The sequence below is a fragment of the Setaria viridis genome, chromosome 5 (genome assembly GCF_005286985.2).
Source record: "Setaria viridis chromosome 5, Setaria_viridis_v4.0, whole genome shotgun sequence".
Taxonomy (NCBI): domain Eukaryota; kingdom Viridiplantae; phylum Streptophyta; class Magnoliopsida; order Poales; family Poaceae; genus Setaria; species Setaria viridis.
In genome coordinates, this window is record NC_048267.2 from 26433454 (window position 1) to 26504618 (window position 71165).

Genomic DNA, 71165 nt, shown 5'->3' on the forward strand with positions numbered 1-71165 from the left:
CACCTTTTCCAAACACGAAATGATACGGCGTCATTCTGAGCATACACGTATTATACACATACTACAGCAAATCAAGAAAAGACTTCAGCAAGTTCCCTTCAGGCCTTAATCATTGCGAGCATAAAGTTCTCTCACTGGGGATGTCGTTACCAATCTTCCAAACATCTAGCACACCCACATGGATTGATATCCATTGTCTGGCAAAGAAGCACACATGAATACATAGGCGTGATTTTTCAAATGCCACTATTGTCTCAGATAAATCAAAGATGCATTTGATCAATTTTCTGATGGAAGAATTGAGGAAATCAAACATGGTACATGCATGGAATCTGAACAGCAGAAATGCTTAACAGAAAAATCAAAGCCACACATTGGCTGACTATATGCGCTTAATTGATGGCGACGACCTGATGCCACTCGAGCATTAGCCCAACCACTAGAACTTGAAGGAGGGCACGAACCACGTAGTGGTCTCCCATGCCCGGCATTTAGGGTTTGGGACCTGCTTCACGATGGTGTCGACGCCCTCCAGCATGTCCACCTTGCACAAGCAGAATGCCTCAGTCCTGCCGCCACCATCCTCCGCCTCCTCAAGGTGCCGCCAGTCGAAGTAGTACACGGAGTTCTTGCTGAGCCCGAGGTCATCGCTGGCAGGGATCACGTAGCAGGCGCCGTCCTTGCCGCTCCGAAAGATTGCCTTGTCCTGCAGCTCCGGCGCGTCGGCCCAGTCCACGTTCGCGATGCCGTCACCGACCATGTCGTTCAGCGCGAAGTTCACACGTTTTCCTGCCGCCATTTCGGGGTTGTACCCGTAGTACTCGAAGAGGAAGCGCACCTTGCCCTCATGCTCAACCAGGTACACTGCCTTGCTTCCGGGGAGAAACGCCGTGCCGCCGTTGGCGAGCTCCTTCTCCTCGTCGGCGGCAGCGGCTAGCTCGCCTTCGAGCACCTGTGGCCCGTGGGTGACGAGCCGATTCCAGTGCTGCGGCAACGACGCCCAAAACCTCCCGGGATCAGCATCATATGTCGTGGCCCAGCCGTCGTCGCTGCCGCGGAGCCATAGCGCCACGGTGGGCCCCCGGCCGGGCGCCCAGACCCAGACGACGACGATGACCTCCACCTTGCCGTTGATCTTCTGATGATCAGTGGCAAAGCCGGAGGTGACGCCGCCATGGAAGCAATCGGGGAGGCGCGGCAGCGCGGTGCTCTTCCCAGTCAGCGGGTTTACCAGCACGCCCGAGAGGTCGTCGCGCTGGTCGATGCCGATCAGTAGGCCGGCGCCGGAGCCGGCTACCCTCTTTCCCTGCAGCGCCGTCAGTTGGATCAGATGGGATTCATCGGAGCTCACCGAGTGGAACAGGACTCTGCCGGAGTAGTCCTCGTCGGGAGGCCCTTCAGTGACCATGATCCACGGCTGGAAGAGCCCGTGGGCAGTGGGACGGATGGGGCGGATGGCATCACGCCACTTCGGGCACACAGAGCGGATGTGGACGAAATCCTTAGGGTCGGTGAGGTTGTCGGCGCCGGCGACGCGCTCGAGGATAAGCCACGGGAGGCTACCCCAGTCGTTGGATCCCTCCATGAGAACTCGATGACTAGCAGGGAGATCTAAGAGCGAGATTAACTTGTAGAGGGTATGAGGCTAGGAAAGCTATGGCAGAATGGCTTTCTTGAGGGCTTTGCACTCTGTAAAATCAGGCTCCGTGATATATTTATATGTAGTTGTTTTGCACGGGGCACACTTCAGGAAAGAAAAGGAATGCTAGGGTTATCAAGTTTTGTTCACACTTTGGTGCATTGGGTTTATTTGTCTAACGTTGGCTTGCTCCAAAATATAGTGCTTTTTAAATAAAGAATGTCCCTGATTTTAATTGCTGATCTGTCGTGCGTTTAAGCTTTGCCTGTTTTTATAAAACGGCGGCCTTGATTTTGCCAGTTTTGCATCTTGCAATTTGAACCCAAGCCGTGGACCAGAAGTTTGTGTTTCCACTGTTTGATTTGGCGGCCAGATTTGTGTAACGTTCCAATGCTCTTTAAATTCGTATTTTGAAATGTTTTCTTTTTTTTCTTACTAATTACTTCCTCCGTTCCAAATTTTAGGTTGTTTTGACTTTTCTAGACATACTCTATATCATAATAATATCTAAGAACCTAGACGAGCTAAAACGACCTACAATTTAGAACGGAGGGAGTAGGAATTGCCTTGGTCCAACTGGTTCTTCTGGTAATTGGAACCCAGCCATGAACAGCAAATTATGTGCATTCACCGGTTCATTCAATCATACTCGGACAAATTAAATCATTTGAGGGTCTAGTAATAACTATGTCCTGGTTTTGTTTACTTCAAATCTAATAGCATTATTGTGGAGTGCTACATAATGTAAATGATTAGAAAAGACAAAACATTGTTTCAGAAATTGTTATGTGGTTCAGAGTGTGTCATTTTTACTTTGCTTTTTTTTGTTGTGTTGCATCCTATTGCATGTGTTTAGCTGTTTTGGAGCTCAGGGTGTCATCCGACATAGAAATTTATTAGCTTAGGGTTGGTGCTCCCCAACATCTCTCCCAACTTTGACGAGTCTCTCACAAACTGCTCCCTCCGTTCCTGTTTATAAGATGCACACGTATATTAAGATTCAAACTTCACAATCTTTGATCAATAATTTAGTCAACATTTTTTTAATTTTTTAATGTAAAAAATAATTGGATTTGTAATCAAATGTACTCTCCAATGATTATAAGTTTATAACCATAAATAATATAATATAAGATAATTTAATGGTCAAAGTCTAATTTGGAAGACCGTGCCATATCATATCACGCCGAACGGAGGGAGTAGTTCGATGTTTGGGGATGGTGAGTTTTGGCGGTTAGAGAGAGGGACGAGGTGGCAACAGTGCTGTACCAAAGATTTTGAAGCCCCGTGTCCCCCGTGCAAAACACAAAATTGGGCCTTTATATTAGGGAAATATAACCAAAATGTGCATTTTGATTCCACTATATCATTGCATGCTATTTTGCAATACTAAGAGCTACAATAAGTATTCATGCTAAAGGAGTGCGTATGGATACCATCTCTCTAGGATTGTCTTCTACTCCCTCCGTTCCAAAATATAGCTACGTTTAACTTTTTCAAAAGTCAAATCTTTTTAACTTTAACCAACAATATCTCTAAAAATAATTTATTTCAAATAGAAAATGTTACATATTATAATAGTTGGTTTCATGATAAATCAACTAACATTATTTTTATGTTATTAGTCTTTATGATTATTTCTCTATTCGCAGTCAAAGTTGATAAGATTTGACTTTAAAAAAGTCTAAACGTAGCTATATTCTGGGACGGAGGGAATACTCCCTACGTTGGTTGTCACTCACTCCTATCCACACGGCATTGTCGTGTGTACCTATGTGGCACATGAGTGCATTACAAATTTCAAAAGTTATCTCTATATATAAGGCTCCACAAATCTAAGAGGCTACCTCTTGATGGAAACATGGCCTACGTTCTGTTTTCATCATCTCACTTCTCCATCCAGAACTCCATTGATGTGGCCATGGAGCAATGCTATATGAGGCGGAGCTGCAAATAGTGTGCTATAACGCTCTCACTAAAGCATGAAGATAGCTTGAATTTTTAACGTGACCGAAGTCCGTGACATGAGAGTTTCTAAGATTGTGGAGGTCCAGTCACATGAGAGCTCCATATTATCATGTTATGTCTGAGGATAATCCGTAGACCTTCTCGGTGCAGGGAGCCCACCAGAAGGTCACTCCGTCAGCAGCAATGGGCTGCACTGAACTTACTGGTGGGCAACAATGAGCCCAACAACAACTTCGGAAGAAGACCCTATTGCAGGCCCATATGTACCCAAATGTAAGTCCGTCAACCTTTTGTCCTTCAATAAATATTCAGAGTTTCCCTAAAAATATGAAAATAAATATTCAGAGCTCTCCAGTCTCGCTCGCGAGATCGATGACTGCTCAAACTACAAGGCCATCTGAAATTTTTCTAAGAAAAAAAATTGAAACTGATTCTACCTCTCTAGGAACCCTTTTTCTCCCACGTCACGTGCCTCAATGAAACGAAAAATGAGATAGAATCGCATGCGTTTTTATTTCGATAGCTTTTCTTTTAGCTCCTTTGGTAAACTCTTGAGAAACGGATAGTATATAGCTAAAAGATACGTACAGCTGCTTCCCAAGTGGCCTCCATAAATAACAAAAAAGACAATCTATTGTATAATTGCATTTACAGCTTCAACCATCATGATACAAATACCAGAAAGGTAAAACGTTAGTCTACAGATGGGCAACAGTTTCTTTACGAATGGCCAACAGTTTCTAGTACATTTGAATAACTGCCTACCATAACTGTTGGAAATGAGTTTGTGGGGATTACATTGTGGGTGATTTGATAAATCTGTTGGGAAAGAGGCAAATTATACTAGAAAAACTGTCGGCCATTCGAGGAAAAATAGTAGGAAGCGTCAAAACTGTTAGCCACTCATTAAAAATTGTCGGGAATAATTGTATATCTTGAAGTGGTGTGCGATATCCACAGTTTAAGGTCCCAAGACCACGCCAAAAACTGCAGCATTTGCAATGTCTTAGCTGTTGAATTGTGGCATTTTGCAATGTTTTAGGCATAAGGACTGTTAGATACTATCAGGTTAACAAGAGCAACTGGAAATGCAGGAGTTGATTCAGTACCATCGAGGGTAAGAAAGGAGCGTTAACACAATTCAAGCATCTTGCTGGTCAGGTGAGAGATCTGCCTGCCGGCCCTGCCCATTCACGCTCTCTCCGCTTAAGCTTCACATGCATATTGTTGAAATGTTCTCTTTCCTTTATCCAGAAAAGCATCTACAACTACATAGTCATCTGGATCTGTAAAGATCAAGTTACATGCCATTCCCAATCTTTACAAGATGCATCTATTTCCCCTGCTCGTGGGAGAAGGGGAAAGAAAGGCTACCTTAGAAGAATTGTGCAACAAAGACAGCCGGTTTGTGTGCCACCCTGTGTAGCCTTCCTCCTCACCTACTCACCTTCCTTTCCCGCCTCATCAGTAGCATGATTCTTTTCTGTGACATTCTGTAGCAGGATTCTTACTGGCGAAAGAAGCCTTGAACTTCTCTAGCTTTGCTCTAGAGTCTAACAAGAAAAACGTGTATGAAATATTGGCCGCCCATCTTGCCGAACACAAAACTTAAACATGTCAAATTGATATGCATGAACCATCTTGGCATGTCATGAGAAATTTGGAAATTATCAGAATGGAGAAAAATCATTACCTCATCTTCACTCACGGCCTTGGAACCAATGTGTTCCTGTGTTTGCAAATGTCTCTCTTGCATCTGCTTTGGACATCCTCTTGGCACTGGCATTCTGAGCCAATACCTTTTTTTCTTCAAGGATAATTTTTTTAGACTTCTGTAGCCCACGCTCCTGATCATCATCGTCATCAACTCATAATTGTCCCTCCTGCAAACCAACAATCAGGAATCACTTTAGAAAAACTGATGCATTAAATTATCCATAGAATATTAGAATACATGTCTAATTTTGGAGCATTTCAAACATGCAAAGACACAGGAACTACTCTTTCTTCCATTCTTGTCATGATACTCCAAAGGAACAACACACCGCACTAAGACATGCACAGCGACTCAGCGAGGAGCTCCCGAACTAGACACAGTACCTTCCCAAAGATGGTGTTCTTATGAAGCCAATCTCAACGGTCAAGGGTGATAAAGAACTGGCTTCCATTCAAATGAGGCGTGCCAGCATTGGCGCCAGGGCGCTAAATCCCTGTGCCCTGTGGTTAAACCTCAACCGCGAGTGGTGCTCATCTGATAGACGCTCTCACCCCCTGCGGGAGTGAAGCGAGAAAGATGTCATCAGCTCCAAATCGAAACACCCCAAACCCTGCCTCCACTCACACCCAAAAACAAAACGTCAAAACGTTGTGTCCCAGTACAATCAAGTAAGGTTACTCAAGCACGAATTCATCAAATATGAGAAATCAGTTAGTAATTCGATCGAAATCATTGGACCAATCTGTCGGCAATTGTCTTAGGCCTCGTTCGTTTTCTTTGGATTGGTTCCAGTCCAGGATCGAGTGGATGCCCTTCCTTCACTCGATCCAGGCCAGGAACCATTCCAAGCCCACAAATAATACATTCGGTTGCACAGGAATTATTTTAGGGCTAGAGCCATTTCATAATAAAAAATTTGTTCTTGAAGCAACGAATTCAACCAAAACAAAAGTAGCAAGAAAATGAACGTAGCAACAAATTTGTTCTTGAAGTAACATTTGTATTCAACAGAGCCATTTTCTAAGTAGTAACTAGCAAGACATTGCAGGTGTCCTCCTCTACTAGCACGGCAAAGTCCGAAGCACAGCACTCTCTTGGAAAAGAAAGAAGAACAAAACAAGTCGCGCCCTCCTCTCGTTAGCACTTAAAGCTCTTTAAGGCTGCTCCCAATGCTACAGACATTCATAGAACATATCAGAACCAGGCTAATGCAAAGTTGTTCTCGTGCAGCCATGATGCATTAGAACAAGCATTGTTTGTTTCAGAGACATATCAGAACATATCAACATATCAAAACATATCGGAACAAATGGATTGGAGATAACTTAGCATCCATGACGACTTAGCAGAGCACGCATGGGACATAGCATATTTTATCCTAGTACGTGGTAGAGAGTTGTTAAGATATAGCATCAGGTTTGTTTTGCAAGGTAGAAAGGAGACTTTATATCAGATAAGAACAGATAATTCTTATTGTATTTTTTATGCCTATCCAAAAGTAGGACAGGAGCTATAAGCATTACTTCTGTTGCTTCCTTGGAATACTTGCATGCACAATCAAGTTTCTAGGAAAATATTAAGCAGATGCCACCTACCAAACCTGAGACATGAAACTTTTATGCTAAAATGACAGGGCAACATGTCAGCACAACTGCACAAGCTGGATAGGACCACAAGCACAGTCAGCTCTGGATCAGAAACTAGCATTTAGAACAACAAAGCAGCAGGAAATCGAAGCAAGGAACATTCTGCATTTTAAATCACGGTGACTAACAGTAAGATAGTGCAACAGGTATGCCACTATACTCATGTACTGCTACTATATATACTCATGTACCGCTAGAATTGATGCTATACCATGTCATTGCCAGTAGTACACCCAAGGCATATTGTCCCAGCCAATAGTACACTTGTCCCAGCCAGCCAACTGCTGCTGGATGATTTAATGCAGAAAAGAACAACTGAAAAGAATGCTGATAATAAAATGATGTTGGATTGTGAGCTGCATTTATGAAAAGAACATCCTTCAGTCTTAATGAGAAAAATACTGTGATTTTAAATGCTAGGCAAGCAAAGGCTTGGATCTCCAACTCAAGCACTACTGGATAAATTGCAAACAGAAGGAGATCAGTAAAACTAGGAATGAAGCATCCATTAATTAGCAGTGGAGGCATAGATATTTCTTCCTAAACTTAAAAGGAAAGCAAACTAGGCAGGACAATGAAAGTTTAGTGGGGCTGCATAAACTAGCAATGGGAACATAAACTTCCAATGTAAACAATGACCCTAAGCCTTCAAAAAATTTAGTGGGGCTGGGAGCTCTGACCAATATGCTGATAAAAGTCAAATGAGATTTAGATGATAATTTATCAGATCAGGGATCCTGTTCCTTCTTCACCTCAACTAATACAATAAGCACTCAGTTTCAGAAGCTGTAGTTTTGCAGGTAAATCATAGTTTGAGAGAGGTAGATACATATATCACACAACATCTTGGAATAAAACTCAGACTAACAACTGCCTAAGAAAAAATAAGCACCACAAAGTTTGCATAAGTGGATGCACAAATCCTGGTAGGGTGAAGATAAAAAAGAATGGACCATAAGTGGATGCACAAATCACAATGTGCATCTGCTTCTGAATGTAATCCCAAATTGTTCTGAACTTTTGGACAGAAACTCTCAGTGCCTCCTACATGGCTACATCTACATGTTATTGGTTCCATACGACGGCCGGCATCCCTTGCTGCGCGACCTCAGGAACCAAGCTGATTTCGAAGGGGAGGAGATCAAGAACCAAGAAGGGTGTGAGATCGATCGGGAGGCCAGGCCATGGGGCGCGGGAAGGTGGTGCTGCAGCGGGTCGAGAGAGCGACGCCGAGGTCGCGCTCGTGCTCTTCTCCCATGCCGGCCCAGTGATCTCTTTTGTGTGACTGATGATACGGTGTAACATTGGCCGATCTAGTCTTATCACGCTGTTATTGTGAGCCCAAAGTAATTTTTCATAGTAGTATGACAATTGGCACATGTGAAATAGGTGCACTGGAAGTTGTTCTCACCGTCAATGAAAGATACTCGAGACAACTGACATCATGGCATGGTGGCTAGTCCAAAAGAAGTACGAAGTTTACGCAAGTCTAGAGTTATCTGTAGCAAGAAAAAAAAGCAAGTTCCTTGTCATCTCCCCCGTACTTTAACTACTGTACTATCATCACAAGAAGCATTTACGTGCAAACAGTGCCGACCTCAATCAAGGTCATATTCTCCTCTCAAGTTCTCGCCCATCGTACTAGTAACTTCTCTGAGGGGGTGTTTGGGAGGAGGGACTAAATTTTAGTCCCCGTCACATCGAATGTTTGGACACTAATTAGAAGTATTAAACCTAGACTAATTATAAAAATTACACAACCTCTAGGCTAAATCGTGAGACGAATCTATTAAGTCTAATTAGTCCATGATTTGACAATGTGGTGCTACAGTATCCATTCGCTAATGATGGATTAATTAGGCTTAATAGATTCATTTCGTGATTTAGCCTAGGAGTTCTGCAATTAGTTTTGTAATTAGCTTATGTTTAGTCCTCCTAATTAGTATCCGAACATCCGATATGACAGGGCTAAAGTTTAGCCCCTGGTATCCAAACGCCCCATAACACATGTCTTAACATCACGTTGCAATTTGTCATGAGATCCAATGCAATAAAGTTGGAGATATATGAGGGCAAGTATATTGGTGTTGTCTAATAGACGATCTCATATATTGACACGTAATCATAAGATGACTTAATAAATAACTTGTACAATAAGTTGTCTTTTTTAGTTGTCTCATAGTGATTCTATTCCCTTAATTTATGCATAGAAAAAAAGAAATATTATGAGTTGCATGCAACCACAATTCATACAATAGTAGAGTAGTCGTCTCGTAGTCCTAAAATCTAGTCCTAAAACCTTAGCAACTCATACCTTTTTCTCTCACATCACCCTCTCTCCTCTATATCAGCAAAAATCCTACGTGATATTTCATGAGCGACCTATGAGGTTGCTAAGGTGTAGCAATGTACTTGCCATGATTTTGTAGAGATATTTCGAGTGATGAAACCTGCGGACGGTTCTCAGGCGGTTATTGGGCCAAGTCGCCTCCTTTTCCCAGCCGTTAGAATTCGATCGGAACGGTCCTAACAACGGGCGGCGCTGCCGAACCTTCGCAGCCCGGCGTTCATTCCGTTCGCCCGCGAGCACCAAACCGGGCGAGAGATCGATCGGCGCCGCCGCACCCTCCTCCGCCCGCTCCCCATGCCTCTGCCATGCACCGCCGGCTGCCGCTCCTCTCCGTGTCCGCCTTTTCCTTCTCGGCTGCTGTGGATGCGCCGCGGTTCGCCGTCCCGCTGCTCAGCTGGGAGGCCGCCGCCCCCTCCTCGCAGCCGCAGCTGTCGGCCTGTCACCGCCTCCTCGCAGCCGCGGCCACAGAGACGAGCGCGGTCCCTGCAGCCATGGGCGTCGGCAACGAGGTGGCAACGGAGGCGACGCGTTCATGCGCCCTGGCCGTCGCTGGCACGGACAACAGCCATCTCCATCGCTGACGCGCGCTACTACTGTACGGCCAGGCTGCAGGTGCTCACGCGTGTGTACTCATAGACAGCATCATAGCAAGGAGCTTGTATGGACTTGCTGACTTGCATGCGGCCGCACAGGTCGAGTCGACCTCGGCGTGTCTGTGCACGCAGGACACACATGAGACGGACTTCATGTGCTCTATGGTTTGCCTATGAGAGCTAGCTGACATGATGTTGCTAATTCCCCTTGCCCAATATCCCTAGAAATGTGCAGTTTATTTAATGAATAATCATATTGTACTGCTGGCTGTCTCAGATAACAGATACAACAAGTACAAGCGAGTCTGATTATGTGCTATATCAAAAATCAAAATCAAGCTCAAGTGCCACCAGGTTCAGGCAAGGCTGCAGCCTGCATGACGTACGTTTTGCGCTGCCCTCGACAAGATCATGGGCAAGACTGCAAGAGGTCCCCGATGATTCCTGCTAATTTCAATTTCTTTGCATCGTAGCAGAACAAGAACCATCTGGATAATTAATTGCTCTTTCTATGAACATGAACCTAGATAGTTTAGACGACATGTGTACTAGATTTAGTGTAGTGCATGCCATGCATTGCTCAGTCTAATGTATGGGTCATGTGTATACCAAATGTCATTATCCATAAAATACTTCATCCATGTATCGCATGTAATATAGTATGTCTTAAGTATGGTGTTGACGAGCTATCTATATTATATGTTTTATTTACTTGCGTGGAACCTTAAGATACACAAACGGGGCTTCGAAAATAAAAATTATAGGTTCTTAAAACTGGTAACACTGGCCGAAGTCACCACAGCGTCTTCTAGTTTCACACGAAACAGTTTCAACAAATCAACACAATAACCCACCGTTTGATGCTAGAGCACTCAGATCATTGAGGACGTCATGTCGTCTTGGTTCACACAAACAACAATATTAATTTCATCCATGTGTATTACGCAAACAACAAAATGTGTTCACACAAACAACTGTGTATCTCAGAGGTCCATACCGGGAACACGGTCAACAGGGAGGCCGGGTCACAGGTCCAGATCAAATTTGCCCATCCATGTGGAGGCGACAGTCAATTGTCAACGCTTACGGCCGCCTCCTCCTGTATCTAAAAATCTACGCATACAGAACCTGTCAACATCTACGCATCCACGATGGATCGGGGTCCCTTGTGTTCCAGCCGGATTTGCTGTCGCCGTCACCAAAATAGCTGCTTCTGGGCTGCCTTTCCTTCCGGACGATCGCGACGCTAACCACACCGACCCACCGGCCCAACTTGTCATATTTAGCAGGCGCGACGCGTTTACGCCCCGCATCACGCTGACGACCACGTGACGTCGCCGCCGCCCGCTGGGAAGCGTCTCATGGTTTCTCTGTACGTGCGTCGACGCTGACGGCACGTGGATCGATCGGCCGGACGACGGCGACGGGATAAGCTTATAGGTTGCAAACATGATTTGCGGGTGGGCGTTTATTTCATGATTTCATCATTTTTCCCATTTGGTAAGCCGTCGATAGCATAGAGATTAGGGCTTGTCCAGCGGATCCATTTTTCCCTTTCTTTTTTTCAGCTATAAAAGGGATTTAGAGTAAAAAAAACCTCCTCCATTATATCCCATTTGCATTCCCCTTTCCTCTTTATTTTTTTTCAATCCCCCTTTCTTCCCCTCCCTCTCCCCTTTACAAAAGGAAATTCTCCCATCTTCCTTCCTTCTCCATTTCTTTCCTTTTCACTCTAACCGTGCGATCTCCCACTACTAGAAATATGACCTCACATCCCGAGACTTTGTACCGGTTAGGTTTGGACCCGGTACTAACGTTAGCATTAGTACCGGGTCCAACGAATAGTGCTTGGAGCGTGTCCCGTGAACCCTTTTAGTACCGGTTGGGGGCAACAACCGGTACTAAAGGGTGTACATTAGTACCGATTGGTGCCCCCAATCGGTACTAATGCGCCATCCACCCTCTAGTACCGATTGGGGCAACAACCGATACTAGAGGGTACCCCTTTAGTACCGGTTGTTGCCCTAATCGGTACTAATTTTCTTTCTATAAATATCCTCCTTCTTCCTCTAACCCGAGCCAGATCCTCTAGCTCGAGCTTCACCCTATTCATGGCAAAATAGGGGGAGGTTTTGCCGGATTTGTGACCATTTCTTGGAGATTTCACTCATTCAAGTGTTCTAAAGGTTAGAAACTTCATCTTCCCTTGATACATAGTTATTATACTAAGTTTTATACTTTAGAGTTAGAGTAATTTGTGATTTTTAGACTAAGGTACAATAGGGAAATTTTTCATTTATATGAATGTGTTATTTAGAGCTCATATTTGTGATTTGTGGAATAAGCTACAAATTTTTGGATGCTATGATCCGTACTAGTCAAAGAAATTGATATGAGGTTAGAGGAATAATTTCATAGTTTAGTATTTTTCAAATATGAGGTAAATAAATTATGGCAAATGTGAGCGGGATAAATTGTGGTACATAGAGATAATTTGTGTATTTATATATAAACTTTCAGCAACATTTGAGTTTAATGGTAAACGTTATCAAATTGTAGGAAATAATATTCATTTCTCGCTAATTCAAGAATTTTTTTATATTTTGTAGCTAATTCAACATTTTTACTACAATTTCCAACTAATTCATATACTGCAGAAATATAAAAAAAATTAACCACAGCTCAAGCTTCACCCTATCCATGGCGCCATATGGGAGGTGCTGCTGGATTTGTGATCATTTTTTGAGGATTTCACTCATTCAAGTGTTATAAAGGTTAGAAACTTCATCCATGTGTATATACTTAGAAAAATTAGATTAAGTATTTCAATTCATATGCTTATACTTCAAAAACCAATCCATGTGTATATACTTAGAAAAATTAGATTAAGTATTTCAATTCATATGTTTATATTCAAAAACTAATCCATGTGTATATATTTAGAAAATTAGATTAATTTTTTCAATTTATTTACTTATACTTCAAAAACCAATCCATGTGTATATACTTAGAAAAATTAGATTAAGTATTTCAATTCATATGCTTATACTTCAAAAGCCAATCCATATATATATACTTAGAAAAATTAGATTAAGTTTTTCAATTCATTTGCTTATAGTTCAAAAACCAATCCATGTGTATATACTTAGAAAAATTAGATTAAGTATTTCAATTCATTTGCTTATACTTCAAAAATCAATCCATGTGTAATATTTTGTAGATGGATCGGCAATGGATGTACAATGCAGACAAACGTTCCATGAAGTACATTAATGGCTTGCGTGGTTTTCTCGATCAGGCAGAATCCAACAAACCGTCGTCCGGTTTCATTTGTTTTCCATGCAGAAATTGCAAAAATGAGAAGAAGGAGCAATCATCCCTAGTCGCTCCGTATATGGAGGAGCACAGGGCTAATGTACGGTCCTCAAACCAAGGGAAGGTTGAGGTCTAGATTACACGTCATCACATTGACACTTTCGCCTCTTGGTTGCGGCGACGATTGATGGGTGATGACACGATTGAAGAACAACTAGCATGGTTGGCTAAGGGTCCATCTATCTCAATATCGACATTCCAAGGATACGAGATAAATGGGTACACATGTTACACCAGAGCCTAAGACCAAAAAAGCACAAACTAAAATAGTGGTGTCCGTATCGATGCAATAGACAACAATGGAAAAAAGACAGATACTATGGTGTCATTGAGGAGATATGGGAATTTGACTATGGACCTTTGAAAAACCCTCTATTTCGGTGCCTATGGGTGAAACTTACTGGAGGAGGTGTAACGACAGACAACTATGGGATGATAATAGTGGACCTCAACAAAATTAGATACAGAGACAAACCATTCGTCCTAACCAATGACATGACTCATGTTTTCTACGTGAAGGACATGGCAAGCAAACCAATAAGGAAGGGTGCTAATAAGTTAGATGATCAGCCAAAGAGCCACATAGTTCTTCCAAAGAAAAGAAAAATCGTTGGAGTTGAGGACAAGACTGACATTTTAGAAGATTATGATCAGTTCGATGATCTTCCTCCATTTTCAGTCAAGGTTGACCCAATCATCCTATTAGCCAAAGAGGATGCTCCATACTTACACCGCGATCACAACCAAGGTACGTTCGTCAAGAGGCGAGTTATTAATATTCCATTAGATGGTGTTGCATAATGTATTTGAACAATTATGTTGTATTTTTGGTTATCAACACAGGAATTAATGTAATGGTGCTGGTTACCATTAGGTTTCTAAACCTTTTCAGTTTCAACATTCATCTTTTTTTATGGTCATCGACTATAGTTTCATCTGATGCTCCATTCTTGTCTCTCTTTGTTTCACTATTTTTGGGTACTTTGGTCAATGGAGTAAAGGGAGGTGAAACTTTTAAAGCGCTTCCAGTAATTCCTCTCGCTTGTTCTCCTTTGGTCAATGTTTAGATAATACTTTCATTTGTTTTACTTTAGTTGTTTGGACAAGTTGCTGAATCTTACACTTCGCACCCGTCGGCAATGTCATTATTAAACAAGAACTGATTTTTACATAAAATATCACCCTATTAAATAAGAATAGATTTTTCCATGATTAAAATATTAAATATTTCGATTTTTTTAAGCACCATTAAATATTAAACAATAATTATATACAATTAAACAAGAACATGATTAAGTCATGGTAAACATGTTAAGAACACTAGAGGCACTATTCTTCTAAATTTTTGCATGATCAAAAAATCTATTTTTTCAAATTTTAAAGTTAATATAAGTATTATGACCATTATAACCTGTTACTAAGTTAAAATTAATAACTTTACCATGTTTGATATTTGACCGCATCCGATATTTTTATAGTGTATATCTAATAAACATGAAGCTACCAAATCGTTTTTACAATTTTTATGAATGTTATTTGATTTATTACACAATAAATTAATATAATAGCAATTGTAAAAGAAAGAAAAATAAGACGATGGGCGGGAAATTGAAACAGGGGTATGCAACCCCTTTAGTACTGGGTGGTGGGAACACCCGGTACTAAAGGGGCACATTTCCATTTCGCGCGCCGGGAGCCCCTCTAGTATCGGTGCAAAACAACAACCGGTACTAGAGGACGCTCTAGTACCGGTTGTTGTTTTGCACCGGTACTAGAGGGGGGGTTAAAGGCCGCGCGTAGCACCCTCCTTCAACACTTAGCCAAATTCCGTGTTTTCCCGTCATCTTCCTGCTTCCGCGCCCTCGTCGCCCCATGCCGCCCCCTCGTCGCCCGATGCCGCCGTCGGCCACACCACCCCCCCCCCCCCCCCCCCCCCCGCCGCTCGTTTGTCCCCGTCATCGGCCCTCTCGTCGCCGCCCCCTCGCCCGATCCGACACTGCCTCCTCGTCGCCAACCCCTCCCCTCACACTGCCGTTACCGCACCTCCATCCGCGACCGCCACCCCCGTCCCCGTCCGCCCCCTCCGTTGCTGCCCCCGTTCGCTACTGCCGCCGCCGCGCCCGGACCGCCGCCGGTCACCCCCGTAGCCTGCGTCGCCGCCCCATACCATCGTCGCCTCCGTCCGCCGTCTCCATCCGCGACCGCGACTGCCGCCACCAGCCCCATCCGCGTCCGCAACCACTGCTGCCTGTTCGTTACCGCAGCTGCCCGTCCCCGTCCGCGTCCGCCGCGACCGCCGCCACCCATCCGTGCCCGCCGCCGCTCGTCCACCCCCATACGCGACCGCCGCCACCGCCCCGAGCCCCAGCCCCCAGCCGCTCCCGCGTGCACCCCCGACTCGCGGCGGCCGCGGGCTCATCATCGCACGTACGTCAGTGCTGCCGTGACGTCATTAAATTTATTTTATGTAAAATTGTAGAAAATTTACAAAATAGCTAGAAAATTATCTTAATTTGTAGAAAATTATATAGAAAATGTAGAAAAATTTGTAGAAGTGGTGGAAATCATGCCATTTTTTTATTTCTGCAGTACTAGAAAATAGCTAGAAAATATAGAAAATTTTTGGAGTAACTAGAAATTATAGAAAATACGTGAAAATTACAGATTTGAGGTTATAGAGTACGATGTTTGGATGGAATGAGCGACAACGTGTTTTGATAATGTTATCGCATCAATAACTCTGATTTTCCTGTGCCACTAGTATTTTCTAGCTAGATATGATTGTCCTTTTGCATAAAAATATGTTGTATCCATCCGATTTCATATAAAAAACTATAAATCTCCAAACACTTAGATTTTATTCCTAGTATTCCTAAATCAATTAGATTTCACCAAGGGAGACGAGAAATCTTATTCCTAATATTTCTTGTCTAGCAAATGAATTAGAATTGATTTCTCCTGTGAATTGAAATACTTAGAAATTACCAAGAAATTTTATGATGTTGTCATTTATTTTAACAAAATTCATCAAATAGTTCAATCAATTATATAAATGTGCAAATCATTGTAAATATTTTTGTACTCAATTATTGTATAAGTGTTTCATTCTATTTTTGTTGTCATTTTCTAGAAGTGTTTCATTCTATTTTTGTTGTCAATTCTATTTTTATTTCTTTTTTTTATTTTTGTAGTATATGAATTACCTAGAAATTGTTAGAAAAGCTTATTAATTGTAAATTGTACGACATACCATGTTACATATATGTCATTCTTATTATAAGTGTTTAATTCTTTTTATTTATTGTTACAAATTGTCATTTATTTAGTCATTTATTTATTGTTACAAATTTTTATTTATTTAGCCATGTTACATACTAGAAAAGCTTTTTTTAGTCATTTATTTATTGTTACAAATTGTATAAGTGTTTAATTCTTTTTGTAGTCACCCTTTTATATTATACTAGTTACAATGGCACGATCAGAGGACGAGCATGACGTACAAACGGCGGAGGAGCTCATATTTCAGATGATTGGTGAATGCGGCAATCAACCAAATGAAGAGATCGATTACAGTCAGGCTGACATCTACCTCAACATGGCTGGTGATGGCAACGAGCAGCAAACAATTGACGAGGAAGGCAATGAGGAGCAACCAATTGCCGAGGGAGGCAATGAGGAGCAACCAGTTGCCGAGGGAGGCAATGATGGGTAACAAGGCGAGGTATAACAAGTATTATACATAAACATTATTTGAATTCTCTTCTTACCAAAAGAAACATCATCAAAATTCTGAACAATAAATTAGTTCATGTGTATATACTTCAAAAACCAATTCATGTTTATATAATTAGAAAAATTAAATTAAGTTTTTCAATTCATTTGCTTATACTTCAAAAACCAATCCATGTGTATATACTTAGAAAAATTAGATTAAGTATTTCAATTCATATGCTTATACTTCAAAAACAAATCCATGTGTATATACTTAGAAAAATTAGATTGAGTATTTCAATTCAATTGCTTATACTTCAAAAACCAATCCATGTGTATATACTTAGATAAATTAGATTGAGTATTTCAATTCATTTGCTTATACTTCAAAAACCAATCCATGTGTATATACTTAGAAAAATTAGATTAAGTATTTCAATTCATTTGCTTATACTTCAAAAACCAATCCATGTGTATATACGTAGAAAAATTAGATTAAGTGTTTCAATTCATATGCTTATACTTCAAAAACCAATCCATGTGTACATACTTAGAAAAATTAGATTAAATATTTCAATTTCATTTGCTTATACTTCAAAAACCAATCCATGTGTACATACTTAGAAAAATTAGATTAAGTACTTTAGATCATTTGCTTATACTTCAAAAACTAATCCATGTGTATATACTTAGAAAATTTAGATTAAGTATTTCAATTCATTTGTTTATACTTAAAAAATCAATCCATGTGTATATACTTAGAAAAATTAGATTAAGTGCTTATACTTCAAAAACCAATCCATGTGTATATACTTAGAAAAATTAGATTAAGTATTTCAATTCATTTGCTTATACTTCAAAAATCAATCCATGTGTACATACTTAGAAAAATTAGATTAAGTACTTCAGATCATTTGCTTATACTTCAAAAACCAATCCATGTGTATATACTTAGAAAAATTAGATTAAATATTTCAATTCATTTGCTTATACTTCAAAAACCAATCCATGTGTATATACTTAGAAAAATTAGATTAAGTATTTCTAATCATTCGCTTATACTTCAAAAAAGTTTCAATTGTGCAAACCCATTGATCTACTATATATATAATAAACTTTGCCAATGACATAGATGATGTATAAGAAGGAAAAACTTTTCGAAACGGAAGTTTTCAGGGTAATACAAGAACAACTATGTGGATTTCTTCTGGACGAGGTCGTAAATCCTACGTGGGAGTTCCATAATACCAGATCAGCACCATCAGAACTCGGGTTCAGATTAGTAGATTCGATATGTGTATGCAAAATATGTATATATATGTAATAGTATCTTAAATGTAATATTAAAGATAAATAGAACTTTATATCTATTAGCGTATTAGAATTAGTATACGTAAAGGAAACAAATATGAAATACGAATATAGAATAAAGAAACAGAAAATAAGAAAAGAAAGGAAAAATTAGTACCGATTGGGGATACCAACCAGTACTAGTACTGTTTATTTCAACCAATACTAAAGGACCCCCTCTAGTATCGGATTGCTAGTACCAGTTGCACAACCGGTACTAGAGGGGGGTTATGAACTGGTACTAGAGGCGATTTTTCTAGTAGTGTCCTATTCCTAGCCGTCCGATGTGCGCCTTGCACTGCCACCCCCCGTCCCAGCTCGTTGCACCACCGTCCGACCACGCGTGGCCGCGCCACATGTGGCCGTCTCCACTGCTGGTCAAGTGCCGGCGCAGAAGGAGGGAGAGGGAAGAGAGAAGGGAGAAAGGAAGAAGAAAGGTCGTTTACTCATTGATAGGTGGGTCCGATGTGTTAGGAGAGAAGAAAGGGGAATATCTTTCAAAACAATTAAAATTGTGAAAAAGAATTCCTAAAAGGGGAAATGAGATTTGGCGGAGAGCGATTCAGGTTTCATTCTGCTGACCAAACATCGCGAATTTGGAATTCTCAGCAGAGACTCTGTTTACTCACGTACCCAAATCTGCATCCCATTAGGCACGTCACGTTGAGTGACCATCGCCCAGGATCCAATCCAACCCAGAGCCAGGCTGCCTCGGAGATTCCGAAACCATTACTAGGAGGGCTCGGAAGTCAGAACAAACCCGACGATTTGACCAGACAGGAACGGCTTCCAGGAACGCAATATCCCATCACGACATGCGTGGCCTTTTCCTTACCTTGACCAGGTCACATTCGGCGGACACAGCAGGTGGCTGTGCTGCCTGTGTATTCCTTCCTAAATTTTTCCATGAACGAACAAGGAACAATTTTCGTGGCTTGATACAAGGGAGAGTCGTCGTACTCGTACCCACCTACTACCTACCAGCCGTGGGTACGGCCTCGTTTATTTCTCTTTGTTGTTGCGCTTTTGACTTTTGTTAGTTGAATTTTTCCAAGGGTTCCGGTCACCCGGCCGAATAGTTAGAACATGTGCGCGCCGGGTTCACTTGCTTGGAAGTCCCCTCTCGCTGCTCATATTTTCATTCGATCCTTTTTGCCTTTCTGTCCCCTTCAAACCAGTTACTAGCTAGTACTCCTAGTAGCATACAGTACCGCAATATAGTTGATCTCAAAGATAGATCCGTATAGTATATGCGCTCCAAGGTTGTAGCGTCTGGTTCATGAGGTCTTCGGTAGTAACGTTACTTACATGCACAACGATGGCAACACACTGCCGTCAAGGCGGCACTTTTATGCTTTAAGACCACTCTCGAAGAAAGTGAGAGAGCGACTCAAAGAATCCTTTCGATCAGAGGAAAATTGAGAAAAAGAATAAGATCAACCACGAACTATAATAAATATATTTTGCATCGAAATAGGTAGTGTCACCGCTTCATGTTCTTGCGCTTACAAATGAATGTACAAATCTACTCCCTCCGTTCCAAATTATATATCGTTTAATCACCTAGACATAACGTATATTTAGGTGCATAGCAAAAACTATAAATTTAAAAATACTAAAATAACCTATAATTTAAAACGGGAATATTATAAATACAACTTATAGATACTATGTAGGATTATTGAGGGAATTGTTTCTTACGTACCTTTTATTTCTTACATTCTCTAATTCAAAAAAAAAAGCTGCAGGCACCATGCCTTTGGAGTGCACTCTCGATGCATGGCATAGAGGTAGTTTATCATGAATACCCAGCCGCAGTCCAAGCTTCAACTGATGACGAGATGCCGAGATTATTGGTCTTCAGCTCAGAAGTCGATGTAGGCAGCCCATTGATCATACTAACACCAGCGAGTGTCAGGTTGACAATAATGAGTTAATGACAGCGAGTGTCAGGAAGAGCGACCTTTTTTACACACGAATGGATCACAACGCTAGGTGTGCTCCTTCCAACGATTACGATTGGCAGGCATGAAGTTCTTATAGAGCGAATTATTCTAAAAGGATTTTATTTGGAAGAATTAGGGCACTTGAAATGGCTATTTCTGCAATTTTCATCTTTTAGAATTCACGTATTTGCATCTTCAAATCCTACAAAAATATTTGATTTAACTAAACATCAAACTTATATGGTATATAAATAAATAATACAAAAAAAATATTGTACGTCTATAGGCTTTGGTTTGCCTTTTTTCAGTTGACTGTGTCTGTCTCGCATGTCCAATGTGATCGTGTGGGCTCGGTTTGACTTGTACCTCAAGTCCTCTGTTGTTGTTCATACTGGATTCCACCTTTCTTTTCCTCTTGTCCCCTTCAAACCAGTACTAGTAGCACTATAATTCTTTTCTATAGCACTGCTACCACCACTAAACACCGTACCAGTGCCCTACTTTTTCTGTGACCAAAAAGAAATGAGAATCTGTCTATGCGCTCCAAGATCGTTAACTGGTGGCATGCAAATGCAACTTTTGTGCTTTAAAGACCACTTGTCCAGGAAGATTCAAAGAGTTATTTGGATCAAAGGAAAATACAGAACTTTATGTATCGTGCAAATAGGGCACATAAAATTCCTGTTCCTACTATTTTGTCATCCATTAGTTGTGGGGAGTCGCAAAACCGAATCGACATTTTGAAGCAGTAACTCAAAATCAAAATGGTATATACATGAAAAACTGTTGTTGTCGCGTACCACTATTTTGGTGGGAATTTATATTGCTGGTACGTATATTCTTTTTTTGAAAAGAATATCTTGGAGATACTTTTGCATTGTATCCTATTGAAATGTAGCTCATGGACTCGAAAAAACAGAAATACAAAAGAAATATTTCCTGGGGTCGTACGGACCATTCCAATGAGAACGTACATACAAGTCCACGCAGATCGTTTTGGAACTGCGCCTTTTTGCAGCAGTGGTAGTAGGCTAGCAGTAGCGTTCATACCCGATATCACTGTGCTACGATCTTTCCTGGGTCCCGCGCACGAGAGGAGACACGAGACGAGAGGCACCGTTTGTCGCCGCCGCCTGCAGCGATTGCGAAACGGATCAGCGTCGCCGCGTTTGTCGCCGGGCCCGGTGTGCGGCGGCGTGCGCGCCGCCATCGTCCCCCGCCCCGCTTCGCTACCACCAGACCTCGAGACGCCACCCACCGCCTCTGGTCGGATCAGGTCAGGCGGGCATGTCGGCTCGGGAGGCAGAGAACGCGAGTACGCGACGCCACCGCGCACCGCGTTTCCCTCGGGTCCCGTCGCGCTCGGCTCGCTCGTCCTCACCCGCGCCACTTGCGGTTTCCCTCCCATGTCCCATCCCATCCCATCCCGCCGTTGGCCGCCGCCGTTACGGGCGCGGTCCGCGCACGCGAGCCCGGCCACGCCACGCCACGCCAGCTCTCTCGGCATGCGGAACATGCCCACGCCGCAGGTCGCCCATTGACCGCGCACCGCACCGCACCGGACCGGTGGTGGCCCCCGTTGGTCCACGCGGTGTCGTGCCGCGCCAGCCTACCCACCACCTCCCTCCCTTTCCTCTGGCTCTGCCCGCGGCCGGCCCCACCTGCCGCCTGCGCGAAACCGCGTAATCCCGCGCCGCGGCACGCACCCCCACGCATGCTGTCAGAGGCAGGCCGGTCTCCTCCTTCCTTCCTCTGCCCTTTCCTTTCCTTGTCCAAAAAGCAACGCCAGCCGCGTTCACACCGCACCGCGCGCGCTGCCTCATCACATCAGACCATGGACCAAAAGGGTATTTATATCCGCCCCTCCCCTTTCACACCAGTCTCCCTCCCTTCCCAAATCGCCACGGCTCTGCTGCTTCCGCACCAATCGCACGGAGACGGAGGACTTGCTGCGCTTCCATTTCGCTCGCTCGCCTGCCTGCCTTTGACGGGAACCCACCACCGGCTCGCGAGGCCGACCGACCCGCGTTGCGTCTAGCTGCTTTGTGTGTGTGTGTGCGTGGTGGCGACACAGGCCGAGACGGAGTATATGAGATCCCCATCCAACGGCCGCCCACCAAGCAGCGGTGGGGGAGCTCCAGCAACCGGTGCAGCTCCAGCGCCAGCAGGGGACGACGACTTCGCCTTCTACTACTCCTTCCTCCAGGAAGCCGCGGCGCCGTCGCCGCTCGGGCTCGACGACCCCAGCGGCAACGCCAACGCCGCCGGCGCGATGACCAACGGCCGGCGGCGGAAGCCGCAGCGCGGGGCGGGCGAGGACGAGGAGGGCGGCGCCGCCGCCAAGAAGGACGGCAACGGCAAGAAGCGGTCCATCGCCCGGATACTCACCTCGCTGGCGGCGCTGGATGCAGAGGAGCACGCGGACCGCGCGGGCGCCGCGGACGCGTCCAGGCGGGAGCTCGCGCTGCTCGAGTCCAACGCCGACACCCGCTCCCAGGCCATGATGGACTACTACGCCAAGATGGAGGGCAGCTTCGACGCTGCCGCGGACTCCGAGGCCGCCGCCAGGTCCAAGCGCTCCAGGCTTGCCGCGTCGGCCGCCGCGGCCGTCGTGTCCGCCGAGGAGTCGGCGTCCGCGGCCTCCGCGTCGGGGTCGCCGCCGCGCGCCGCGGGGCAGGGCGGACACCACCAGCGCCGGCTCTGGGTCAAGGACCGGTCGCGCGACTGGTGGGACAAGTGCAGCAGCCCCGACTACCCGGAGGAGGACTTCCGGCGCGCCTTCCGGATGGGGCGTGAGACGTTCGACATGATCTGCGACGCGCTGGGCTCCGCGGTGGCCAAGGAGGACACCATGCTCCGCGCCGCCATCCCGGTCCGCCAGCGCGTGGCCGTCTGCATCTGGCGCCTCGCCACCGGGGAGCCCCTCCGCCTCGTCTCCAAGCGCTTCGGCCTGGGCATCTCCACCTGCCACAAGCTCGTCCTCGAGGTCTGCGCCGCCATCAAGTCCGTGCTCATGCCCCGCTTCCTGCAGTGGCCCGACGAGGCCGCGGCGGCGCGGTTCAAGGCCAGCTTCGAGCGCACCTCGGGCGTCCCCGGCGTGGTCGGCGCCATGTACACCACCCACATCCCCATCATCGCGCCCAAGATCTCGGTGGCCGCCTACTTCAACCGCCGCCACACGGAGCGCAACCAGAAGACGTCCTACTCCATCACGCTGCAGGGCGTCGTGGGCCCCGACGGCGCCTTCACCGACGTGTGCATCGGGTGGCCGGGATCCATGCCCGACGACCAGGTCCTGGAGAAGTCGATGCTCCACCAGCGCGCGGCGGCCGGGATGATGCGCGACTCGTGGCTGGTGGGCGGCGCCAGCTACCCGCTCATGGACTGGGTGCTGGTGCCGTACACGCACCCCAACCTGACGTGGACGCAGCACGCCTTCAACGAGAAGGTCGGGGAGCTCCGGCGCGTGGCCGTCGAGGCGTTCGCGCGGCTCAAGGCGCGGTGGGCGTGCCTGCAGAAGCGAACGGAGGTGAAGCTGCAGGACCTCCCCGTGGTGCTGGGCGCCTGCTGCGTCCTGCACAACATCTGCGAGCTCCGCGGCGAGGAGGTGGACCCGGCCATCCGGTGCGAGCTGGTGGACGATGAGACCACGCCGGAGAACCCCGTGCGATCCGAGGCCGCGAAGCGAGCCAGGGACGGCATCGCGCACAACCTGCTCCACCGCGGATTCGCCGGCACCGCATTCTTCTGAAGTTCTGATCACCGATCGCCTCGTCTCTCTCCCCTCATGCTCTGTTTGGGTTTCTCCTCTTTGGTACAAACTGAACTGGTACAAAAACAAGTAGCCATTCTTTTAGCCGGTAGTAGCCTAGAAGAAAGATTTTTGTAGGATTGATGCAAGTAGCAGCTGTAGTTGGGTGAGTCTCTTGATGATTGATCTAGACGGGAAAACAACCAACACAAAAGGCGGTGTAATTAATTTAAGGGATGTGATGTAAACATCTGGTGGAAAATTTTGGGCAGATGCTGCTCCAAGTTCATCTGCCCAAAATTTTCCTATAATGAAATATATACAGTTTAATTCGGACGAAAAGAAGTTGACAAGGATTACTAAACTGAAGAACATTTCCATTGCGATTTGGTTTCAGTATGGGCGCAGTGCGCGGCGCCAACCATTGATAGGTTGATACTCCTTGGTAGCGGGGCGGCTTGTCGATTGCTGCACCTCCTTTGTTGGAGGGAGGACGGGGTGCAGCGCGGAACTGAAGATGTGGTTGATTGCACGCCTCGTCTTGCACCAAAAATGTGGATGTGGACTCTTATCCTATCTCCGGCACACTTGGACCATTATGATGCGAGAATGTTAAGCAGAATTGCTCACTTGATAGCCTGCCCAATCGTTCTGATTTAGAGTCCCTTACTCGCTTAATCACGCATTAAACGTTTGTCGTGGAGCTAGACTGAAGAGCATTTCCATTGTGTATGCTGTGTTCTGCGATTTGATTTCAGCATCCATGAACGGTGCCTTCGTTGGAGGACGGGGTGCGGTGCGGAACTGCAGATGTGGTTGATTTTACGCCTCATCTTGCGTTGCAGCAAAACGTGGATTGTATCCTATCTACGACACACTTGGACCATTACGATTTATCGGTACAGAATCCATTAAAGCTGAATCGCTCACTTGAAAGCCTGCCCAATTCCTTTCCAAAAAAAAGCCTGCCCAATCGTATCCACTTAATCACGCGTTAATGTTTGTACTAGGCTACTAGCCGCGCCGAAGTCCTCGTACCTGACCAGTGTCTTTCCTCACTCTGTATCCTCGAGACGCAGAGGCAGGGGGCACACGACGGTGAATGTGAAAGAAAGAGGGGAAATGATATAACAAACCGGAAGGTCAAAGGACATGTCTCTCGACGGACAAGCCACACATGACACAACCTTGCTTGCTTTTTTTTGATAAAGACAACCTTGCTTGCTTGATCGATGTCCATGGAAAGAGCTTGCAGTTTCTGTCCAAAGCGCCACTCTGAATTCTGATTTCAGGACAGCCGGATGGTCTCCCCCCAGCATACGGTTGCGCCTCCGTGAGCATGGCTGCAGAGTGTGCAGTCATTGCCTCGTTGATTGCATACATTTCCGGGAACGATCTTTTCAAGAACCTACACGGAAGCTTGTACTCGAAGGCTGTTCGTTCGAAGGAAACTTTTGCAGATAGGGCATGAAGTCGGCCGTCAGTTCCGGAGGGAATCAAAGTCGCGCCCAACTTGGGCAACAAGTGTTTTCAGATGATAAAAGTCGCCGGTGTCAGGAGCATGAGCCCCTTTGGTCAATTCTACTGTGCATGAGTATAATGCCGTACTGGTACTGTGGTACGCGTACGTCTGGTCTGCTCTGTGCTATGCTCGGCTGTACACCATGGACCATGCTGCATGTGAGGCGCCACCTGGGCCCATTGCTACCACCGCCGGCTTGGATTTTCCGTGCGGCCTCGCTGACCGATATGGGCGCCAGGTTTGTTGGATGCTTGTGCCGCCCTCCGCCTCCCTCCTCCCCTCATGGGTCGGTTGCCGGGCTGCCTCCTGCTACGGCCTACGCAGCTCAGCTGCCTGCCATTTGTATTGTGCGCCTTGGCCGGCGCCGGATGTCAAGGAGGACGGCGCACGACGACTTGTTCGCGCCGCCACGGACATGGCGTGACCGTGAGATCCGTGTAGTCTCGCTGGGAAGCTCTGGCTGGAGCCGGATCATGGGACGGGATGAGGAAGAAAAAAAATACGGACACGTATTCCTGTCTTCCAGAAAACAAGAGTCCAGCCAACCTCCGTAACAGGATACAACAGCTTTGCAAGCTGTAGGTAAATTAACACTCGGTGGTCAATCCTGTAATCACGTTGCGTTGCTTGCACTAACAGTGCACAGCTAGCAACAACGTAGCACGAAAACATCGCATTGCTTGCAAAAACTTGCCACCACCTTCTTGGGTGGAGAGGCGTTGTCGATCCAGCTTTTATCCAAACGGCCACCTTTTGCTATGCATGTTCGATGTATCTATCAAGTGCCAAGCTTGTTAGGACGACGGAAGACAGGCTTCGGAAGATAGTAGCATTATTCAAACTGGCAATTAAGTTTGCCCCTCTTCTTCTGAATCAATACTATACTTTTTTTTTAACCGAAGGCAGGAACGTTGCCAAATCATATAAGAAGAAGAGGAAGGACGGTTTTTACATAGTTAATATTACATAAATAAAAGATCTCTCGGTACTCTAAGAAATTAAAGGCTAGCATGATGAAACTACGGCTCAAAGGGCCTCTCATGGCTGTCTTCCTCAAGCCGATCTCCTCCCTGATGAACGAAAAAACTTGCAATGTTGTTGTTGATGTCCTCTCAAGGGTTCATTCCAGCTGTTCCAAGCCGTGTACATCAACATTGCCACCACATTCCGCCGTTGGGCTCTTGGCAGCTGGCGGAGTGAGCTATGCCACCACTCTTCCATCCCTAAGCCATGATCCGGTGTCTGAATCAGTCCCCCTGACCAAGAGGCCATGAGCGTCCAAACTTCCCTAGCGAACACGCACTCCAAACACAGATGCATTGCCGTCTCAGGTGCTTGATCACAAAGGCTACAAATTGGGTCACAGGACCAATTCCTCTTGATTAATTTGTCAGCTGTTAGAATCTTGCTTTGCACCAAGAGCCATGCAAAAAACTTATGTTTGCCTTCTGCATTTGAACTCCAAATGGATTTACCATCGAAGGATCAATACTATACTGACCAGAATCAATGGCACTGGGGTTCCGCCGGCTTCTTCTGGTCGGCGCTGGGGTTCCGCCCGCCTCCATCCTCCAGCGTTCAAGACATCCATAAGATGGAACGGTTGCCGGGTGTTCCAGAGGAACACTTCGCCAGCCTGGTGCTGCTCTGCTGCTGGCAACTGTGGAAACAGCGGAATGAGGTCGTGTTCCGGGGCGAGCGGTGGATGCTACGACAAACCCTAAAGAACTACAAGGATGATGCGCAGCTTTGGCGCTGCAGGTTGCCGAGATGCTCAGCGGATGTCGCTAGCAAATGGTGCCAATTGTTCTCTGGCGCAATGTAATGTGACAATGTAGAAACAAATTCTACCCATCACTCGGGCCGGTTGGGGCCAAAGATGAATGAATGAAATTCAAGTGGGGATTCTCTCCCCTTCCGTTGACCATAAAAAAAAGAATCAATGGGATTACTGCAGCCGACCCTCCTGCGTTGTATACAACTCTAAAAGTCCTTTTGTCCATTGCTAATGTTTGCTACTGCACGAGGCTTCCAGGATCACCTCTCCTCCAACATTTTGATTGAATGTTACCTGTGCCGCCGCAGTACATTTTTGTTTCTGAATGAACGTTATTCTGATTTTTTATGGAACGTGACCTGTGCTGCTGCGGTACATTTTTTAACATACTCCAACTGGAGTGGCCTTTGCACTGCACCGTACTGGTCATGTCCGGTACTGGTCATGTCCGGTACCCAGCAGGTTCCGCATCTCCTTTCCCTTTTCTCTCAGTTGGAAATGGCTTTTGGCTGAAAAGAGGGAGGGATCCGCGGATCCGCCGGTGGCGAGCGTTGCCCGGGCGGATAGATTTGGTGCCGATCCCGATCCCACTTCTGGCATACTATACCGCATACGAGCGGGCAGGGGCAGCTACTTGATGGCTGGCAGGCTGAGGGCTCAGGCTACCGATGTTCGCGTCATATGCTTCGGAACCAAGCAGATTCTGTTGCGCAGATACGGACCAGATTGATTTAGTTCCAAAATTTGCCATGCCAAATTTAGTGCATGCCAAAGCTGAGTGTATGACAAATTTTTTATGCTAAAATCGAGGTGTTTGGATACGAGGTGCTAAACTTTAACAGTGTCACATCGGATGTTCGGATACTAATTAGGAGGACTAAACATGAGCTAATTATAAAACTAATTGCAGAACCCTGTGCTAATTCGCGAGACGAATCTATTAAGCCTAATTAATCCATCATTAGCAAATGGTTACTGTAGCACCACATTGTCAAATCATGGACTAATTAGGCTTAATAGATTCGTCTCACGAATTATACTCCATCTGTGCAATTAGTTTTGTAATTAGCATATATTTAATACTCCTAATTAGCATCCAAACATCCGATGTGACAGGTGTTAAACTTTAATAGGGTGTTACCAAACACTCCCCGAAAGAACTTAAAGATGTCATTTGATGGGTCCTAAAATGTGATAGACAAAAAAAAAAAATTGACTTTAAACAAAGTGCCAAAGTTTTATGAGCTTGTTTTAATTTTGGCTGGGCAAGTTTTGCAGCCCAACCAAGCAAGTTAACGATTTTTCTTTGTGAATCTGTTTCGTGATCAACTACGTGCAATAGCCACTAGTTATGATAGCACGTAGAGATGAGGTCCAAAATCGTTCTCTCACGCACACACACACTCGAAAGATGCCCTTTCTCCCTTCCCTACTCACCTTTAGCAACTCGTATCTAATCCCCTCTGCTCCTTGAATCATCTCCGGTCCCTTTCAAACCGAGTAAGAAATTAGCTAAAACAATGGTTGTAAATGGCATCGAGACAAAACAATTACACCGAGCAAATAATACCTCGTAAGTTTCTGAAATTCATCGATGTTCTAGTACCAAGCACACCGCCCGCGCCAACATGACGATCGATGGATGTGTATTTGACGGCGTTTACTACCACTTGGAGCAGTTGATAACTTCACCAATGCTTACATGGTTGAAGGTGCTCTAGCGCACAACATTATCATCGAAGAACATAATCCTTCAATGCAAATCACCTCCTTGTCTTTTTACCGATCTTGTCACACACTGTACGCAAGGTTTGTTTTTATAGCAGCTCAAGGAAAAAGGCTGACGACAAAGTTATATTACTAGTATCTAAGCATTCTCCATGATGTGCTAATCAAAAGCATGATAACATTAGTAATCATTTTGGTGATAAAGATCGCCAGAAAGTGACTCCCTGATAAAATTACGACCCTACTTTCCACTTTCACAACTTGTCCCGATTCGAAAGCTTCTACTTTTATTTTTTTTTAAAATGATGGCTAGGATGCTAAACTTATGTAAATTATCTTATGTACAACCGTGTGCGCGACCCAGTTAGGCAGAATAACATCCAATTTTCTATTCTTTTCTTTACCTGTGTTTAACCCATGATTTAGTAGCAGAAGCATACCTATCGTTTGGAGTACTTTTTTTAGGGTGTGGTGAGGGAGTTCTTCTAAACTGCTGTGTAGCCAAATAATACAGAGGAAAACTAAATGGTACATTAGCAAATGCAGCAAGATAATGGCAGTGCACTTAGGAACTTTGAATGACAAATGCCTCTTCAGTAGGCATTGAGTGCACTGTAGCTACGAACCAATCAAAAATCAATTGGTTATGTTTTTTCATTTGGAATGTGCTTGATGACAATTCTCAAGTTATTTCAGTCCAGTTCGTTGGAGGTTAGACGAGATGTGGATACATGTGCATATTCCATGAGCTTCCGTATTCGTATAATGTATTTTTTGAAAAAGAAAAGTGCATTACAGCTCGGCTAGTTGGACCGCTGGGCCCAATCTTGACGATGGTCCGTTCGAAATCCAAAACGCAAGCCATCTCGAAAGGAGAAAAATCAGTCCAGCCAGACACAGTTGACTGACTTCGACGGGAGACCGTACGGCGTCCGGTGTGCACGTAGCCTTTCCGATCGTCCGATGGTGACGCGCAGGCTCTTGGTCCACGCGTCGGGCGCACGGCGCCTTGGATCGTCCAATGCCGTCCCGTCGGCTGTACCTCGGGCCCCACCAGATCACCCGCGATTTTTGACGGACCAGAGAAAATCACGTCGCCAGATGGACGGCTGTGATCGTTGCCTGCCATGAAGCTGGGCCCACCCGTAGCATTAACGAGGAGTAGTCACGTGGGTGTTTTCCTCCGGGGTCCGGCGCTGCGTGACGCATTTAATTACTCCGTACGCGCTGTGCTGATTACTGCTGAGGACGCCACCTCATCAAGGGATCTTTCGCTGACACGTGGGCCACCGTCCACCACTGTCAGTGAAAGCGCTCCAGTGATCCTGGTAGAGGGTAGAGAGAGAAGGGAGGGAGGGGCATTTGCGTAACTTGGCCGGTCCGGCTTCGTTTTCCCTTTCCCCGGAGGGCGGCGAGGGTCGCGCACGCGGCGCACATGGGCGCGGGATGCGTGTCCGCTGTTGGGCCCCACTGCCCCGTCAAGGCGTCAAGTCGGTCGCAGTTACCAGCAGTACTTTTTATACTGGCGACTTCTGCCGCGGCTTCTTTTTATACCGTGCCTGCCGCGGGCGCCGGGGACGGGACCCGGCGGGCGTCCGGGGCCCGGGGCCAACGGGCTCGTGTCGCACACTCGCGCTGTTGCTTAGCCTGGGAAGGGTCTGGTCTCAAACTGAATTCAGTGGTCTGATTTTCTTAATTAGTATTTGTTGGTTCGGTGGATAATGGTGTGGCATAATATAAAGCGATTGTAATAGTTTAGGATGGTTAGAATTGGTTGGACTAATTCAAAGTATTTGAATAGTAAAACTAGTATGGCTATACGTGTGACTTAAGTTAAAAGTCGGATCCTAGAATTTAAATTTCCCGTTCATATCTAAAAAATTTAGCGAAATTAATTAAAATTTGTTCGAGATGTCTAATATTCACAACCAGCTACTTCATGCAGATTGTCGTGGCTAGATCTACATGTGGACTTTATCAAAAGCCGGATTCTAAAACTAAAACCTCACATTTACACTTTAAAATTTTAATGAATTTGACTGAAATTTGTTGGAGATGTCTTAGAATGATAGTTAGCTACTTCGTGCAGATTAGCATACCTAGATCTACATGTGGTTCCCACATCGAAAGCCGAACTCTAAAACTAAAAGTTTGCGTTCACACCTTAAAATTTTGGAGAAAGTGATTAAAATTTGTTAGAGATATCTCAAAATGAAAGTCAGCTACTTCGTCAAATGGATAATGCTAGATCTACATGTGGGTTCATATCGAAAGCTAACCATATGATATATATGGAAAATAGGTTTTAATTGGTTTAGAACCAGTTTGATTGAGATATGATTTTAGTTTAGGTTTTAGTCTTTTACACCACTTAGTTGGTTTGATTTAGATATATAAGAGTAATGGGTTGGTTGGTGTGGTTTGAAATTATTTTTTATATATAGCCCTGGTTTAGTTCACCCCCAACTTCCAACTTTGGCACTATGCAAAAAGAAGATTCCCCATCACATCAAACTTGTGATACATGCATGAAGTACTAAATGTAGACGAAATTAAAAACTAATTGCACAGTTTTGTTGTACTTTGCAAGACGAATCTTTTAAGCCTAATCAGTCAATGTTTGGACAAAAATTCACGAATACAAACAAAACGCTACAGTGTGCTACAGTGTTGTAACAGTAATTTGGTACCTCCAAACTTTGGCAACTCATATAGTTTGGCCCTTGTTTACTTCGCGAATTTGGGAGGTGCCAAATTACTGTAGCAACACTGTAGCGTTTCGTTTGTATTTGTGAATTATTGTCCAAATATTGACTAATTAGGCTCAAAAGATTCGTCTTGCAAAGTACAACAAAACTGTGCAATTAGTTTTTGATTTCGTCTACATTTAGTACTCCATGCATGTACCGCAAGTTTGATGTGATGGAGAATCTTCTTTTTGCATAGTGTAAAAGTTGGGAGTTTGGAGGTAAGAAAACAAGGGCTTGGTTTGGTTTTGGGGCGGTTCTCGTACCATTGGACCATTAGCAGCCTTAGCTGTTGCCCGCTCCTCACGTTGTCAGGTGTCGGCCACACCACGTGGCAGAGCTGATAGCTGGCGTGTCATTTTCGGCGTTTCTTTTTCGCTCGCTAGCTTCCCCTTTTCCCCGAAAAGATGTTTGCGGCGCTCACGCAAGCAACAGAAGGCCAGCAGCAACTCGCGTCGTGGCCACAAGATCTTCAGGTGTAAATTGTGCTTTGTGCAGCGCTACTGTATATGACAGGCAATTCGATGAATCGAATGGCGGCAGAATTCTACGTGCCCAATGCTATAAATTCTATTAAATTACTATTGTACATATATTCCAAGCTACAAATTTCGAAGGTTTTTCTAAATGATTCCCAAACATCATGTGTTGATATACTTATAATGGATGAAGTGTTAATCAGTACCAAATTCGTTATTAATAATTGGTTTTTGAACACCATCAATAATTGATCGGACAGCAACATTTCGCCCCCAGAGAGTGTGGGCAGCAACAGGCAACAGCATCATCCATGAGAGGACAGATGGCCAACGCACCATCGGCAGCGGCAGGCCAAACCTGACAAGCCAGGCGATGATAGCCAAGACGTACGCCCTCTCAGCTCAGGCTCAGCACCCCACAGAGCCAGTACTACCAGTACGCCTCCTCCCACCACTCCCATCCTTCCACCTCGCAGGCCTTCCCCCGCGGGGCCCGCCTCGCTCCACGCGCCCCTCGCCGCTCGTCGACACGCGCCCCCTAGCCCCGCCGCTGCCGGGTGCTCGCGGCGGCGCACCCGATCCCCTTCCCCGCGGCCCCCCCGCGCGTCCCATCCCCACCGGGCGGCCTCGACACCTGTCCCCCACACACGCGCGCGCACCGGGAAGGCAAGTGCACGTAGCTTTCCTCCCCCTTCCCGTCTCCCTCCTTTCTGCCGGTAAACTCCCGAGCCCAGCAATTATCTTACCCCAACGGTTGCCTGCCAAATCTCCCTCCGCTTCCCCCAGGGTCGAGGGCGCGTGGTGCTCGCCAGCTGCCTTGCTTGCTACGACGCCGCGCCTGGTGCTGTCGTGGTGCCGCTTCAGTCTCCTTCCTGCGCTCCTTCCTTGCTTGCTCCTCACGAAGAGGGCGTTGCCTGACTGCCTGTGGGCTTGGCGGTTCGGAGGACTTGGGACTCGGATCCACGCGCGCCTGCCTCGGGAGCTGTGCCAGGCGAGGGCGCCGGATTTGGGGGGCGGATCGGCGCAGATCTGGAGGCACATGAGGAGGCGGCGGCGGAGGGGTAGCGGGAGCGATGCGGTGCTGCTGCGGCGGGGGAGGGCGTGAGCCGGCGTGGGAAGGTGATCCTGGAGGAGGTGGCGGCGGCGGCGGCGGAGGGGGAGGCTGGAGGAGGGATGGAGGACGTCGTGGCGGTCGTGGCCCCGCTCGCCGCGCCGCCGGCGCCGGCGTTTAGCCCCGCCGCGGCGGGGCTCACGCTGATCGCCGCCGCGGCCGCGGACCCGATCGCGGCGGCGGCGGTGGCGGGGGCCATGGAGGGGGTCTCCGTGCCCCCGGTCAGGACGGCGTCCGCGGTCGAGGACGACGCGCTGGCGCCGGAAGCGGAAGAAGTGGGAGAGGCGTCGGTGGCGGGGAGCCCGTGCTCGGTGGCCAGCGACTGCAGCAGCGTCGCGAGCGCCGACTTCGAAGGGGTCGGCCTGGGCTTCTTCGCCGCGGCGGAGGGGGGCGGGCCTATGGTGTTCGAGGACTCGGCCGCGTCGGCGGCCACCGTCGAGGCCGAGGCCAGGGTCGCGGCTGGCGGCAGGAGCGTATTCGCCGTCGACTGCGTCCCGCTGTGGGGGTACACGTCCATATGCGGCCGCAGGCCGGAGATGGAGGATGCCGTCGCCACGGTGCCGCGATTCTTCGACGTCCCGCTATGGATGCTCACCGGCAATGCCGCGATCGATGGGCTCGATCCCATGACGTTCCGCCTACCTGCTCATTTCTTCGGTGTGTATGACGGCCACGGGGGTGCGCAGGTACGCGCACCGTTTCATCAATGACTTTCTATTAACAGCCTAATTGTTGTTTCCCAAGTTGGAACTGTATGTGCAAATCGAGCAGTTTGGTTGTTGGTACACCTACATTGAGTGCATTTTCCTCAATTGACCATAGGTTGCAAATTACTGTCGGGAACACCTCCATGTGGCGCTAGTGGAGCAGCTGAGCAGGATAGAGGGGACCGTGTGTGCAGCTAACTTGGGAGACGTGGAGTTTAAGGAACAGTGGGAAAATGCCTTTGTGGATTGTTTCGCCAGAGTGGATGATGAGGTTGGGGGCAAGGCAAGCAGAGGAGGTGGTGGCACAGGTACAAGTGATGCTTCTGCGGCAGTTGTGCCAGAACCTGTGGCACCTGAGACCGTGGGTTCGACGGCGGTGGTCGCTGTCATCTGCTCCTCACATATCATTGTCAGCAATTGCGGTGATTCAAGGGCTGTGCTTTGCCGTGGCAAGCAACCCGTGCCTCTGTCAGTAGATCATAAAGTAAGCTCGCTTGTGAGGGTGCCCTTTTTCTTTTTCGCATGACCTTTTAGTTCACATGTTAATTGGATGTTGACTTCTATGCTCTCTGTTTGCGCTTTAGCCTAACAGGGAGGATGAGTATGCAAGGATTGAGGCAGAGGGTGGCAAGGTCATACAGTGGAATGGTTATCGAGTTTTCGGTGTTCTTGCAATGTCACGGTCAATTGGTATGCCTGTCCAGCACACTGCCTTACTGATATAATAGAAGTCACCTTGGTACTGTACATAGGAAGATTTGAATATGGAGAATTCAATAAATTTCTGTTAATGAAGTAGTAGTGATTTACTAGTTCACTGACATCTCTGTATCTAAGGTGCTGGTTGTTATTAATTTTTTTTACCTGGTGATTGTACAATTCTTGTGTAATGGTTCACAAAAGCACGGTAATGCATTGAGGGACCATTACTTAAAAGGCATCTATGCTGATTGTAGATGCTTCTCTGTTGTCTTGACAAAATCACAAAACCTATTTGGACAAACTAGCTGCCGATAAGGTCATAAGTTATCTGGCGAAACACGAAGGTTATATGAGAGCTGATTTATTTTTGCTACTTGTTGACAAATATTTCCAGTTCTCCAGTGACCTTACTCAAAATTATATATTACACAATTTTCATACCTCCCATGCTCTCCTGCGTTGTACTTATCTTTATAAGTTCCAAGTACTGTATGTCTTCCCTAGAATTCTTAAATTCAAGGAAGCCATGAAAGTGGATTGCACCCTTTGTTATGATGTAATACACGGCACTGAATTCAGATTCCGTTGAAATAGTCATCATGGCTTGAGCATCCAAAGGTTGGATCTTGTTGTGGAAGTCCTGTCTGCAAAGTAGCTTGTGCCCTGAAAATTCTGATTCTGACTCCACTCATTTGATTCTGTCTCAAGTTTCTATTGGCCAATAAAGATCAGGTTCCTACCACAGTTGAACCCAATTGTTGTTATTGAATTATAGAAGCACTATTGTAGAGGAAAAAAACTTACATATCCTAAATCATCATGGCCCCCAATGGCTCGTGATCCTTGGTTCCATACATGGTTGAAAGTCACTGAGGCTTGGTAGTTGCTGTATAGTTTGGTCATGCCTGTTTGTATACTCACTTGAGTAGATAGGTGATAGGTCTGTTCTATACTATACTCAAAACCGTTGGTTGGTTGTTTTGTGCGCCTGGGGAAACTAGGCAGCTAGGTCATGGTCATGAATGAACCCACTTCTTTTCCCTGAAATAAGTTTCTTTTTGGACGTTTGTGCATTAGAGATTAGAGAACAGTACTAGAGGAATTTGTACACTACATGATCAAGTAGGGATGATGGAAATCCTAGGATGTTCTATATCCTCCTGCAAAGACAGTCCTCTCATACCTTAGCAGTTACTATTGGGAAAAACTGTTTACTGATACCTTTTAGTTGGTTTTATAAAAATCTAGCAGTACCAGTGAGCATGATTTGGTATAGGTATTCAAAATTAGAGTTGAGGAATTTGCATATTTATGCATAGGAATGCTTTGAGTAATTTGGGTGAAATTAGGATTTTGAGTCTGGTACTCTGGTTTCCTCAAATCCAATATGTATGTTTTGGATGGATCATTAAATTCGTCAGGAGGTGTGAATTTAGACGAATGGTTCAATGCCTAAGGTTCTGGGCATATTAGAGAAATGACATTGCTTCCCCTTCCCCTTTCGGAGCCATTGTGCCGATAGCATGATGCATTCAACTATTGAAGTTTTGACAAGTTGTTGGGTTGCTTCGGAGCATCCTTGAGTACATTGATCTCTGGGCATTCTTCACTTCTACTTTTCTGCTACATGTTGTCTTTTGAGTTCCTGACTTCTGAAGTAGAATATTTTCTACTGTATTCTCCAATGTTTTGATGTTTGCCTGTATATGGCTTGGTCACTAGTTTGCTGTTTTAGTTTCTATGTACTTGTACAAGATGTGCATATATCTTTCACCGTTGTGCAGATCATAAAACTTTACACTAATTTGGGAATTTGTCTGCTCTATCTGCCATGAACTTTGGCTTATCGTGGAAGTGAGCATGTATGTTACTACGTTTCTTCTGTTCATTAGTGATCACCGCAGGTGGACCTTTCCTACCCATTGATTATGTTACGCTAAGTGGACTGTACTAGGCCTTATGAGTCAGTATTTTTCGAATCCTCTTATAGAATAAATGAATACTCTTGAGGTTGCTAGTTTTTGTTGTTATGTAACTATATTTTTTCAGTTTAAACAAGAATCCAAGATACAGGAACATGTATTATAGTATAATCTGAACTTTAATGGCTTCTATGTGTTGCAGGTGACAGATATCTGAAGCCATGGATAATTCCAGTCCCAGAGGTAACGATAGTTCCTCGGGCAAAGGATGATGAGTGTCTCGTTCTTGCCAGCGATGGCCTCTGGGACGTAATGTCAAACGAAGAGGTATGTGACATTGCCCGCAAGCGAATACTTCTGTGGCACAAAAAGAATGGCACAAGTTCATCATCAGCCCCACGGGTTGGTGATTCCGCAGACCCAGCTGCTCAAGCAGCTGCTGAATGCTTGTCAAAGCTTGCTCTTCAGAAGGGGAGCAAAGACAACATCACCGTCGTTGTAGTTGACCTGAAAGCACAGCGTAAGTTCAAGAGCAAAACCTAACCTTGGATGGCTTGATGAACAACTGCAGCAACAAGTTGCTAGGAACCTAGATTTGGAGAATCCAAATTTGGTCAGTTTTAGTCACTGCCGTAGTACATTACTTAGCCCAGTTCTTTCTTTTCTCAGTTTTTTTTAAGCCATTTGGGCTGCCAAGGGCTGTATCCCCACGTATATGGTACAGATTGCGACCATCAGGGTTTATGTTTCCTGGTCGCGGTGATGGTCCTATTTTCCATTCTTCTTACTTCGTTGCCCTGTATTCTTTTTGTCAAGCTGGGCGTCCATGTATCTGGCAATATGTATATTTGAGCTTGAAGGGTACAAAAGAAACAAGTGTTATAAAGGGTTCTGTATCCTGCCTGCCTGAATGTGGATCTGTCAAAAGTGTTGCATCAGCTGGTATATCGTCACTGTGGAGCCTGCTAATGTGATTGCCACAGGGTGCCCTTGATTCGGTGCATACTGAACAGGTTTAGTGACCAATACAACAGTTGCTGCTAATCGATTCCATTCACAAGCTAGAGCGGACCACGGAGTTGGAGAATTCATCCAGGTCTCGTTCGTTTCACCGGGATTGGATTCCAGTCAGGATTACTTCCAGGTTCGGTTTAAGTGATTCCAGGTTCGGTTTAAGTGATTCCATCCGTGTTACTAAATCCGCCGTGTTACTAAATCCGGTTAGAATTCATTCCAGGGGTGAGACTGGGGTGAGAAGGTATGGTTTTAATCCGGGCATTGAGAAGGTATGGTTTCAATCCGGGCCATCTAATGTAGAAGGATTCCAATCCAGGCCGGTTTTCGTTCCAATTCAGACTAAAACGAACAATACTTTCAATGCAAGTTTGGTTTCAAACCCGGTCACTTCAAACCACCCGGAATGGATCTCATTTCGGGCCAATCCGGTGAAAACGAACGAGGCCCTAATATAATTATCGTATAGAAATGGGAGGTTATTTTCTTTCTAGAAAATGATTATGTGGGTTCTGTTACTGAGCAACCAGAAACAAGCCCTCGTTTTAATGATTTTTTTTCTAGAAATGATTATGTGGGTTCTGTTACTGAGCAACCAGAAAAAAGTCCTCGTTTTAATGATGATTTTGTGGATTTATATCAAACAAAGTACTATAGTTGTTTTGAACAACTGGATTCTACCGTCGTTTGGAGTGTCACTGCATGGCTGTACTATTTGGCAGGCGGATGCAGAAGCAAGCATCCGTGCGTGCCTGCAAAATTCACTTCCTTTCTTACTTAAACGTCATGCCATCATGGCATATTGGCATGCCAACAAACATTAACACAACATGCTGCAGAGGCTACTGCTGAGTTGCTCAATTTGTATAGGTACACGACTTCAGCAACCGCATAGCTCTAGTACGCTGTAAAAGCCAGACTAAAATTAAATCATGACAAAGCGTAAGTGCGCGTGAGTATCCAGTTCATCAGCCTGAATCCTTGCATTAAGTTTCACGAGAAAAATTACAATCCCCATGCCGTAAAGTCAACTCTACAGAGCTTGTATTTACCAATTCCACGGATGCACAAAATTCGAGTTTTTCATAAGGTCTATGCTACAACGAATCCACTAGAATATCTTGTAGGGAGGAGCAAAAGAGAGCTGAAGTACTCGCTTGAATGGGCAGATACGGGATACAAGTCACCAAAGCATCTCTTGATCCAGAATCGACCAACCGGATTTCCATCTGTTCTCCAGTCAAATGGGCCACGGCTTCCTTTGTATATCACATTCACCATATCTTGTTTTTGAGCCAAAAGAGAATGAAGACCACCCCAATCACAATCGCAACAGGAGCATACTTCCGAATCAAGGCCTGGTATTTGAAACATTGCACGTCAAAGAAATGACACTTTCAAAATAGACTTCTACCTCCGGTACTCAACTAAGAATGAACAAAGCTGATGAAAAACTGAACAGACACCATGTCACCAGTAAACTTAATCCAATATTGAATCACAGTACCCCACCAACAGTTTTAGTAAATAAAATAAGTAAAATAAGGCTAGTGCAATACTTCTACGCAAATAACATTATCCGTTTAGTAAAATTATGTAAGGTGCTGTTCAAGAAAAATCCCATAAGCATTATTCGGATCAGATGGAAAATGCTCAACTCAGCTCAGCAGGCAAGTGTATAAGCCATGAATTGTATTATGCAATTGTAAATATGGAATACCTGCCGATTGAGGTCCTTTGCCTTATTTGCGTATACTATCGTGTCAGATGTCAATCTTCTTGACATTTCACTGACCTCTGCACAGGATGTAAATTTGTTATTTATAATATAGGCAACCTAATGCAATGAAAAGGAGAAAACAAGTAGCAACCATCAGAAAATGGCAGTTCAAAATGCAATAATTCATTCAGTCTAATAGGAAAACAAAAAATAAAGGCCTTTAGAAAGACTTAAGAGGGAACATACTTCTACAAAAAGAAAACACCAATTTAACGAAAAAACACCTTGGTTAGACACAAGTCGATTTCGGATTCATGTCACAGTGCATGATGAAACATTTGCAAGAAATGATAGGGGTCTTACGGTCTAGCTTTTCACCAACACCAAGCACCTCTTGAACATTGCGGGTCATAATTTGATGCACCTCATAGAGCTCATCATTCAATTTTGCAATGTTCCTTTGAGTTCTTGTATCCAAATACAGTTTCTTAGTCTTCTGGATGAATGTATCTAAACAGGAAAAAAAAGACACATGCTATCAAGCAGTACAATCTGAAGTAAGAATGAAAACAATGCTGGTGAGTGAACTAAGGAAATAGAATGAAAGCAATGCTGGCGAGTGAGCTCAGGAACCATACCAAACTTGATAAAAGCATACGGCCTGGCGGCAGTTTCTATTTGATTTCCGTTGACCCTCTCAAATTCATTTTTCAGATCTTCTAGGTACTGGAATGCAAGTTTTTTTGGATAAGAGCGGTCACACATAATCAAATAACATACTCGGCCTTCAATGATGTAGCTATACATTCGGATTAAGGGGAACCAAGATTTTCACAAAGCATAACAGGAGAGAAACAAACAAACATGATTACCATGGTGCTGATTGGGGTCTTTCCTAATAGCTTCACAAACAACAATTAATGAAAGTAAAAGCTACAACAAGTTACTAAAGAGGAAATTGGTCTGGGCAAGTAGCCTTGTTAGTAGCCATTTATGGAGCAACAGGGCACAAATCCTTTTGACATAAGGGGTCTTTTTTAATGTTTCAAGGCTGTAAATTTTCCAGTTCTGTAGCTAATATATTGGTCATCACTCATCAGAACTATATAAATGCAACGTGCAATGGCTTGATGCGCATCACATAAAGCATATGGCTTGCAAGGACATGCAGAAGCAAGCCTCAAATCACTCAATCAGAATACAAAGACTATAAATGGCATAAGGATACTGGAAATAGTATGTCCCTGTCTCAATTGACATCCGGGAAGCTTCATGATGCCCTTTCGACAAGTTCTTGAAAATGAGTTTAGCTTGCTGCTTGTAGAAATCAGCATCCTTCTGATCTCGTCCATCATCCAACCCTTCTGCCAGTGGAAGGCCATCAGTAACACGTGCTATCATTGTCAGCTTCACCATTGTGTCAAGAAAGCCAGAACCACTAAAAAGTATAGTATAGAACCTACAAGTGAGCTGCAACAAAAAACAGAAGATTGGTAATTCAGAAGCAGATCCACTTCAATAAGTCAATTTTTTGGTAATTATGTGTCAGCAGCAACAGTAACAGCAGATAGCAAAGCTAAATGGCACATCATACCACCCAGTAAGCAATTCAGGACATTTACAAGATCAGATATCACAAAACGCCAAGCCTAGAAAATCAAGATCTCAAGTGCTCCTAGCTTCAGAACCAGTACCATCTTATTGCATAGAAACAAAAGACAACATAGGTAACAATGCACATAAAAGAAATATACTAATATACCTCACAAATGCATTAATGCAACCTAAATCTGTGGTCCTCGAAAATAACACAGGTAACAATGCACAATGCTTCATTTGAGAGGTATATCAGAGTATTTCTTATATGTGCATTTGTTGAATCTTCTTCTTACAGCATGCAATTTTAGTTCAGGCGAAGCCAAATGAAACAAGAAGGGAAAGAACAAGATGGCAAGACAAAAATATATATGTTCCAATTCATGCTTCCCATCACAGTTAACAAAACATGACCTACATCCATCACTGAATCTTTAATGAGATGGTAATACAAGATTCTAGTAACATATAGGTATGAAAATGCATACCTTTCAATTAGGTCGTGAAAGTACCATAGACCAGTCCAGATCTTACAAATATCGAATCAACTCAACAGGGTTGAATCCTTTCCTTGTAGTTACAATTTCCTCAATCTAGAGAAGAAGTATGAACAAGTAACAATAAATAAACCAAGTAGATAAATTCATACTAGAAATCTTAAAGTAATGCATTTCAGAAGTTTGCAAAACAACAAAAATTTCAGCAACATGCACACGTTTGGCCAATTGCCTAACATCCGATTCTAAGTTCTTGTTGCAAACAAAGTAATATGCTTACTTTGTCAGTATAGAATAAAAGGTTAGTCAATTAATGGATAGCATGTTTACACTAATTCAGGCTAAGGAACAGCATCAGATCAGCAATGATGCCAGGAAATTCTGCACACACCAAAGGCTCTGGTCTAACTTTTTGGGCTCATGCTACACGGAATGTGAAAGCAATCTAAGGTCATCACTGTTGAAAATAATCTGCGCACACAAACCTAGGTGTCACTTTGCTGCAATGTTGGAGTAGCTCTATGACGCATTAGGCACCTTAATAAGTGCCACATCACTATAGGAGGTGCTGGAATGTAAATTTGTGGTCCAAACCCTGAGTGCTGGAATTGTGGTTGAATAATACGACAATGTAAACTTGGTCATTTATTGGGAAATGTTATTAGTGTGGATGTTTAGTCAACGTATGTTTGTTGAATTCTACAAATGAATTAGTTAGCAACATTCTTGATTGGACATATTCCACAATGATAACTCCGGAATTCATATACAACAGTTTGGTTCCTACGGTACATAAGAATAGCCAAACTCCTAGAAATTCCAGAGCTACTATAAGTGTTGCCAGCAAATTTGTTTCATAAATCCAAGAAAGATTTGGGGAGATCCTCCACACTTGAGCCTTGTTATGATAAAACAAACATCTAGATCTAGAAATAACAAGTTTATAAGACTGAAAAGGAAAAACCATCTTGGCTGCAGGAAGCTGCACACTTGGCGTCACAGATGAATCTAAAATATTTAGATAAGAAGCACACGGATCAAGAAACCATGGATCCAAGAAGGGGAGGAAGGATGGGATCAGACTTACCTCGTTGCCGAACCCGTTCTGAGTTTGATGGCGGAGGATGCGCGGAGGGGCAGGAGGCCGTAGATTCGAGCCCTTGCGACTGCTGCGTTGTTGACGGTGAGACAGGCGGCGCTCGCACTCGTGCGAAGTTAGCAAGACGGAAGAGCCGAACGGGAGCCCTGCCACGATCTCGTCGCCGCCCGGATGATTCACCAGCTCAGCGCCCTCGCCCTCGAGTTCTCGAGTCTTCTGACCTGACGCGGAAGGAGGCTGAGCCCTTTTGGATCCACCACGGGCTGGGCAAGTCGTCGAAAGGACAGCCCGTGCCAGCCTTTTGGAGGCCATGCAGATAGCCGCCCGCCTAGCTAGGCCTGCCCTTTTGAAGAGCCCAAAACATAGGCCCACTGGGGCAGCTCCGGTGTGTAAATCGATTTGGAGGGCAAAGTTCGTTTCAGGTTTTAGCCCCCCGTTTGGAAAATGGGCCAGAAAACGGGTTACACCGCAAAGATGAAGCCCAGAAATATGGTTTCTCCATGCTCCTTCTCATCTCGAGCATCTGCTTTTTTTAAAAAAAAGTTGCAGGAGCACTGCATTGTTATTTAAGAATAAGAAGTGATATAGCCTGTTTATTGGATCTATGCTTAGCAATTGGCAGATAGATTATAACTATCTCGCCCTCTCCTTGAGAGGCTATGAGATTAAGGCTAATCTACTGCTTGATTCTAATCTAATGCGTCAAGACTTATATAATGAGTCGGTCTAATAAATCCCAACTAACTGCAACTCTATCTCTAATCTGAATCTAAAATAACTAACTAGTATCTCCTGGAGGAGCTGGACCCTTGTGCCTGCGGTGGAACTTCTTGCTAAAGAAGTTGACCACAACACTTCCGCCCCCCTATAGAAAAGCTCGTCCTCGAGCTTGAAATCAGGATAGCGCTCCTTGAAAGTGGCCAGCGGCTCCAAGTAGCTCCACGGTCCACCCGCTACACCAGAAGATCCCAGGAGTCGGCTGTCGGCTTTGCACGCACCACCTTCTCTAGAGTAGGCACCATGCGGCCATGAACCACAGGTGGCAAGGCGACGATGGTCTCAAGCACAGGACCCTGTACCACATGAAAGACATCATGGATCCAAGCTTTTGGGGGCAGTCGAAGACGATATGCCACCAGACCGATGCGTTCCACCACTTGAAATGGCCCGTAGAATCATGGAACAAGCTTCGTGTTGGATTTGTCGGTGATGGCCACGACCGAGCGTTGATGCAGATACAGCCAAGCCCAATCGCCCATCTCAAACTCCAGAGCGCGGTGATCCTTGTCATGCGTTGCCTTCATGTATTCCTGCGCCTTGAGGACGCATTCCCTGATTTCTAACAGAAACTCATCGCGTCGTAATAGCTGCTTGTCCAGCGCCACCACGCACGCCAAGCCCGGCTGGTAGGACATCAGAGAAGGAGGATCCCGGCCGAACACCACCTGGAATGGCGTGCACTGCAAAGAGGACTAGTAGGATGTGTTGTAGCAATATTCTGCCCATGGCAACCAGCATAGCCAGCTCCGAGGACGATCGCATGCCAGGAAGTGCAGATACACCCCGAGGACGCGATTTGTCACCTCCGATTAACCATCTGTCTGCGGGCGGAAAGCGGAGCTCAGGCGCAACTTGACACCCATGAGAGTGAAGAGCTCCTTCCATAGGGCGCTGGTGAACACCGGATCACAATCACTGACAATGGAGCACAGCAAGCCATGGAGGCGGACGATGTCGTCAAAGAATGCATGTGCCACTGTCAGGGCGGTGTAGGGGTGACCCAAAGCGATGAAGTGCGCCATCTTTGAAAATTTGTCCACCATCATAAGCACCACAGACCGTCCGCCCACCTTGGGAAAACCTTCCACGAAATCCATGGCGATGTCGCTCCAGACAGAATTGGGGACGTTTAATGGTTGCAGCAGACCCGCCGGATGTAGATGCTCGGACTTGTTGCGCTGACACACGGCACAACCCTTGACATAGTCCCACACCAATTTGGTCGCGTGCGGGCTGTAGAAGGAAGGCCGCAAGCGGCGCAGAGTCTTCCTGGTGCCTTCGTGGCCGGTGCCGTGAGCCCTTGCGAGGAGCTGAGGCCAGAGAGTGGACGAGTCGGGCACGAAGATCTGTCCCCGGTGCATGACAAAGCCATCGACCACAGTCCACACCACGCCCGTCGTGCCGTCCTCGATCTCTTTCTTCTTGGCTAGCACTTCTGGTAATGAGGAAGCCTCCTCCCGGAACTCCTCGAACAAGGCAAATTCTGGCCGGGAGATGGTGTGGACGCGGATGGCCACCTCATGTTCGTCGCGGCGCGACAACGTATCGGCAGCGGCGTTATGCTTGCCCGGCTTGTACTCCACCTGGAAACTATAGCCAAATAGCTTGCTTACCCATGTATGCTGCGGAATCGTGGATAGGCACTGGTCGAGGAGGTGCTTTAAGCTGCAATGGTCCATTCGAATGACGAACTCCCGGGCCCAAAGGTACGACCGCTAGTGCCGTACTGCTTGTACCAGACTGATGAGCTCCTACTCGTATGCTGCGATCTTGGAGTGTTGAGGCGCCACTATCTTGCTGAAAAATGTGATGGGCCTTGCCCCTTGGTGCAGAACCGCACCGAAGCCTGTTTCGGAGGCGTCGTAGTCCACCACGAACGACTCGTCGAAGTTGGGGACCTGCAGCACCAGACCCATCATGAGGGCAGACTTGAGGGCCTCGAACGCCGCCGTCACTGTCAGACTCCACTGGAACGCCTCCTTCTTTAGGAGCGCCGTCAGGGGTGCCGCAATGACGTCGTAATTGGTGATGAACTGGCAGTAGTAATCAGTGAGCCAGAGGAAGCCGCGAAGGGACTTAACGGAGCATGGAAAGGGTCATGCTTGGACTGCAAAAATCTTGTTGGCATCCATGGCCACGGCGTCATTGGCGATGATGTGGCCCAGGTAGTGAACACGATGCTCACCGAATAGGCACTTGGATCGCTTGAGGATGAGGCCGTGATCGCGCAGAATGGAGAAGACATCGTGGACGTGTTGAAGGTGCTCTGTCCAGGTCTTGATGTAGATCAGTATGTCGTCGAAGAAGATGAGGACGCAGCGGTGGAGAAACAGCTGTAGCACGTCGTTCATTAGAGCTTGGAACGTGGACGGCACATTGGTGAGGCCAAAAGGCATCACCAGGAACTCAAAGTAGCTGTGGTGGGTGTGGAACACCATCTTCGAGACATCCTCTTGGTGCATCCGAACTTGGTGATAGCCGCTACGGAGGTCGAGCTTGGAGAAGAAGATCGCGCCCTTTAGTTCATCCAGGAGCTCCTCCACCGTCGGGATTGGGAACTTGTTGTGGACGGTCTTGAGGTTGAGGGCACGATAGTCGACGCAGAAATGCCAGGTGCCGTCTCGCTTGCGCACCAAAAGCACTGGCAACAAGAAGGTCGATGTGCTCACCCTGATGATCCCCTGCTCCAGCATTGCCTAGCATTGGGCCTCGATCTCATCTTTCAGTAGTTGCAGGTAGCGGTAGGACCGCACCGCCACAGGTGGTGTCGCCGGCAGAAGGTGGATGCGGTGGTCGAAAGCCCGCGGTGGGAGAAGGCCTGACAGCATTGCAAACAGATCGGTGAACTCCTGGAGGAGCAACACCAGCAAGTCGGTGGTTTTCGTGAGGGCCAGCTGTGGAGCAGTCCGAGCGTTGACCCTGACCCACTTGACGCGGTGGTCCTGGCGCCAGAACGCCATGGACAACCGATTGAAGTCTCAAAGGATGGGTCTGAGGGTGCGCAGCCACTCGCAACCTAGGACCAGCTCGTAGCCATCAAGCAAGATGATGAACAAATTGATGCAGATTTCCTCCTGGCTGATGTGGACAATGACGTTCCTGTAGATGCCGGCGGACGGCATGCGGTCGTCATTGGCGACGCCAACGGTGAGGCCAGGGCACGCCTCAAGAGTGAGCCCAAGCCGCATGGCGGTGTCTGCACGATGAATGAATGGGTGGATTCCGAATCCACCAAGGCAGTGAGGCCGACGGCGTGGATGACTGTGGCAAGCTGCAAGGTGGAGCTTGTCTGGATGCCGGTGATGGCGTTGACGAAGATCGTCGGCTCGACCTCGGGCGCGCCATCGGAGGCGTCATCATCGCCCTCGAGCTCCATCCAGTAGATGCCTTTCATGGAACAGTGCTTGGCGTGCTCACGCGAGAATTTCTCCGGGCAATTAAAGCACAGGCTATCGAGGTGGCGCTGCGCCTTCTCCTCTAGCATGAGGCACGTGAAGCGTGCGCTCGGCGGAGCAGCCGGCTTGACCAGCACGCCAGGCGTCATGGAAGAAGCGCTGGATGCTGGCGGTGTAGATGGAGATCGGGCCGGGGTGGCATGGAACGCGCCAGTGCGTGATAATGAATGTGATGAGTGCACCAGGGAATGGGAGCCATCATTAACCACCTGGGTATGGCGCTCGTAGGCACGGGCAAGCGCCATGGTGTCCTTGAGGGTATCGGGTTTATGCATCTCCACATCGATGCTCATCGGTTGGAGGAGCCCGACGGTGAAGATATCAATCTGCTGCTTCTCAGTGACGCCCTTGCATCTCGCCAGGAACTTGAGGAATTGTTCCTGGTAGTCGTCGACTGAGCTCGTGTGGCGCAGGTGGGTCAGCTCCCCAAGTGGATTGTTGCGCACTGGGGGCCAAATCGCTTGTTGATGTCTCGACGAACGCGGGCCAAGTTGGGATGCCGCGATTCTTCTCCAGGCGGTAGTACCACTGCCTGGTAGTGCCCTCCAAGTAGAATGTCGCCATCCAGACCTTCCGGTCCTCTGACGTGCCCTGCGAGCGAAAGAACTGCTCACACTTGTGAAGCCAGCCCAGGGGATCCTCGGTGCCGTTGTATTTGGGGAAATGGAGCTTGTGGACCGACAGCGGAGGCGGCCGTGCTTGCCATCGGTGCCAGACGAGGAAGCAGAGGAGTCGAACCGGACGTTCTTCTCCAGCACCTATGTCTGGACATTGCTGATGGACGAGGAGAGGCGGCCCTATTCCTGGTGGATGTTGCCAAGCTCCTTGTCCAGCTTCTTGCTGATATTGTTCATCTTGGCAATCATCTTCTCAATGGCTTCTTCGAAAACAGATTGGGTGGCGAAGGAGTCGCCCATGGTTGCGGTGGAGCGATGGGTTTGGCGGCGGGAGCAGCGGCAGAAGGGTTAGGGCTCGGGAAAGACAGGTAGCAGGAAAGAGCAAGCTGATACCAGAGATGAGTTTTGCGAGGACACGAGTGTGGACTAGATCATCCATTCTACTCGATTCAGAACCCCAACTTTGTGATTTCAAATTGGTTTTTATCTCCATATTTGCAATTGAGTTGCTTGTTCTACTTGTTTTTACTTGTTCCTCAATTGCTTGTAGGAATTACCTTATTGGTTTGGTTGATCGTGCTCCACAAGATCGCGGCGACCATTGGAGGTGGTGTGTCGGTTGCTAAGGTGCAACATTCTTGAATGGTTGTAGTCGGGCCGTGAACATCGAATCCATCCCCAAATCGAGTTATCCACCTTCTCTCATTGAAAGATCGGGATTCAAACCCTACCGGGTTCACATCAGTTGGTATAGCCTGTTTATCGGATCTATGCTTAGCAATTGGCAAATAGATTATAGCTATCTCACCCTCTCCTTGAGAGGCTCTGAGATTAAGGCTAATCTACTGCTTGATTCCAATCTAATGCGCCATGACTATTATATAATGAGCCGGCCTAACAAATCCCAGCTAACTGCAACTCTATCTCTAATCTGAATCTAAAATAACTAACTAGTATCTCCTGGAGGAGCTGGACCCTTGTGCCTGCAGTGGAACTTCTTGCCAAAGAAGTTATCCACAACAGGAAGAGAGTACAAACCGATTACATAGTTCGATATTACATAAAAGATTAAACTCCTCTCAAAAACAACATTAACATAAGAAATCTGAGGGCCCCCACAGGCTAATCTTCACATCATTATTTCCATCTTGATCTCATACCATACTTGGATAGCATCTTCACTTTTGCCCTCGGGGATACATCTGTTCCATATGTTTCATGCCAGATACATTAGCAATGTTGCCTTGTCCTTAAGCGAACGACGCCGCGTGGCTAGGGCGGACTTGCGACGGGATGCCAGCGAACCCATGGCGAGCGGTTATGGAGGCGCGAGCTGATGGCGATAGCACGGGGGAGGTGTGGACATGCACGGTAGAGGGCCGGTGTGAGGAGGCAACGATGGAATCACGTGAAGACTAAGAGAAAGGGACCGGGTGGGAATGAAAGAGAAATAAGAAAGGAAGAAAAAAAGAAAAAAGAGAAAAAAAATAGAAAGATAAGGGTTATGGACATTTGATCTTTAGTAAAAATCAAGAGAAGCCGTTCTACAAAACAATTTTCCGACAAGATGAGCCAGAAAAGCAATTTTCGCAGAAGTAAGAGCCGTGCTAAATGGACTCTTACGCGGCTCCATGGCTGTAGCAGTATCTGTGGCAAACTATAGAAAGGGTACATCAAGAACTTTGTATGCGCAGAAAAGACATCTAATGCCAGATATGTAGCGCATCAAATGTCAGCGTACAAACCTGGGTTGTTTGATTGAAGACCAATTTTTTTTGTGGGGATATTTCCACAAGAGAAAATGTAGCTGCTGCAACAAAGAAAGCATCAATCCCCCTTCCTTGGTCGTAGGGAACGTTGAAAGCACCAATCCCCCCTTCTTTTTTTTTGAAACACGGTTCCTTGGTTCTAGGAACAGTTGCTATGATTAATCTCGCACAAATGCAGCTGCCTAAAATGCCCCTAAAGAAGAATCAACTGATTTATCTATGTGTTTCAGTTAGAATTTTTATTATGTGAAAATCGACTTTTTTTTTGTTTCATCAGTCAAAATTTTCACCACCAAAACTTCAAAAAACAATGACTTAAAGCTATTGTTAGGCAATCAAAAAGCGAAACGTACGCCAGCTTACCTTACCATCATGTAGGAAAACGGGGGAACAACCTCTAACCTATTTTGGTAGGTTAGGCTTTTGAACAACAAAAAACCTTGACCTCTAAACTCTGACATACCAAAACAAGCTTAATGGTTTATCCATCAAGAGGAGAGTGCAAACAAGAGATTAATCCAGATTACGAACAAAAGGGAAAGCATGGTCGATGCAACATGCAACTCAAATCTCGGAAGACAGTGAAGACAAATCAAGGAAGGTAGATTTCGCAACTTAACACAAACCTGAATTTGTAGATCATGTGGCTAGCTACGAGCTTCGGTCTCTTTCAAACTTGGTTATTCTTTAGTGGCACAAATGGCCAAAGAAAATTTTATCAAAGGAGATAAATGGAAAACTTGGTATGGAAATTTGTTGTACCATGGAATCAGCTTCCAAGAATCAAGACTTATGTGTCAGAGTTTTTGGTTTTTAACTTTCTAATAACATATGCACTGTTGGCAACATGTGGTAGATGACTTCTATTACTTCAATATATAGTTGTATAAGTAAGCAAGACAAAAGAAAGAAAGAAAATCACTGTTCACTCATAGTTCTTTAATGAGCAATCTAGAGGTACTATCTCATATATTGACAGTTGCACCAAAGATAAGACCATTGCATACATACATAACCCACTAATCTTCTGTATAGCTTCCAAAATATATGTAAGTAATCAGTAACTACAAGCAAGTTATGCTCTGTCCAAACTCTAGAGTCTCCCATGACAAGTTCCAGCTACTATTCAGTAGCATAGAGAATATATGGTCTGGAGACTAAATAATTAGGCAGTTTTTGAGTTCAATATGACACATATTTAAATTTAAACCTTTCTGATACATGAGGAAACAATCCATTTTTTTAAAAAAGGAATGAGGAAACAAGAAAAAGAATCTCACAACAATCACTCGCTGGCAAGGCCAATAAAAGAAGAACCAGGTATATACGATGATTATAATTCTGGAAACACAGAAGCTAGCACTTGAAACACGTAACTTGAAGCCTTAACGCAAATCACCATAAGTTGGGCAACGCACCATGAAGATAACATGCATATGTATTTGTTGTCCCACAATGGGCTTGCAGTACTTATTGGACCAAAAGCAAGAGAAGGAAATATATCCAAATCACAAGCAAAATGTATTAGCTCTAATGGACTCCAGTCACCCAGGTTACTAAATTCTCCATGCCTGGTGAGCAAATCCCTGTCGAATGTCCCCTGGAGTAGCCCCCAAAAGCAACAACTCAATGTTTATTAGCAAGCACTGGCAACTCTGAGTAATAGGGGACATACGGTATACAAAACCCGTACCTGGGTTTGAAAGTGTGGAGGGCATGCACTTTCTTACTATCCATGTCATATGCTATCAGCTTCCGGTTGCAGTGATGGACAAGGAAAACCCAATTGCAATCTGGATGAATGGCGACGACATTGTAGTCAACATGGATTCGGCACTTGTTTTGCCCAAACAACTTCAAGAAGGTCACATTGTGCTCGAGGACTCATCCTTCTGCATCATAATCCTGAAGAACCCAAACTACACGTGCAGAAGCTCACCAGAGCGCATGAAAGGAGGAGTGGATGATTTGTTTGACTGTTTGTCGGCCAATTCCATAAAAAAACAGCTATACACATGCAACAACAGTGGGTAGTTTTGAGAGAGAATTGGTTGCATGTGGTTGCTGATGTTATTGCACATGCGGGAAAGTTTCAAACTAAAAAACCATAAATCTCAAACGAAACATCCAAATTAAATTTTGATTGAGCAGTTGTGTTTTTAGAACAAGATATTCAAAACAAGACTCTACTTGACTATATTTGGATGAATTTTATTTATTACCATTTTTTAATCAAGTTGGAATATATTTTTGAGATATTAACATATGAACAAATTATATGAACTCAAGGAACAAAATATTTGTACCATCGAACAATTACGTGAACTCGTAGAACAAAAATGTATACATCTGAAACAAATTATACAAACTTATGTAACAAACTATTGTACACGTCGAACAATTTATATAAACTCAAGAAACAAAAAGCTGTATTCCGAGAACAAATTATACAGACTCACAAAATAAACTATATAAACTCACACAACAAATTATTTATGCACATGGAACAAAAATCTATGAACTTGCAGAACAAAATAGTTGTAGCCATCGAATAAATTATACGAACCCATAGAACAGATATGTATACCCTAGAACAAATTATATAAACTGTTGAACAAAAATTTAAATACCTAGATCAAATTATATGAACTTAACAAAACATCCGTACCTATTAAAAAAATTAATACAAACTCATGGAAAAGACTTATACGCCTAAAATAAATACATTATTGATATATAACAATAATATAGTTTATAAAAAAGTATATAGAACAAATAATATAATTTATAAAAAAATCAATAGTAATCCGTTAAAATAGAAAATAATTGAAGAAACATGAATAAAATAAAAAATAGTTGTAATAAATATACCAAATGAAACAAAATATGAAAAATAATATATAAATAATGGGAAAAGAAAAGGAAAAAAACAAAATGAAAGAAAAGAATAAATTTATAGTTTCACATTTTCGACTGAAGTCAGCAAGAAAAGTCCCTACCTATTTTTTTTATTCCAGACCTGTTTAATTTACTCCCACGGGGAGTCAAACTCGAGCTTGCTGGTGCTACTCAGGTGCTCTAACCATTAGGCTAGATGCCCTTTCGCTATAGTTTTATATTAATTATTCTTCAATTTGAATAAATAATTTCACCATGGGAACAATTAGTTATATGTTTTATATAACATATAAAGATAGATGATATCAATTATGAAAAACATCCGAAGAAGAAATATTACGTGAGGTTTAGAATGAAAGAAGAGGAAGATAAATAAATAATATATAAAAAGAATCAAAAGGAAAAAAAGAAAAATAAACAAGACTAATGCACGCGTACAATAGTTGAAGACAGTATGCATGAAGACATGCAGCCATGCATACAGATGTGCAGTGAGTGCATGCAATAAATATAGACTCCTTTGAAAATTCAATGCATGCAGCTATGCATGAGTGGTTCTCAAATTTAAGTGGGGCCCTGATCATGGAGGACCCCACGCATGAATGCATCCCCGCTCACGTTTTTTTTTCATCGTCCATGCCTGCATGCGAATCATGGGTCATGCGTTGCGAGAAGACCGATTCGCTGCTGCGCGGACGCCTTCAGCCGACAAACGAACTATCATCGCGTATGCGATGTGTATAGCCGTCGCCGTCGAGGAGCAGGTTGGCGTCTGTGAGCTTCGTGGGCTGGGCCCTTGCGAAAGAAAAAGGCGCATATCGCCTTATGGGCTGGGCTTATCGATCCGGTCAGATTGGCCCTATGTACAATGATGGGCTGTCTCTCACCCTTGGGCCCCGTCTTCCAGAAGTTCCCCCTCCACGCCTTTCCCTGCCTGCTCCTCGCCACTGCGCCTCCTTCCAGCCAAAACCCTAGCTAGTCCTAAACCACCCTTTGTCAGCGAGGAGCGCCTCCTGCCGCCAGAAGCTTCCGGGGAGGACGCAGCGATGGTGTGGTTCCAGTGCGAGGACTGCGGCGAGAACCTCAAGAAGCCCAAGCTCGCCGGCCACTTCCGTTCCTGCTCCGCCTGGAAGGTGAGCACGACGCCCACCCCTCTCTTCCCCTGTTCTGGTTCCTTCTCTGGATCGACCGTTGGCGCCGCGGCTTACGACTTGCGAGTGGTTGATTATTGATTGGGTTGTTTTGCGAGGCGGCAGCTGTCATGCATCGACTGCGGCGAGTTCTTCAGCCAGGATACGGTGCAGGGGCACACCCAGTGCATCTCCGAGGCCGTAAGTTCCTCTGCTAGTATCTCCCTCGCTGTGGTGGTGCGATTTATTGTTGATCTGTGCAATTCCATTGTAGCGACATGTGTTTGATAGCTCAATTAGTTGGTATGCTGTAATCCTTGCAGCCTGCCCATGAATTGGTGTTCCATTGGATTGGGGGCGTTCTCTGCCGCCCCCCCCCCCCCCCCCCCCCCCCCCCCCCCCCCCTTCCTCTGTTGTTACTGTAGTGAGATAGGCCATGTTGCTCAGCAGCTATATTTTGGAGTGCTGTGGACATGTTCAGTTTGGTTGATAGTGAAATTTTTCTTTTTAAGGTCATTTCTTGCTGCTGTTGCCTTTGTTGGTCAGCTATATAGAGAGGTTACTGCCTGCAGGATGATTTTGTTCCTTCCCATTTGATTAGGATTAGTGGTTTCAAGTTGAAACCGTGGAGGACTGGAGGGGTATGTTAGAATGCCTGGGAACTTCAATTTATAATTGAGCCGTTTATTTTGTGTGTAGACTATGATATAGGAGTCTGCAGAGTGTATTCTCCAGAGTTTAGTAGGTTCAGTAGCTATTTAGAGCTCTGTAAAGTTAATTTACATTGAGACTATCACAGCTGGTTACTGTGGTTAGTGTTATATTTCAAAATTTGTAGTCTTCGGAGTGTGTTCTCCGTAGTTTAGTAGTTTAGTAAAGTTTTAAATGTACATTTAGACTATAACATCTGGTTGCTGTTGTTATTGTTATATGTTCACATTATGGTATTCCATCCAATGCTCATTTCTTCCATATCTTGTTTTCAGGAGAAGTATGGTCCCAAGGGACAGAGCAAGCCATCCAATGGTGCCCAGGGTAAGCCAGATAAACCAAAGCCAAATGCAGATGTTGATATCAATGTTGGCCTGTCGACACGTCCTCCTTGGTTCTGCAGGTGTGCCGATATGATCCCTTAGTATATGTGCAATGATCTTTGCTGTTGCTTATGTTGTAACAGTGCTGATCCATGATAGCCTTAAGCGATCTTGATTCCTAACCAAAGAGCTGTTGGTTACGATTGATGTTTATATCTTAATTTTATGCTTACTAATATCACCACTCACAAAATATTGCTTAGAACCGTTTAGGTGATTTAAATTAATATTCACATGGGATGCAAATACATGCATGTAGGCAACTAGACATGGTACAATGGTTAACCAAGAGGTTGCAGTTATGTTTTAAGTCGCAAATACCTGTGATTATGTTCAATTTTTGTAGCTTGTTTTGTTTACCATTTAGACAAGCTTGCTTGGAACCATTAAAATGATCTGTATTACATCATTTCCGTGTGCAGTACAAGTTTTTTTTGTTGCACTCATATAGTAAACATGTGTTATGCAGAGGTCACGGTTTGCTATTATCGTTTTAATTTGCAAAATATCTCTTCTTACATAGGTTAGGCACTGTGTTGTTTGAATTAGGTGTTATATTTTCAAATGCCTTCAACATTTATTGATTGCTAGGTTGAGTTTAATGATATATTCTCCAGACAACTTAAAATTTAAGAAAACAAATTTGTCATTGTTGTTTATAACATCTGGTTCATCCCTGATGCCAGCACATTGCGATGAAGCACTCTCTAGCTTCACTCATATGCATTCTATTTGTGGATTTGAAGTGTTTAGATCTTAATTTGGCTGATTCTGGACCTTGCTTAGATACATTGGAGAATATCTAGGAACTTGTTTACTTACTGTGAATTTCTGTCACAGCCTATGCAATACCACTACGACTAGCAAGCAAACTCTCTTACTGCATGCTGATGGAAAGAAGCATAGGGCAAAAGCAAAAGCCTTCCATGCTTCCCAGAAGCCAGCAAATGGAGCTGAACAAACTGCAGATGTGAAGGAAACCGGGGCTGTGCCTACAAAAGATTCTGCTCAAGTAAATGGTGGTGAGAGTGGTGATCATGAAAGAGATGAAGAAAAAGATGCTGGCAAAAGAAAGAGAATGGATGACATGGCCATAGAGGAGCCAGATAACACAAAAAGACAGCATTTAACAAGTTCGAGCATTGGAGAGGTAATAAAATCTAAAGATGGGAAGTCAGAAAACAAAACAAAGAGTACTGCAGATGAACTCGCAGGTGGTGCCGACTGTAAAAGTGTTCAGAAACAAAAGATCAACTGGAAGAAGATTATTACTAAAACACTGAAGACAGTGAGTCATCTGTACACAAAATGTTGATCTTTTCTTATCTCATCCCATCCTTGAAATTAACCGGTATTGATGGTTTAACTGTTTTCTTTCAGAATCCGGATGGAGTTATGAAACTTAAGAAGCTACAGAAGCTAGTCGTCAAGGAACTACAGGAATGTGGTGTGGCTGAAGATAAGGATGGCCTCTGTGCTACATTGATGGATAAAGTAATGGTCCCTAAAAAAATCTAGCTAATTTACTTGTTTTCCGCCCTTGATTCCTATTTTAGATTATTTTGTTAACTGATGCATGATGCTGGACTGTTTCTTGTTTGCAGATAGCTTCAAGCTCCAGATTTTCTGTTGATGGCAAACGCATTAAATTGGTGTCGAAGAATGAAGAAGAATCTTAGAAAGTGGTTGCCGGTCTATTTTTGGCATTGTTGGTGGTCTTAATTCTTTGGTGTCTACTTCCTGATGGCTTGTAGCCAAGTTTTGGTTAAATTGAATGTAACGCATGGATGTTCAATGGAATCCAAGAACTTTCTGTCATTATGAGATCTTGGCATCTGAAATTTCTTGGCGACCATTTTGAAGTGAATTTGTTACTCTTTATGCTGTAAAGGAATGGTCTTGGTCATATCTGAGTGTCAGGTTGACAACAGACTGTTATCGCAAAACTGCTGAATTTCGGCGATGCAAGAGGAATGAACATCAACATCATCTCGCGAGCCTGTATTTTGAGACTTTGTATGGTGCTCTCCCGAGGCCCAACTTGTTGGCTCATTCAAGAAGCTCCTGCTTCCTGGTCCAAGAACCTGTATTGAGACGCTCATTTAAGAAGCTCCTACTTGCTGGCCCAAGACCTGTAATTCAGCCCTGCATCATGAATTTGGTGGTGATTCAGAGCCTGTAGCTCTGGCTAATTTCACCTTTTGTTTACTCGATGTAGTACATTTGAAGTTTGGAAGTAATGCAAAGTTGGACCCGGTCTGGCTTTGAACTTTACAAGAACGAACACACTGTCATAACACCATAAATTTCGGGCAGATTTTTTTTTTAAAAAAAAGAATTTGGAAGGTGTTTCTCTCGCTAGCAGCTGAGCTGCTGAGGAGCTGCAGGAGGAGTATGCTCAGAAAAGGGGAAAAAAAAGCCTTGTTCCTCTGAAAAAGATGCACGCTAGCTTATGTGAGCCAGGCGCCCCAAGCCATGAGAAACGTGTTGGTACGCGGGCAGAGGTACCGCGACATGCAGGTCAGCCATGTACACACCGGTACACGAGATATAATTAGTAATATTACGAGAGAGAGCCCAAAAAAAAACAAGAAGAAGATAAACAGAGGGAGGGTCAGCGAGACGCGGCGCAACCGCGCAGGCGCAGGAAAGAAGGGCGGGGCGCCGGGCCTGCCTGGCTGTGGCTCGCGGCTCGCGCGCGTGCCCAACCGACGCGGGCTCACCGGCAAGTCTCCCTCCTCCTCGGCTCCTCGTCTCGTCGTCGTATCATGCCCCACCGCACGGCTCTGCTTCTCCCTGCCCTACCTACGTGGCAGCCTGGCAGGCACCCAGCTAGCTCCGTGCCGGCCGGTCAATGCAAGCTCCATGTTTAAATACACGTCGCTTCCCCGGTCTCCACACGCTAAATTCTAACTAGACACGCTGATACGCATGTGCCTGCTTGACTTTGAAGCAAACTCAACCGCAGCCGTTCACATACGTATGTATGTCTGCAGATTACCTGTCAAGCGTTCTGTGGTAGTACCAGTAGCATTTGATACCGGGCCTAGAGTAGTCGTGGAACAATCATATGCTGCACTGAAGGGGGTGTTTGGGAGGAGGGGTTAAACTTTAGCCCTGTGACATCGGATGTTCGGATATTAATTAGGAGGACTAAACATAAGCTAATTATAAAACTAATTGCAGAACCCCTAGGCTAAATCGCGAGACGAATCTATTCAGCCTAATTAATCCATCATTAGTGAATGATTAATGTAGCACCACATTATCAAATCATGGACTAATTAGGCTTAATAGATTCGTCTCACGATTTAGCCTAGAGGTTGTGTAATTAGTTTTGTAATTAGTCTAGGTTTAATACTCCTAATTAGTGTCCAAACATTCGATGTGACGGGGGCTAAAATTTAGCCCGCTCCTCCCAAACACCCCCGAAAAGAAGTGCACGGCAGCCAGCAGTAAACAACCAGAGGCGCTATTGGATGGCAGCCTTTGCCTGGCCGGCGGCTTTGTGTGTGGGGGTGTTTGGCACACAGGCGTTAAAATTTGGCCCCTATCACATAGGATGTTTGACACTAATTAGGAGTATTAAACATTGGTTAATTACAAAATTAATTGCACAACTCCTAGGTTAAATCGCGAGACGAATCTACTAAGTCTAATTGTCCATGATTTGACAATGTGGTGCTACAGTAACCATTCGCTAATGATGGATTAATTAGGCTTAATAGATTCGTCTCGCGATTTAGCCTAGGGGTTCTGCTATTAGTTTTGTAATTAGCTCATATTTAATCATCCTAATTAGCATCCGAACATCTGATGTGACAGGGCTAAAGTTTAGCCCCTGTCTTCCAAACACCCCCTTTATATTGGTGAGGAAGAACCCCTCGTGTGGCTATGCAATCTGGATAGATATGATCGGCTGATGATCACAACAGCCAACATTCCCTGTAAAGAACTAGAGGCACTATTGGATGGGTGGAACACCGTGCCTTTGCCTAACCGGTAGCTTCGTGTTTATATTGGCGAGGAAGAGCCCATCGCGTGGCTTGTACATCAAGTATGCAACCTGGATAGATGTGATCGGCTGGTGGTTGAGATATACAAGTTGTTACAACAAACCTAGAGCTAAACAACTCCTCCAGCCGTACACAATCTATTTCTAAGCGCACACATATATTCTCGTTACAAAGATCTCATTTGTCTAACACTCTCCCTCAATCACAACCGTGCAAGGTTGAGATTGTACTCAAAATTTTCTAATTGCATTACCATTAAAGCCTTTGTGAACCCATCGGCCACCTGATCTCCTGATGGAACAAAATCAATCTTCACCAGATTTACCCTTAAAGCCTTTGTGAACCCATCGGCTACTTGATCTCCTGATGGAACAAAATCAATCTTCAGCAGATTTCTTGCAACCCGCTCTCTCACAAAGTGATAACCAACTTCAATGTGCTTCGTTCGTGCATAGAACACCGGTTAGATGATAAATACTTGGCACACATATTTATAGTTGGCTAAATGGGCCGGGCTAAATGGGCGGCACGAGGCCCGGCCTGTATTGGCCCGGCACCAGCACGGTCTGACTCGCCGTTACACGGACCCGTGCCGGCATGGCCCGACATAGCAGGCCGGACTTGGGCCTAAGATGCGGCACGTCGGGCGGCCCTTGGCACGACCCGTGTAACCGGCGGCACGACCACGGCCCGTGTAACGGCGTATAACCCCCCGCGGCCTCACCCCACGCATGGGCACGAACCCTAATCCCCTCCCCCTCCCTCTCCGCCAGTCCGCCGCAATCGCTAGTTCGCCGACGCCACTCGCCTCCGCAGCTCCGCTCCGCCTGTCTGCCTCCTTCGGTCCTTCCCCTCCCTCTCCCTGGCTCCCTTCCTCACCACTGATAATCGGCGCCGCCGCGCCGCCCCACCTCCGACCCTCCGCCTGTCCACCTCCTTCCTCTTCTCGATCTAGATCTCGCCAGTCCGCCACTGGTCGCCGCGCCACCGCCTTCGCCTATCTGCCTCGGTGCCTCCTTCCCCTTCTCGATCTAGATCTCGGCGTGCTCGGGTGCTCCGGCAGCGCAGATAAGTTCTTCCCCTTCTCGATCTAGATCTTGTTCTTATGACCTTCTTCCCCTTCTCACATCTTGATCTTGTTCTTGTTCTTGACTTCTTGTAGGTCGTTGGCCGAGCACGATGACATTGTGCTCGCGCGGGTGCGGCGCGCGCCGTTGAGGAGCCTGAGCCGCCGAGGCGCCGAGGAGGCGAGGAGGAGGGAGGTCGTCGGAGTCTCGGAGATGGAGACTGATACCAACCTCCGATACACCTTGGTCATCAGAAGAGGATGTCCTCCGAGTTAGCTTGGCCGCTGGCAGCGCTGCAGCTGGTATCGACCTTGATGGTGCTGGGCCTGCCCGCGCGCCCGAGGTGCCAGCGCCGCTGGTGATCTCTGGCGTGAAGAGGGTCAGGAACTCCACCTCTAAGGTGTGGAATGACTTTGAGGAGCTATTCACCATGAGGAATGACAAGAAGGTCAGGTATGGCGCTAGGTGCCTTCATTGCAGTCATGAGTACTCTGGCAAATCTTCTAGTGGTACTGGACATTTGCGTCGGCACATTCTTGCTTGCAGGAAGAGAAAAGAAAAATGATCGCATGGCTCAAATTGTGCTAAAGTTCAACCCTGATGGTTCTATCCATCACTGGGAGTACTCTGATGTTGTTGCTCATACTGAACTTTGCCGCTTGATAGCTAGGGAGGATCTGCCTTTAGGGTTTGGAGAGTCTAATGCCTTTGAAGAGTACATAAACCGTGCTCATAACCCTAGATTTTCTAAATCCTCTAGGCAAACCACCACCAGAGATATGGTAAAACACTTCAGTGAACACCGTGGTAAGCTTAAGGAAATGTTAGTATTGTCTGTTTCCTCTATTGCTCTTACTTCTGATATATGGTCTGGAAATGCTAAGGAGGATTATCTTAGTGTGGTTGCTCACTTTATTAATGCTGATTGGGAATTAGAAAAAGGATTGCTAGGTCTGAAACTCATTGATGAGTCACATACTGGTGCTAACATTGCAGAGCGTATAGCCATGGTGGTTGATGAGTATGGTTTAATTGATAAGATCTTTGTTGTTACTCTTGATAATGCTTCTTCTAACTCGACAACCATGGATAAGTTAACTCCTATTTTTTCTGGTTATATACGGTCTGCTCTTAATTCTGATAATGCAACTGATGAGGAGATAGAACAAGAGCGTTCTCTTTTCATGCATCAACGCTGTGCTTTCCATATTATTAATCTTATTGTTAAATCTGGTATGAAACGTTTGAAGCCTTACATAGAGGATTTCAGAACCGCTATATCATTATTGAATTCATCTAACCAACGTATTGCAGCATACAAAAGCTATTTCCTGAGCATGGGTGTACATCCACGTAAGTTTGGTTTGGACATGTATGTTAGATGGAACTCAACGTACCTCATGCTCAAGCACCTTGTGCCATATCGAAGTACTTTTTCTATCTTTATCAAAACTCAGTATCCTTTGCATGGTGATGGCTTGCCACTACTCACTGATAACCACTGCTATGTGGCTGAAAAGGTATTGGAATTCCTTGAACTCTTCTATGATTCAACAGTTGCTCTATCCGATGTTTATTATCCTACATCTTCTCTAATGCTACATCATATTCTTGATATTGCTGGACATTTCAATGCATATGAGAATGATGAATTGCTTACACATGTTGTTGTTCCTATGAAAGATAAGTTTCTAAAATATTGGAGGAAAATACCTATGCTATATGCCTTTGCTTTTATATTGGATCCTAGAGCTAAGATGAAAGGCTTTCATAATGTTCTTCGATTGTTATCTAACCTTACTGGTACAGATTACTCCAAATACCCAACTGATGTTTGTGGTAAGTTAACTAAGATCTTTTCAAGGTATGAAACCAAGTTTGGTGAAGTTCGCTTGCATCGACCCCAATATTCAGCAAGTACTAGTATTGGTAAGAAGAAAATGGCTTGGGGTAAAATTTTTGGTGGTTCTAAATCTAACATGAGTAGCACTTCTGGTTCTGTACCTTCTGGTTCTGTTTGTTCTCCTTCTCAATTGGGAAGGAGGACAAGTACTGGTGCACTATTTGCAGCTACTACATCTCTTTCAGAGCTGTCATCATATCTAGACAGTGACTGTGTCGCCCAATACGATGAAGACTTCAACATTCTCAATTGGTGGCATGAGCATAAGCAAACTTATCCCATTCTTTCTATACTTACTAAAGATGTGCTAACAGTACCTGCTTCCACAATATCATCAGAATCCACTTTTAGTCTTGCTGGCAAGATGCTTGAGGAGCGGCAACGGCGACTGACATGTGACATGGTGGAGGTGCTGTCTTGCTTGAAGGAATGGGAGCTAGCTGATGCTCAATTGCAGCACAACGTTGAGAAGGAGACCAAAGATCTGGAGCTGGCTTTCGAGATCATGTACCTTGATGCTGCTGCTGCTGATGTCTGATGGACATGTGCCTTTTCTACTTAGTATCGCACTATTTGTGTAATGATCATTTGGACTTGGACATGTAATCTTAAGACATTAAGAACTCTCTAGAGCTGGGTTGTACTCTTTTTTCCTTTCTAGGGTTTCTCACGAGGTGTGAGTTTTACCTAGAAAGGTTTTTAATGAGGCAGCCACACCAAACAACTCAAATAAAATTTGATCTTGATCTCTATGAGTCTATGTCTCTATGAGTTATGATATGTGCCATGTATATTGATAATATGTATGTATATGTGCTGTGCATTCCATATTTCATTGTGATCTTAGCATTCATTGTTAAGTTGGGCATCTATTGGAGGGTTTATTGTTTGGCGGGCTGATGGGTGGCCCAGCCTACCTGGCCTGTTGGGATATCGTGCCGGCTCGGCCCACATAAGGTTTAAAGAGGTCGAGCTTGGGCATGTAAGACGGCACGGCGGATGGCACAGCCCGGCACAATATTGTAGCCGGGCCGATACAGGACCGGGCCCATGCCAGGACGGGCCAGGCTGCCCATTTGGCCATGTATATGTAACAATCCTAGGTTAACTAAACTTTGTTTAAGCCTAAGTGAAGCTTTTAGCAGCAAATTAACTAGGTCAAAGGTCAACTTTGGCCCCTAAGAGCTTAAAAAAGTGATTAAGCCATAAGTTAAATTTTTATATAAGAACCTAAAATTTTCTCCAACTAAGAGTTGTAGAACTCATCTTCCCTAAAATCTTTTGTTTTTGGCTTTTTGTTTGAATCTGAGCAGAAGGCTTTCAAAAAACTCAAAATTCAAATCTGTGCCAAATTGTGAAAAACATGAAAAACCCAAACATTGAAGCCCTTTATCTCACAATTTTTAATGTAAAGTCAAAACAAACCCTTTTATAAAATTTTTAGTGCTACAAGTCCTTAACCACTTTGATTATTCAAGCTAGGCCAAAATCTGCACAAAAGGTTTTCAAAAATGAGGTCAAACACAGCCAGTTTGGTCAACACGAGCAGCTCGGCTGAAATGTTTCTAAGTCTGAAAACTTCAGTTTTGACGAACTTTGGCACGATTTATCACTGAATTCGTTTGAAATCTGGGCAAAAACCTTTAGTAAAGTTTGAACTCGGTTGTTAGGACAACAATTTTTGTAAAGGGAGCCAACGTGGTTTAGTTCAAAAATCGTGTGCAATATGGCCCCTCGCCCTGCGCCAGAGCATGCGCACTAGAGCGTGCTGCACATTGACCGCCCCGTGGTGCAAGCTCGCCCGCGCCACCCCCGTTGCCCAACCCGCGCCCGTGCGCTGACCAGTCGACGCTCCGCCACGTCTGCCGCATCTCGCTGCAGCACCTCGCCTGCAAGCTCGCCCGCCGCGCCACCTCCCCCTTCCACTAATGGCGCAGCCGCCATGGCCGACCGCAGCAGCTACCGACTCGCGAACCGGCCCCACTCCGCAGCGCCTCACTTTGCCCAGCCTTATCTCCTCGCGCCTCGTTAATAGTTTGGCCCCTCCTCCAAGCCTTGCCTCCTCAAACAGAAGCCTCTCCTCCATTAGTGGCTTTCCAAGCTCTTCCTGCTCGCCGCCAAAATCCACACCACTCCGACCTTTCCCCTTCAATAGCTCGTGCCTGCAGCTCCTTCACTTCCTCAGCCACGCCCTCGACCACTCCCCGTCATCCACCATCCACTGAGCCGCCAAAAATCGAAGTTTTCCCCAACTCCAGGGACTCCACCCGCCGCCCCTTTGCCTTACCATGGACGCCCCTCTTCCGGCCTTCCTCGTCGACAACCAACGGCTAAAACGGAACCTAGGTGAGCTCCTAACCGTGATGCTTACACCCGTTTTTCGTTTGCATCGAGTTTCCACGGGCGTTCGTGTCGTTGTTGCCGGCGTCCGCCGCCGCCGCCGCATGGAGCCCCTGTGTGCCTCCCCCTTCCTCCCTACCTGTGCCACGCCAAGGAGTCCCCCTGGCCTGGGCATGGCACTACCACCCTTCCCTAGCGCCGCCGCACCGTCCTCCCCTTGCCCCCGGTCGGCCTATGTGCGCCCGTGTGTGATCTGCCGTGCCTGTGTGCGATCTGTTCCAAGGAAGAAGAAGATAGGGGTTATGGGATAAAGTTCAGGAGTTATGTTTAACGTGGGAATCTACCCAGGGGTGTAGGCACAAAAACTAGGGACTTTTGCGTAATTAAAACATAGACCCAGGGCTGAAACTTTGAAAAGGCATAGAAAAGTGTAGAAAAATGATAAAATGCAAGATGAATTTTGTTAGACTCATTATTCTGTGTAGTTTCATATAAAAATAAGTTTGTACATGTCTCTGTTAGAATTAATGTTATATGATTTAATCTTTGTTTAAGCTATTTAAATCATAGCAAATCATAGAAAAATGCTAAAAAGGTAAATCCAACTCTCAAGTGCTTGTCTGAGAGAATAGAAGCTTGGAAAAATAAATTGGAGCCCAGCTCAGATAGTTAAGTCACTGTTTTAGTTTATTAATTGAAATCTGCAGGAAGATTTTTCTTTTTGCATCATGATTAAACCAGGGATGATAAAAATGTGAAACCACATGGAGCGGATCAGTGATGAAGTATAGTTCACAAGGAAAGTATGAAACCTGATCTGAAAGTAAATAAAACCCATTCTCCTTTTTAGAGAAAGATAAATAGGAGCAATATATGAGAAGATGCCCTTCAGTAAAAATTATGAAAAATTCACCAAAGGCTCTATTTCACCTCTTGAACCTACTGTTAAAATTTCATACCCAGATTCGTTATGGTTTCTATCTTAAAAATAGTTAAGCACACTCTACCTTATCATAATGAAGCATTTTAATTATTTTTGTGCAACTCTAATGAGCCTCAAATTTGTGCATTAGCTTAATCATGACAAGGTTAAGTTGCTGGTAAAGTTTCAACTTCATAGGTTATTGTTTGAAGATTGAAATAAAATTTGGAGATGAACCAACTTAAATGGAAGAAAGAACCTTAAGTAAAGGTAATAGTCTTTTTCGGAAGAGGTACAAAAAAACATTCATAAATAGGATAACTTTCTGATCTAAAGTTTAATAAAGTTATGTTGTATATATGTACACAATCACCATCAAGTCAACCCCGGGTTTTATACCATAACACATCTTACCTTATGCAGATAAAGAAGGTGTAGAACTTTGTTTAGGTGAATGTGGTCATAATGTAATTTACACTTCAGCACTAATTCATGTTTTGCATCCTGCATGTGAAAGCATGAAAGATTGAACTCGTTGCATTTGCATTTCGTGTAGAAGTGAACCTTGCTGACGGTACGTACGAGCTGCACCCGGCGTCGGAAGAAGAAGCCGTAGTGGATCTGCACCACACCGGAGTCGAGCCTGTGCCAGAGCAAGCCGAGGACCAGTTCACTAACTCCAAGTGTGAAGGCAAGCCCCGAAGCATGATTCCTATCTTTAACTACATGCAATATATTTGATTGCTTTGATTGCACATTTACGTTCCAGGATTTGATTGAAATCGTAGATGCATGAACTTAGTACCCTTGATATGAACACTAGTATATTAAGTTGAGTAGTTGCAATGCTTAATAGGACTCGGTAAAAGTCGAGTGATTGCCTGTCACTCGCGAGTTATAGGAGTTGATTGCTTTAGTTATGTTGCAACTATAAGGACGATGGACGAGGTGGGGCTTATGTTTGGTACTCGGTGGTTTGCCCCGTCTGTCTACATGAAACTGGACTAAGGTCGAGATGCGATAGTGTTCGTGATCAAGTGTTTGAAAGTACTAATCTCATACCTAGTATGGGATAGGGAAGTCTAGTACCTGATTGAACTGGAACGTGAGAGGATCATTCCACTATCTCTGGAACAGAGTTCCCTTGCGGCCGCATGTGGTGACAAGTGCAGTCATAGAACGGAAGAGGCCGGGTCTATGGAGCCTTGTACGAAGGGAAGTGAGCCCGACACGGGTCTGGGAATTGATGGGGATGGCTGACAAATGAAGCGACCCTTTGCGGTGCGCGGATGTCATGGGATTAGGTTCGCCATGCATGGTTAAGAAATTCGAATCGATTCGTCTGCCTCTCACAGTTTGGGACTGCTTGATCGCTATGCTACACTAAGTAAGAATGAAAGATGATGATGATCTAATATTGTTACCTGTATTATTTGCTTGGAAACTATGGTTGGTTTAGTATAATTGCTAACTTAGAATAGTAAAACAACAGTAGAACTTGTAGCTAAAATATTGAAAGTAAGGACCTACACTAGTCGCTTTTGGCAAAGATAAACCCAGAGCCAAAAAGCTTGCATGTCTAGGTGTTGGTGGAGTAGTACCACCGGTTGGTTAAGTCTTGTTGAGCGTAGTCCCTCAGCCTTGTTGTGACACATCTTTTCAGGTGATATTGATACCCTCGAGCTCGCTGCAAGTGGCACTTGGCCTACCCAACTTCCTTCAGGTTGGACGGTCGAGTGGGATCCCTTCTCAGACGGCGAGGATAGGGATCATTGATGTCATGATTGGCTTCTTCATGATATCATGCAACGACGTCTAACTTCTATTTATTTATTTTCGCTGCTTGAAAACTCTTGAAACTTTGTTTGAATTTCGAAACTCATGTTGTAATAAATCAATGCACTTTGTTTAATCTGGATGGACTATTGTAATCTCTGTAACCACTCACCATCGTGTGTGTCTTGCTTTCTCGATCCTGAGTTAAGTGGTTTATCGGATGAAATCCGACGGACGATCAAGTTGATTTGTTTAAAGTACATGATCACGTGTTAAGCAGCTTAAGTGTGCTTTAGCCTAGTTAATTTGGGCGGTTCCGCCACAGTATACCCATATTGTCACACCACAATTGTGCAATAGTAGGACATGACACACCTATTTCCTTTAGCAAAGTTTGAACCCACATTATTTCTGTTGTGGCATTGGCTATAGCTTTATATTCTGCCTCTGTGCTAGATCTTGACACAGTGGCTTGCTTATGAGCATTCTGTGAAATCAGATTTGAGCCCAAGAAAACAACAAATCCCCCTGTAGACCCCTTGTCATCCAAAGAACCTGCCCAATCAGCATCTAAGAAGCTGCTTACCAGCATAGATTTGGACCTAAAAATCTTTAACCCAATTCTAGTATCTTGCTTCAAGTACCTTAAGATCCTTTTGACTGCAGCCCAATGTGCTATTGTAGGCGCATGTAAAAACTGACAAACTTTGTTGACAGAGAAAGCAATATCAGGCCTAGTGAGAGTCAGGTATTAAAAAGCACCAACTATACTCCTATATTGTGTAGCATCATTAACCCCAAGAGGTGTTTCTTCAAATGCAGATAAATTTTCACTTGTAAATAGAGGAGCACTAACCGGCTTGTAATCTGACATATTTACCTTATTTAATAAATCAAAGGCATATTTGTCCTGAGTCAAGACACTTCCATCAGTCACCTTGTTTACCTCAATGCCCAAGAAATAGTGCAACTCGCCTAGATCCTTTAGTGCAAAATCTTGCTTCAGTTTATACATAAGTTTTTCTATGGCTTCTTGAGTGGAGCTAGCAACTATGATGTCATCAACATATATCAAGACAAAAATTGTAACACCATCTTTATTGAGATAGAAGAGAGACGGATCTGCGTTGGAGGATTTAAATCCGAGCTGAAGTAACTTGGAGCTGAGGCGTGCATACCAAGCACGTGGAGCTTGCTTCAACCCGTAGAGAGCTTTATCGAGCTTCCACGTGAATCCTGGAATAGCTTGATCTTCATGCCTGGCGGTTATCTCATATATACTTCTTCCTCTAAAGTCCCATGGAGAAAATCATTTTGAACATCTAATTGCCGTAATCTCCAATCTCTTGATACCGCAACAGAAAGAATAATTCTAATAGTGGCCATTTTAACAACCGGACTGAACGTGTAATAAATGCCATTTGGAATAATATAGTAACCATGAAAAATTCAGAAGAAAATTCAAAAGAAAAAGAAGGAAAAATGGCAAAAAGGTCAAATTCGGCCAAATTTTGACCGAAATTTGAATTTCAAATTTGAAATTCAGAAAAATTTGTCAAATGTGTGGAATACCAGTGTAAGAGTGTTTAGGACTAAAGGATCAAAAATTTGGAACTAAGCTAGTGCTAAATCTCTCAGAAGAATCAGAGAAAAGAAAAAGAAAAAGCCGTTTACTGTTCCTCGTCCGACAATAGAGTTCCAGGAAAAGCAGCTCAGAGTCTGTTTTGGAAATTGAATTCTGGAAGAATTTGCAACTAAGTGCATCAAGAAAACTACACTATATTGAAGTGTGAACCTTGGACTGCAATAATCATGAGTTGTTGGCCAGGAACAGTAACTGGAAGGGAGTCAAATTCCAGTCCAAAGTTGGCACAAAATCACAAGTGACTGAAACTCTGAATTTTTACTAAGTCTGAAGGGCAGCATGACATCAACTTTGGGATTAAATTCAGAGCGAAGTGAATCAAGAAGGGTACTTGTTCATGAGCAAAATGGAGCATTGGGACAATATAGAACATGTTTGAGGAGAAGTTGGACTGAGGGCAGAAGAATTAGACCACTAAATCGAGTCATCAAGTGAGCTCCATGACACTGTCGACGACTGACGAAACTGAATAATGGTTTCAGTCGAAATTCAGAAGAACTCGAGAAAACAATCCAAATTCCACCAAATTCGGTGTTTATCTCACACCGACGCCAAAATAAAAGATGGCCAGCTTGAGTTTATCTCCAAGTTCTGTTAAAGCATGGGAGGCCGTCGGATTGCGAATCGACCATCAATGGCTTCTGAAGATCGCGGGCGCCAGAAGACGGTGACTGAGCACCAGGACGTGTCGTCGCCGCCGCTTCCGATAGCTCGCCAGCATGACTAGCTAGGCCACCTCCTCACCACGCAAGCCTAGCAGTAGACCACGGTGGCAGCCATGCTCGCGGTGAAATCCTTGAATGTTTACTGTTCCCGCGCCGCCGTTTCACTGTTTCCCCTTTTTACCGCCGCCCGCTCTCTTCTGATCAGTATCGCCGCCAAGCAAAATTCTATCTCCTCCCAGCAGCTCTCGTCGATTCCTTCCGCCCACTCCTCCACGGACACCCCAAACACACTCCGAGCTAGTTGTTGTCCCACATCCTCGCCGGAATAATCGTGCCCGCCGCTGCTTCTGTCCGCCGCCGTCGCACCGCCTGTTCTCGGTGAGAACCCCCTCGCGCTGTCTCTCTTCCTTCTTGAGCAGTCGTAGTCGAGTCCTTAGGGTCCTAGGATGGTGTCGGGTTAGTCGTTTGAGTGGGCTGTGCCGTTGTCGTGAGAAGTCACCACCGGCCGTGGGTGTTGCCGCCCGTCGCCGTGGAGAGGATAGCTCCGGTCGTCTCCAGGGGAGCTGTCGCCGCGCACGAGGTCGTGTAGGGTTAAGGATGGTGTCGTCGTCTAGACTCGCCTCCGGGAGGGCGCCGGCCGGCGAGCCGTGCCGCCCCCTGTTCCGGTCGCGCTTTTGGCGGGAGGTAGGAGAAGGAGCTGTGCGCCCGGGCCCGCGCGACAGAGAGAGGGGAGAGGAGCAGAAGGCCGAGGCGGTGCGGTCAGTTGCTGGGCCGCAACGCGTTGAGGGCCCAAGAGCATGCGCGCGCGGTTCGGCTGGAAAGAAAAGAAAAAGGGCCGGCATGGGTCTTGGGCTGGCATCGCGGAGGCCCAGGGAGCCGCGCGCGAGCGACGCAGGCCGGCGTCGCGAAGAAAAAGAAGAAAAAGGAAAGAGGTCGTGGGCCGGTGCTGGGCTGCCGAAGGAAAAAGAAAAAGGAATCGGCCCGCGGGGCCCGTCAGGGGGAGGAATAGCGCCGGCGGGTAGAAGGAATAGGAGAGGTGGGGTCCGCGCCGTGGGGGCCCAGTGTTCGCGAGTGAGGGTAGAGTGTGGGTGAGTGAGAAAAGTTTTCCGGGGGAATTTCGGGGAAAAATTAGATTTCTTTAGCAAAATAATCCGTTTAAATTCGTTTTACACCATCTTAATCACAGAAATTTGTAGGAGTGTCCAAAATTAGTGAAACCAATTTTATTAGGCTTGTTTTATTTTCCTTTATGCATTAAAATTTTTACACCCTAGGAAAATAATAAAAATTTAGGTATTTATTTAATGCCTTCCTTTTAAGGTAATTAAATAAATACTTAATATTTATAAAATGTATAAAATATGAATAATGCTTTATCAATCACAAATAATCCTTAACCCATAAGAAATTAGATTTTCAAGTTAGAATATAATTTCCACTTTTTCTAAAAATAAAAGAAAAAGCTATAGGAAGGGTTAATTAAGAAAATAAAAATCTAGGTTAATCTTTTTAGATTTCTTTTGTGTGTTGACTTACAACCTATTCGTGATAAGTCGTATAGTCTTTGTTGGCTTGCAACTTTATCATGAAGGAAAGTTGTATAGTCTGTTATTTAAAAAGTTTGCATTCTAACCCCTGCATGTATGTACCGTAGATCCAGAAGCGCCAGAAGAGGATTACTGGGAATTTTCAGAAGGACCTTTGGAATCCGAGGAGGTGTTTGAATTTGTCCCCTGTGAAGCGAATCCGTCGGCGTCTGCTAATCTTTTTAACGATCAAGGCAAGCCCCGGTGCATTTATACCTATCTATTTTGGAGTCGTTATTTCATGTGACTAGTTATAGGTTAATTGGTTATTGTATGCACTAGGTATAGGAGTTTGATGAAACCTATTCTTGTGTATGATCATGCCTTGATTTAAGGACATCTTTGCCACTTGTTCAAATCCTAGAAACTACCCAAGTCTAGAATTGCTTACTCGCTTACCTGCTTGGCTTACCAACCTTAGGGAAAACTCTTGATCATACATGCTGTTTAGGAAAGATAGTTTGAAGTATAGAACCAGACAGAAGCTAGAGATGTAGTTCTGTCTGCTTATTAATCTGCTTGAGGACCGGGCCGTGTCTTAACTGCTGATCAAGTGATAACATCTGATCACTTACTGGGTATGGGACCAGTAAAGCCCAGTAGGTTAGTAAATTCTATGATCAGGAATGCTTCGTACCCGCATTTGACGTGCTGGAGATTGGCAGGGGTGTAGCCTGAAACTCACATGGGGATCAGGCCAGACGTGGGGTCCCATGTGGGGGTGCATCCCTGGGTCCGGGTAGTTGTGTTCCTAATCATTGACTTTACTAATCGAGAGGTTGCTAGTACGACCTGGACAGTCGTATAATGCTGGTGATCGGGGTACTCTCCTGCA

At 45.2% G+C, this 71165-nt stretch overlaps 4 protein-coding genes across 4 annotated transcripts; 3 read left to right on the plus strand and 1 right to left on the minus strand.

The window, feature by feature from the left end:
- The first annotated feature begins 22159 nt into the window (after positions 1-22159).
- LOC117858717 (protein ALP1-like) lies at positions 22160-24391 on the plus strand. The gene has a single exon (XM_034741842.2). It carries the CDS (start codon positions 22385-22387, stop codon positions 24044-24046), a length of 1662 nt encoding a protein of 553 aa, XP_034597733.1. The 5' UTR covers positions 22160-22384; the 3' UTR covers positions 24047-24391.
- An 8582-nt stretch (positions 24392-32973) lies between these two features.
- On the plus strand, positions 32974-37652 carry LOC117858718 (probable protein phosphatase 2C 6). The gene is made up of 4 exons (XM_034741843.2): positions 32974-34096; positions 34233-34601; positions 34702-34807; positions 36944-37652. The coding sequence occupies exons 1-4, from the start codon at positions 33473-33475 to the stop codon at positions 37282-37284; spliced, it is 1440 nt and encodes a 479-aa protein (XP_034597734.1). The 5' UTR covers positions 32974-33472; the 3' UTR covers positions 37285-37652.
- A 1060-nt stretch (positions 37653-38712) lies between these two features.
- On the minus strand, positions 38713-42928 carry LOC117858719 (25.3 kDa vesicle transport protein SEC22-1). Its single transcript, XM_034741844.2, has 7 exons — positions 42656-42928; positions 41560-41664; positions 40704-40945; positions 40114-40274; positions 39839-39985; positions 39476-39552; positions 38713-39113 (listed from the first exon to the last, which is right to left on the minus strand). Exons 3-7 carry the CDS (start codon positions 40889-40891, stop codon positions 39030-39032), a joined length of 657 nt encoding a protein of 218 aa, XP_034597735.1. The 5' UTR covers positions 40892-40945; positions 41560-41664; positions 42656-42928; the 3' UTR covers positions 38713-39029.
- A 10200-nt stretch (positions 42929-53128) lies between these two features.
- Positions 53129-56228, plus strand: LOC117854525 (uncharacterized). The gene is made up of 6 exons (XM_034736746.2): positions 53129-53319; positions 53443-53517; positions 54303-54430; positions 55251-55698; positions 55791-55904; positions 56015-56228. Exons 1-6 carry the CDS (start codon positions 53233-53235, stop codon positions 56087-56089), a joined length of 927 nt encoding a protein of 308 aa, XP_034592637.1. The 5' UTR covers positions 53129-53232; the 3' UTR covers positions 56090-56228.
- The last annotated feature ends 14937 nt before the right edge of the window (positions 56229-71165 follow it).

What these genes read in the sequence shown, in the direction of transcription:
- LOC117858717 (XM_034741842.2), top strand. Translation starts at nt 22,385, where the DNA reads ATGAGATCCCCATCCAACGGCCGCCCACCAAGCAGCGGTGGGGGAGCT.
- LOC117858718 (XM_034741843.2), top strand. Translation starts at nt 33,473, where the DNA reads ATGGAGGACGTCGTGGCGGTCGTGGCCCCGCTCGCCGCGCCGCCGGCG. An exon ending in ACGGCCACGGGGGTGCGCAG is followed by an intron (nt 34,097 to 34,232) that starts GTACGCGCACCG and finishes AATTGACCATAG; the next exon opens with GTTGCAAATTACTGTCGGGA. An exon ending in CTCTGTCAGTAGATCATAAA is followed by an intron (nt 34,602 to 34,701) that starts GTAAGCTCGCTT and finishes TTTGCGCTTTAG; the next exon opens with CCTAACAGGGAGGATGAGTA.
- LOC117858719 (XM_034741844.2), bottom strand. Translation starts at nt 40,891, where the DNA reads ATGGTGAAGCTGACAATGATAGCACGTGTTACTGATGGCCTTCCACTG. An exon ending in TGTTGGTGAAAAGCTAGACC is followed by an intron (nt 39,553 to 39,838) that starts GTAAGACCCCTA and finishes CATCCTGTGCAG; the next exon opens with AGGTCAGTGAAATGTCAAGA. An exon ending in CAAAGGACCTCAATCGGCAG is followed by an intron (nt 39,114 to 39,475) that starts GTATTCCATATT and finishes TTCAAATACCAG; the next exon opens with GCCTTGATTCGGAAGTATGC.
- LOC117854525 (XM_034736746.2), top strand. Translation starts at nt 53,233, where the DNA reads ATGGTGTGGTTCCAGTGCGAGGACTGCGGCGAGAACCTCAAGAAGCCC. An exon ending in CCCAGTGCATCTCCGAGGCC is followed by an intron (nt 53,518 to 54,302) that starts GTAAGTTCCTCT and finishes TCTTGTTTTCAG; the next exon opens with GAGAAGTATGGTCCCAAGGG. An exon ending in CGTCCTCCTTGGTTCTGCAG is followed by an intron (nt 54,431 to 55,250) that starts GTGTGCCGATAT and finishes TTTCTGTCACAG; the next exon opens with CCTATGCAATACCACTACGA.